The following is a 72,089-nucleotide window of genomic DNA, read 5'->3' on the forward strand; positions in this document are numbered from 1 at the left end:
ACACCAAATGTTTTTGTACATTAGGTTTAAAATTGTTTATAACCTAATAAAACCCATGGTGGTTTTATTTTATTTTCATTTGTTACCATTGTAAACATGTCAGTTTTTAATTGACTGACTAACCTTAAAACATGGCAAGTGAGAATGTTTGTTTCAACTGACAGTAAGAAAATTTATACTGGCTTACTGAATTTTAAGAATTTTAAGTATTTTAATGAAATGTTTAAAGCATGATGACACTTTTTTAAACAAATATATCTATTTTAAACAAACAATAGAAATCAACACACTATCTTTAAAACAAACATACTTTGGTTAAAACACACTGTATGCTCTGTGGTCAGGTTAGGGTTAACAATTAAACACTGCACACTAATTTGCAACTAATCAACCACACTATTTAAACATGGTGTTGTAACTTGTTTAATGTCTTGACTTGAGAAAGCCTGGAATATACCAGGCGAAAGCGCTTGTCTTATCATTTTCTACTGTGTTTGAGTTTTAAAATAAACTGCCTTAGATATAGTTGCAGACAAATTAAGTTCTGATGTTACCCATCTCTCCTCTCCAGCTTCTACTCAGGAAATATTGTTAATTATAACCCCTCCAACTATCACTAGGGAACAGATCCTCAATGCTCTACCTAAGGCCAAGAACACTGCATCAGTGTGCCCTGACAATATCCCATGACTACCTTCTAAGTAGTACAAAATATGACCTATCAGGCTGTCTGAAATCACTTTTGAACTGTAGCCCCAAATAGGTTCATGCCTCTCAAATGGAGAATGGCAATTGTCATTCCTCTGCACAAAGGTGGGCCATCTACAAACCCTGGAAACTATGGACCTATAAGTCTCACTAGCCTCATATGCCATTCCATGGGAAGATTTACTATGGAAATGATCAATAATGACATAGTACGCCTGCAGACACTGGACACAACCAAGTTTGAGTTCATCAAGGACAGGCCACGCCTACTCAGCTAGTTGGATTTCTTTGAGAAGCTCACCAAGGCAATGAATGAGGGCAAAACAGTTCACACTGCCTACCTTGACCTGGCCAAGGCATTTGACACAATACACCACTTAAACATTGTTGACAAACTCAGGAGGTTATGTATAAACTCTTATGTCACCAGGTAGATAGCCAGCTGTCTCACAGTCAAGAGCCAGGAACTGGGGAGTCCATCTCTACAAAGAAGCCAGTCACCAGCAGAGTCCTTTGGTGATCTGTCCTGATACAGCTCTTTTTTGGCATCTACTTCTCTAAGGTCAAATTCAGCAGTAAGAGCATTTGGCTGGCCAAATTTGCAGAAAAGTGCAAATTAGGAGGAGTTATACAGCCCCCAACCATCACTAATGTTCTCCAAGAAGGAAAAAACTGACACATATTTGGTGTCAGATCCATGAACTAAAGTAAATGCAAAGAAATGAATAATAGTGTCATTTGGGAAGTCAGCTACTCCCAGTAACTACCATATTGACAACACACCCCTAAGAGTTACCTCAGTAGTCAGGTAACTGGAGACATGCATAGACAGTGATCTAACCTTTGCCCATAGCATGTCTATGGTAGTGAAAAAACTTTTCTATGTTGTGCAACTTATAAACAAAGGTATGGTATCTTGGTCCAAGATGGTCATTATTCCAATGTATTCAGTACTCATCAGACCTATCATTGAGTCCATCACCCCCTTTGGTATTTACCTAACCAGGTATATCTAACAAATGGAACATCTACAAAGTCCTAGGCAGACCACCTCAAAGCCCCATTCCAGTACTCTGTCTCCTACAGGCTGTTGAGGGGAGATCTATGCCTGGCATAAAAGTCATCTTCAGACCCCACTCTGATGGACTTCCTGCATTTTCACAAAACAAACAGCACCAGAATTACCATTCTAAAGACTTAAACCTTGCCTGTGATATAAATAGCCCCTGCTGGAGAAGTAGGTATGTATCCCAGATACTACCCCTTCTCTGGAACAAGCTGCCCATCTATGCAAAGCAGAGCTCCTCCCTAACCCAGTTCAACTGCAACTTGAACAACTGCATGGGAAACCAGTAATTCACTCCTTACTTGGCACCTATGTCTCTAATAGACACAGGTAGCCAGGGTTTATCTCCCAGGCCCTTGGTTGTAAATGCTTAATGCCCTAAGCCCCTGCTTACACTACCAAGGGTAACAGAGCTTGTCAGAGATTTGGAATGCATGGCTAGGCTTAAAAAGGCCCCACTGGTCATCAGCCTAGTACATACCTATGAAACAATGAACCTATGTTGAACATCTCAGAATGTGCATTGAAGTCAGTAAATAATCTAGCAGTTTTATGAAAGTATAAAACTCCACAAGACTAAATTAGGGTGATAATTATGTACAATTTTACCAGCAGTCCCAAACACACAAAATTATTTTTTTTCTTAAACCCCAAACAAATTACATATACTAAACCAATAAGAAACAACTAGCATTGTCTAATTATCAGGCATTCTACAGTACTGTTTGCAGTTTCAACACTTAAAATATTGCTGATGTTCAGGTACTAACATGGTGTTTCCACCTGTCAGAGAAAATGCATTATCATATCTCCCACTGAGAAACATATGAGTAATAAACTAGAAGCAAACACAGACCTGCTAATAGTCATCACTGGTCCATTAGTTGTAATTCATAGATATGCACTGCTTTGGGAAACAATCACATGCTATTTAAGTCCATCTAAATGTTTTGAGAATTAAATGGCAGAAAGAAAGCATTTATTATAATAGTTATAAGTGGCATATTTCTGTCCTGCAATTACTAATTAGGCAATAATGGCTCTACAGTCTTATGATATGCAAATCCTAGCTTCCCTTTTCATTTCAGTTAAAAAATATGCAATACTCAATAAAATGCTCTGCCTTACTACTTAAAACCATCTTATTACAGGGTGCTCACAGATGCAGAGCGCTGCAATTGATTACCTGCAGTTGTTCTAAACCTTCAGTTTCCAAGTTTCCATTAAAGGCTTCCATGGTATAAAATGTAGAAAAAAGTGTTGCATTTAACAGCTCAAGAATGACTTCCTTAATAGTTGTGTGAGGTATGAGTCATCTGCTTGAGGATGCCACATCTTTGCCATGGCATTTTCACTGACTCGTTCTTTTCTGAAGGCAGCATTTGCAAGCAGTAGCTATCTGTATAATGGGATATTAGTCACATCAGCTTTTTTAGTCACTAATATTTAACATGCATTAGAATTAGAATATTTTTATACTAACAAAAGAAAGAGAAAACTGCATAAACATCTGTACTGGAAATAGATAGTACTTCTACAAGTAAACCTCCAGTATAGCTCACAAAATATTAACAGTCTGCAAAAATTAAAATTTTCACACATTTTTATCTTATAATGAAAAAAATAATGAACAGATTTGTACTGAGTCAGGAGAAATGGAGCAAATGCACTTTGCTAAGAAATGGGAACTTGTATTCCCTCTCACTTGCTATTGATATTAAAGTTTATGTCAGACAAAGTCATCTGCCTCCAGAATGCCTAACAGAGCTCATTACATGGGCAGATAGACAAGGATTTAATGTAGTAAAACAGATGTCAATCCGTTTCATGGAAATCCTAAGAGAAAACACATGCCTGGAGGTTATACTTGAAGAAATGATAGAGAAGAACAGATATGGGACTGTCACCCAATGCTAACGAAGGCTAAATCATGACTCACTGTGTGAGGGGTGCATTAGCCATAATGCCGGTGTACATATCTAGGGGTTTAGATGTGAGGAATACAGAAGTTATCTTGCCACTATAAGGTTCTGATGATGCAACACTTGGGATCAGTTCTGGGGACTGTATCTCAGGAGGAGCATTTAACTGGTAAATATCATCCAGGAGAGAATTAGAAACCTGCTGGGGTGGAGTGAATTATAGTACCAAGATATGATAACACATCTTTTTATAACACAGTGAGGCACAACATATGGACGGGAGGATGTTCTGTAGGCACACAGAGCTTATGGAGGTGATTGTGTAGATGAAGAATAAAGACTAGAAAGGAAGGAATGGCAGGAGAAGTTAGGCTGGGTAAGGACTGACACAGGTAAGTATTTAATCTCATAAAAAGGCTTATACAGCCCTTTAGGTCCTTAACAGATAGTATGGCAAGGTCTGAAAGTAAAAATAGTGTAAAACAGCATGGAATCATTAGAGGAGAGTAAGGTAAAATGGGAGGATGTTAGACATAAACAATGGCAAATCACAGGACTCAGATCAGCTTAACAAAGAAGCGTTGTTCAATGGAAGCATTTACATTTCCTGAAAAAAAATATAAGGTTGATTAGGATAATATATGAGGGATTTGAGACAAAAATTAAAGTGGGTGGAGTCCTCTCTGATAATTTCTGCTTGAGCAGAGGAACCAGGCAGAGGTGTCCTCTTTCCTCTTTATTATATGCATTATATTTAGAACCACTGGCAAAGAAAATAAAGGACTCTGTAATTCGAGGATATAATTGGTATGGTACTCAAGAAAAGCTGGCTTTATTTGCAGATCATATTATGTTATACCTGACAAAACCAGAAATAGACATTACAGTGTTGTGGAACACTTTGAGACAGTTTCACATCTTTTCTGGATACAAAATGAATGAAGCTATAACAAAGGCAGTAGTGGTAAATTATATACCTACACATGGATTGATTCAGGAATATCCATGTTTATGGGGACATGATAAAATGAAGCATTTAGGAGTATGGATTAAAAATGATTCTAGTGTAACGGTTAAGAATATGTGGGAAGAGACCAAACAAAAGATAATACAAAAACTGAAAAAATGAAAGTATTGCTATATGGATGTGGATAATAAGATACAAGCAGTTAAAATGTTTTTAGTCCCGTTAGTATTATACACATGTCTCACATATTTTTATCAACCAGAGGAGAAGTTGGGGATAGCAATTATTAAAGAGTTGAAGGAATTTATCTGAGAGGGGAAGATGGCAAGAGCCAAGTGAGATAAGTTGTCTCTTTCAGTAGAACAGGGTGGATTGTGTTTACCCAATTTGAAGGGGTATTTCAGAGCTACACAGTTAAGACTCCTGTACATAGCACAAACAGAAAACTATATTTCAAAGTGGAAAGGATTGATGATGAAACAGTGGTGTAGATCAAGAAACAAGGAGACACTGGGATTTTGGATGCAGGCCTTTAAGGAGAATAACAATAATCAGACTGAACATTATATCCATAAAGTAGAAGAAAGTATTCTAAGAACTAAGCCAACATGGGATTGGAGAAAGGAGATTCTGCCAATAAGGATGACTGCAATTAGGGATACAGATAATAGGTAAGAGCGGGATGACCTGAGACGTACCTCCCTCGACTACATGAAAAGAGACATAGAGGAGCTCTCCGATCATGTAGCCCAGGCCGGTATGACCTTGACCTTAAGCAGCATCTTACCCTCACCTAGAATGATGCCACAGTATAAAGACAAAATGATCAATTTTAACAATTTACTAAAATGTTGGTGTCATTCAAAGGGGATCCAGTGCCTGTCAGCCTGGGGTGACATGCTCGACAAGCCCCGTTGCTTCGCTAGGGATGGCTTGCACCTGTCACCCCTGGGCTTTCGGATACTGGCAAAGGCTCTTGCCACCCCCATAGTGCCTTTTTTAGGCAAGGCTCAAAAGACAAACCCACCTCCATAGAAAACACAAAGAACAAGAAACTAAGGGTAATGCTGCTAAACGCCAGAAGTCTAAACCTCAAAATGCATGCACTCGAAGCTCTCCTCAGTATGGAGAACATCGATATCTGTGCAGTGACAGAAACCTGGTTTAAGGCTCCAGAGAGCACCCCAGCACTACCAGGTTATACCTCATATCATGCTTTTCGGCCCCAAAACTCGGACCGAACCACAAAAGGAGGGGGAGTATCCATATTCATCAAGGATACCCACACCTCCAGGCTAGTGGCATTGCACGAAGCATCAGAAACTATCCATGTGCAACTAACAGTGGGCAAAACTGCCTTTCAGTTTATGGCATGCTACAGACCACCATCTCAAAATCAGGAATCCCACTCAGCCTTCCTGAAAACATTGGAGAACATGAAGATCTCTCCAAACACCATTATATTGGGTGACTTCAACTACCCAAACATAGACTGGGAGCATTACACAAGCCCCAACACCCTAGCCCAAAGGTTCCTGGAATTTATAAACTCAAATGCCATGGAACAACTAGTCACAACGCCCACAAGAGGGGAAAACATACTTGACCTGATCATCACCAACATGGGGACCCTATGCTCCACACCAGAAGTATACCCCTCATTGGTAAGATCAGACCATAAATTAATTTCACTGGATATCCAAAACCCGACCCCACCCCCAGCCCAGAAAACCACAGTGAAAAACTTCTCAAAAGTGAACTTTACACTTCTCAAAACCAAGGTGGAATCCTTCAAGGCCCCCGGGCCAGTGGAAACTATGGCCCAAACCACAGAATCCTATATAAACGCATTCTATGGACACCTCCAAGAATGCATGGATCATGCTATCCCAAACAAAACCAAGACCCAATCATCCAAAGGCAGGTGTCCAGTCTGGTGGACCCCAGCCATAAATAAGTTGTACAACAGAAGGAGGAAGCTACTACATGATAGAGCAAAATCCCTAAAAGGGAAGGCATCTCTGATCAGTACTAGCAAAAAATTATGATCCCTCATAAAATCCTCCAAGGTCAGCTTCGAGAGAAAAATTGCACAGGACACTAAAGACAATCACAAGGCTTTCTTTAGCTATGTTAGGAACCTGGGATGCAACTCCCAGATATGCTCAGAGTTAATTCTAAATGACAAAAAATACACTGAACCCACAGACATTGCCAACACCCTGGCAGACAGGTTCAGTGCAAACCCCCCCCTTCCCCCCCAAAAGAGCAAATATCTATCCCAGCAGAGTGCAGCCTCCCTAACATCTCAGATGCTCAGGTGAAAGCCGCCCTCTCCAAAGCAAAAAACACTGCTTCAATGGGACCAGACGGTGTCCTGGGTTGCGTCCTACATGAACTCCAAGAAGAACTAAACCCTCACATAAAACTGCTTTACAATCTCAGCCTCACTACAGGATATGTACACAAAGAATGGCGTACAGCAACAGTGGTCCCACTCCACAAAGGTGGTGCCTCAACGGACCCTGGTAACTATCACCCCATAAGCCTGACTAGCCTTATTTGCAAGGCCATGGAGAGGATCATCATGGAACTCATAAATAAAGACATTGGGGACCTACAGACACTAGATCCTACCCAATTCGGCTTTGTCAAGGGCAGATCCTGCCTATTGAACCTGGTCAACTTTTTCGAAACAGTCACCAAGGCCATAGATGAAGGGAAGGTAGTCCACACAGCCTATCTGGACCTTGCAAAGGCATTTGACACAATACCCCATTCAGGCATCATAGATAAGCTATCCAGCTTAAATATAAATCCCTATGTCACAAGATGGGTTGCTAACTGGCTCAAAGACAGAACCCACAGAGTCAGAGTTGCCGGAGCCATGTCAGACTCAAAACCGGTTACAAGTGGTGTTCAACAAGGCTCTTTCCTGGGATCTCTCTTGTTCGGCATATACTTCTCTGAGGTACAGGCCAACACGGGAGGACTATGGCCTATCCAAGTTCACAGATGACTGCAAACTGGGTGCCATAATTGACTCTCCAGCTGACACGACCATCCTCCAAAAAGGTCTCACAGAGACGGATAACTGGTGCCAGAGCCATGGCCTAAAGCTAAATGCCAAAAAGTGTATAGTCATACCCTTTGGCAAAAACAAAGTGCCCACAAATTACCACATAGGTGGTAACCCATTAAGTACGGAAGAAGTAATTAGAGACCTGGGGACCTAAGTTGATAGCAATCTCTCTTTTGACAACCACATTGCCAAAGTGGTTAGAAAGACCTTCTACATAGCCCACCTTATTACAAAAGGATTCACATCCAGATCAAGTGAGGTAATAGTGCCCCTTTATTCATCCCTCATCAGGCCCATCATAGAATACAATGCCCCTTTTGGGATGTACCTTACCCAACACCTGCAGCAACTAGAAAGACCCCAAAAGTACCTCACAAAGAGGATCAAGGGACTCAAACAGATCCCATATGCTGCCCGGTTAAAAAAACTCCAGCTCTACTCAGTTGCATACCGCCTACTTTGAGGCGATCTATGCCTGACATACAAAGCTATGTCCAACCCAGAATTAATGGACATGCTCCACCTCAGAAAATCTAAATCCCTTAGAACCACAAGCTCGAGGGACTTGAACCTCAGCACAGAAATAAATAGAACATGCTGGAGGGACAGATTCATAACCCAGAGGCTCCCCTCGCTCTGGAATAAAATCCCAGTCCATGTTAGGCAGAGCACCTCACTGGCTCTCTTCAAGAGGAATCTTGATGAGTGGATGGGAGATCATAGGTTTACCTTGGGGATTACTTCTGTGTCACTACTAGACAGAGGCACAGTAAACTAACCTTAAAAAGGGCACAGCAAACTCAAATTAAAGGGTGACAAAAGCCAAACACATCAGGCTAGGCTTATAAATGCCCCAGGGCAGATAGCCTAGTATGGACCTATGAACCTATGAACCTATGAACCTATGAACCTATAATTTATTGGAGAAAACTGGCAAAGGAACCAAGGTATTGGGAGCAAATAACTAGAGAGAGAAAGATGATAGAATGAGAAGACACCAAGAATTTATTTGGACTGCAGGTTAGAGATTGTCTTCCCTATCAGGGATTGATATCAGAGTATAGGCAAAGAGAAAGAAATGGGGGGGTCCTAAATGAAAGACCAGCACTGGTAGAGTTTTTAGTAGAATCTAGAATAGAAGCTGCCATTAAAAAAGGAAGAATTAAGAAACAATATAAAATATTACATGATAACTATGCGTCAATCAGAGGAGGTTAGAAAGCATTGGGAAGAGAGACTGGATAAGCAATTCACAAAGAAACAATGGAAGGATATATGTATTCACCCAAATATGCAACAAAATCTAGAAAATTTAGGATTTTTGCCTGGAAATATCTGCATAGATATTTCTATACCCAAAGTAGACTCAGAGAATTTTTCCTAAGGCAGACAGCAAATTTCGAGGTGTGACAGGGAAGAAAGAGGTAACTGGGAATATTTTCTGGGTGTGTGGTGCATTGGCAGACTTTAAGGATTCCCTGTGGGATGCACTGTAAGAGATACTGTGTGGGCAGATTGGTCTGATGAGGGAAATGGTTTTCCTGAATTATGATACAGAACCAGAACTGCCTAGGCAGGGTAAGGCTTTGATGTGTCTAATAATGGTGTCTGCCAAAAGAAGCAATCACTAGAAAATGGAAATCAAAATGTAAACCAACTATACTAGAAGTAGTGAATATAGTAACAGAGATAAAACAACTGGAATTGAGATCTTTAGAAAAGGGTAGGAGTAAACTGCATAGGAAAAAGTGGGAATTGTGAGAACAATACATACAAGGGAAGAATGAGGTTTAAAAGGTGGCAGGACTTAACTGAGCTATGTAATGTTTGACTGAAAAAGATTGGGTAGATTATAAGTGATGTATAATGTTTGCAAATGGAAGTATGTCAGTATGGTTTGTCATGTAAAATGCTTGCAACTAGGATTGTGTCAGTGCGGTTTGTTTTCATTTGTATAAATGTATGATTGCCTATGTAGTAAGTGATTGTTTAATAAAGATGTTTTTTGTTTTAAAAAAGGCAGGAATTTAATAATTTCTGTAATGTTGCTTAGGTTATATGATATATAGCACTATTTGTGAAGTAAAATGTTTATGTTAATTATAGTGTGATTACTTTTATATGTCACAAGTGATAATTCAATAAAGGTGTTTGAAAAAAAAAACAAGCATTGTCCTTCTGCTGTCAGATGACTATGCTTCTGTTTTGGAGCCAGATGTTCTTCTACTTGTTTGGAACTAAAGAATCTGCCTGAAGCACCAAATAACTAGTGTACAGTATGGATAAGGGGTCTTAAGAGTTTACAGAAAGCTGTAGTCGTGGACAAATTAAGCCTAAGGGAACCCAGAGCCCTGGATTAATACAGCATTTAGGAGCTCAGATACCTATATGAACAGAATGAATGAAGTATGCAACATATCCTAATATCTCTAAACGAAATGTTTGCAGTAAATCCTAAAACCACCATATTACTCCACCCCTGCTCTTGACCTTCATAGGCTGTTCACTAGATACCAAGACATAGCAGGCATTTTCACCTAAAAGAATAACACACATTGTGTCTATAGCTCATCTTCTGTTTTCAGCATATCTTTCTATGTCCAGACAATGCTTCAGAGCTCTTGGATTAATGACAGTTTAAGTACTGATGGCACCACATTATAGATATCATATGAGTTGCCTTCAGCAGACTATCAGAGTTTAAATATCATATAGGTTGTCTTCCGCAGACTCTCAGAGGTCCCAAGACACAGACCCCTGAATGTACTTGTCAAAATGTATGGATCATGCAAAACAAATATATGAATTGATTGGTTATCTGTGCCAGCCTTCTAAAAGGCAAACCTATCGTTCCTGTTGTTTCTCTGACTTTCAAAATTATAGTGAGAATAGAGCCTTCCTCACTTGAGATAAAAGACCACTGTCCAAGCCACATAACATGTGGACTCTGATCTAGATAAGGAGCAAAAATTCACATCAATGTGATGATGAGAGCAGTCTGCCTTTCTCTTCAAACTCAGCAGAACTGGACTCCACAAGGCAACATTTCCATTTATAAAAGCAATATGTCAGTAGTGTGGTACCTCAACTTGTAGGACTCACTACTACCCTCTCTGCAGAGATACCATCTAGCAATGAATTGTCAACAACATCAGATTCCTATCTGCATTTCACATTCCAAGGGCCTAGTGGATACTTGGTGGCAGAGGTGATATTCAGGATTTCTCAGACTGAAGTCCATTTGCTTACCACACAAACAGTACATTTTGGAAATATTCTTTAATTAGTCTACCAGTGCCAAGAGCAAGGGTACACTGATGCAAACTTGTCCGAAAGACCTCTTCTATGCACTTTCTTTGTTTCTGCTCATAACAAAGTTTATTCCAAAAGGCAAGGAAAGTGTTGAGAAGCTGACAGTGATCTCACAAAGTCTGTGGAAACATTTATTTTTTTAGTCCAAGGCAGGAAACAGTATTTAAAACTCAAATCAGTGTAAGTGTCCCTTTAAACATACATGAGATCATGGAGGGCGTTCACAGTAACATGTGCAAATGTGATAGGGGTATTCCTAATGCTTATGAATGAGTATAGCAAAGGCAAGATTCACAGATGCCATTTATGCTAATGTGAAAGGCCTTAAAAATAATGTGAAATGGTGAAAAGTAAAGTATGCTCATGACGTGGGATTGCAATTCATAGTCCAACATCCTACGGTATGCACATCCATTGTTTAAAGTGATGTTTCACCTTTGATATTGGAGTTGCAATTTGTGAGCTTGTTTGTCCAAGTATACACAAGCACTTCCCTGAGACACAAATTAATTATTTCCTTCAGCAACTACTTCATTAGATTTGTATTGTGTATGCACAAGCACTAAAATGACACAATACACTATCTTGCTCAGCGATCACTTCAGCCTGACCATGTAGGCACAAGCACTTCTCTTTCAGACAAATTAATTATTTCCCCAAGTGACCCATTCAGGAGTATGTCAAGGTAGGCACAAGCACCACAATGAAACATTTTCTCAAACGACCCCCTTCAGTAACATTTCCTAGCATAGTCAAACAAGAAAAAACTTGAAAATGGTATAGCCACGGAGTACCAATAAGTGCTCCAACACCACTGTTGTTACTGTCACAATTTCCTAATAAAGCCAAACAAATACTTGCAGTAAAATTATAATGTCCACTGTAATAGCTGCCAAAATTCCGTAGTTAATCCAAACTGCTTTTTGCCAAATAATGCTCCAATTACATTCTGAACAGCACGCCAAATCCAAGTTTAAATTAGCTTGTTTATTGACATAGATACTCGTATAGTTCTAAATAAACCTCTACAAATTCATGTCTGAGGTTGTGCAAACTAACGCTTGAAGCATAATACTATAAAACATTAAAACAGTAAACAGACATTCAGTATGTTACTGCGGACTTATTAAAATGGTTAAGCGCTTTCACCCATAACTTATGGGCTTCTTCAGAACACCTTTGTTTCAAACTGTCCGCCTTTTGAAGCTTCAACGGCGCCAAATTGAATTTTAACCATTTAAACTTTTTAAAGTAACAGTACATGATATGTCAACTGCAACACTAAACTAAATACAAAATTAATCACCAAAATCAATCTATTACACTACTTGTTAGTATTGCAATACAAACTAACATATATAATATTTTAAATATTAGTATCCAAATGCATCATTTAAAACTATACACAAATATTTGACTGTTCGCAACTATATTGTCATCAAATACAATAATTAAAATAGTCATCGAACTGCTAAATAACCACTTGTTGTTCCAACCCTACCCATCCTTATTATTTATTGTACAACAATGTTATATGTTGAATAACATGAAATTGTTAAAAATTATTAAAAATGTTAAAAATGTTAAATATTAGTGCAGTGGGTTATAGTCCATCAACCTAACTATAAAATAATAAGCAGTATAACTACAAGCTTTCATTTAAATATAATATTGCTGATACCTACACTTTTTTACTTAAAATTTATTATATGATACCAACACTTAAGTTTCTGAAGAGTGAAAAAAATGAAATATAGGTTGTTTATACAGCATTTTAATTTTGTTACATGTTCACCTCAAGAATAGCCTTCAATGAAATACTGTCATTAAGACCCGGAGGTGTGGTGGCATCTGTATATATATCTGCCACCATGCTTCTCGATAATTTAAAAGTTTTTTATTATCTCTACCTCTGGGATCATTTCTGACTATATCTAATAACGCAAATTTAAATTGGTGACTTGGACCTTTCTGTTCAATGTGCACTTTTTTGGTCCATTTTTCTTATATTATAAATGTGTTCGTATATGCGTTTTTTAGGCTCCTTTCAGTTTTTCCCACGTAGTAACTTGAACACTCTTGACAAATAGCAATATACACAACCATTTTGGTATTACAATTCCCCTTAATTAACCTAATTTTTGGTCTAAATATATTTTTAATACTATTTCTTTTTTATCAAAAATATAACAACATTGGCTACAAGATCCACATTTGGTAGTATGTTGATCAGTATTCTTGGCTTTTTCATCTCTTTGTGTACTTCCTTTCTCCAAATATTTTTTAATATTGGTTCCCATCTTGTACACTATACCTGGTTTGTCTGCTATTATTTTCCTTACAGTCTCATCACTAGATAGTATATACCAGTAATTCTTTATAATTTGTATAACGTCCTCTGTTTACGGACTATAAAGTAATATTAAAGCTCTTTGCTTAATTCCTTCCCTATTATTATTGGACGAAGTGAATACATATGTATTAAGTCTATGGAGTACAATATACAAACCCCTGTTAGGGTTAGGTAAAGAAGTGAATAAACACAATGGATTTAATGAGAAGATGTTGGTAAAAGAAAATAGGGAAGGAATTAAGCAAAGAGCTTTAATATTACTTTATAGTCCATAAACAGAGGACGTTATACAAATTATAAAGAATTACTGGTATATACTATCTAGTGATGAGACTGTAAGGAAAATAATAGCAGACAAACCAGGTATAGTGTACAAGATGGGAACCAATATTAAAAAATATTTGGAGAAAGGAAGTACACAAAGAGATGAAAAAGCCAAGAATACTGATCAACATACTACCAAATGTGAATCTTGTAGCCAATGTTGTTATATTTTTGATAAAAAAGAAATAGTATTAAAAAATATATTTAGACCAAAAATTAGGTTAATTAAGGGGAATTGTAATACCAAAATGGTTGTGTATATTGCTATTTGTCAAGAGTGTTCAAGTTACTACGTGGGAAAAACTGAAAGGAGCCTAAAAAAACGCATATACGAACACATTTATAATATAAGAAAAATGGACCAAAAAAGTGCCTTATTTAAGCACATTGAACAGAAAGGTCCAAGTCACCAATTTAAATTTGCGTTATTAGATATAGTTAGAAATGATCCCAGAGGTAGAGATAATAAAAAACTTTTAAATTATCGAGAAGCATGGTGGCAGATATATACAGATGCCACCACACCTCCGGGTCTTAATGACAGTATTTCATTGAAGGCTATTCTTGAGGTGAACATGTAACAAAATTAAAATGCTGTATAAACAACCTATATTTCATTTTTTTCACTCTTCAGAAGTTTAAGTATCATATAATAAATTTTAAGTAAAAAAGTGTAGGTATCAGCAGTATTATATTTAAATGAAAGCTCGTAGTTATACTGCTTATTATTTTATAGTTAGGTTGATGGACTGTAACCTGCTGCACTAATATTTAACATTTTTAATAATTTTTAACAATTTCATGTTATTCAGCATATAACATTGTTGTACAATAAATAATAAGGATGGGTAGGGTTGGAACAACAAGTAGTTATTTAGCAGTTCGATGACTATTTTAATTATTGTATTTGATGACTATATAGTTGCGAACAGTCAAATATTTGTGTATAGTTTTAAATGATGCATTTGGATACTAATATTTAAAATATTATATATGTTAGTTTGTATTGCAATACTAACAAGTAGTGCAATAGATTGATTTGGTGATTAATTTTGTATTTAGTTTAGTGTTGCAGTTGACATATCATGCACTGTTACTTTAAAAAGTTTAAATGGTTAAAATTCAATTTGGCGTTTTGAAACTTCAAAAGGTGGACAGTTTGAAACAAGGGTGTTCTGAAGAAGCCCAAAAGTTATGGGTGAAAGCGCTTAACCATTTTAATAAGTCTGCAGTAACTTATACTGAATGTCTGTTTACTGTTTTAATGTTTTATAGTATTACACTTCAAGCGTTAGTTTGCACAACCTCGGACATGAATTTGTAGAGGTTTATTTAGAACTATACGAGTATCTATGTCAATAAACAAGCTATTTTAAACTTGGAGTTGGCGTGCTGTTCAGAACACAATTGGAGCATTATTTGGCAAAAAGCAGCTTGGATTAACTACAGAATTTTGGCAGCTATTACAGTGGACATTATAATTTTACTGCAAGTATTTGTTTGGCTTTATTAGGAAATTGTGACAGTAACAACAGTGGTGTTGGAGCACTTATTGGTACTCCATGGCTATAACATTTCCTAGCATGCACAAGCACCACAATGAAACATTCACCCAAGTGACCCAGTAAAAAGTCCAGGTATACAGAAAGCACCAAAATTAAATGTTTCTTCAGGTGACCCCTTCAGTAACATTTCCTAGTATGCACAAGCACAAGTACCAAAATGAAACATTTACCCAAGTGACCACTTCGGTAAAAATGTCCAGGTATGCAGAAGCACCAACTAATTTCCTCTCGCATCTCCATATTCTCACTGAAAACAGTTGCTTATTGGTGTAAGTTCAGAGCTATTTCCATGCTTATTATGCAGATGAGCTAATTCTAGAGTCATATTTATAAATTTAACTCATGCACATAGGTGTAAAGCCCCTTCACTGCATAGTGGCTGCCCCCATCTCTTATGCATTATGCATGTTCCACTTTTGTGATGGGGGCATGTTTATAGCAACTCTTTTACATCTTTGTACACAAGCTAGCAGTCTGGGATTTCCATATCCACGTAAAGCCACTCTGCTGATCACTCCTATGAAGATGCGAAGCCCTGGATTATGAATACTGCCCCATGTTTGATTACTGCTGCTGGCTAATGTGCAAGTTGCTGCTCTTATGTGAGCAAAGAATAATGGGAAGGGCTTTCATGAAGGGAGCTAAGGAGAAATGCCCATTTTTACCCCCTTTCTTCTGAGTAATATGGACATTGGACAACAGCAAATGAGTTACATCATTAAAAGGATGTAGCCGTAGGAACAAAAACTGTAGAGGGATAAATATACTGAAAAGCTGAAGTCAAGACCCAAAATCATATCCTGCTGACATCATTACATCCCCGCATCTACAAAAGAAAAATCAGCCAACAAACCTGACGTTCAGCAAAAGGTTAACATGCATTTGCAGAGTCCAGAAGGGTGCCCCAAATATAGACAGCAATTCAACAGTGGCATGTTTTTTGTCGTCCCTCACTTCCTGTCCCCCCAAAGCACTGCTTTTGACCATTTAGTTAGGGATGCTTCAGGGAAATGATACACATTTAAATGAAAGGCACAATCTCTCCTAAATAAAACAAGCAAACTGCTTGCTATTTTATATGAGTAAAATTTCGGTGAACTTTTTTTATAATGAGTTTGGAGTTCTGGCTAAAAAAGCTCAAACCAGTCTGCATGTCCAGTTAACAGTTGTATAAATACATGAGTATACCAGTTAGTACTGTTTCTACTTAATACATTTCTGACTTAGAAAAAAATGCACCTAGGCACAAATGGAGAGATTCCTATTGTCTGACATCAAAGACTGCTCATTCTTGTGATAGAAAACAAGGGGAATCTGTGCAGATTACTTCCCCAAAAAAGCTGTTAGTCATAGAAAGCGAGAGCTGGGTATGTTTATTAAATGTTGAGCACAGTATTTTACTTAACTGTGATTTCTTCTCTTCTTCCACTTGAACTCATTTGCATATTGGTACATGGGGAATTCATGATACTGTCAAGAGATGTGTAAGTATTTTGCTTTTTTACTGATTTGTTCCTAGTTCAATGTTCCCCAGCACAATTTTTCATTCTGTCAGGCAGGGAGAAAAAAAATATTTATACCCAGATGAGTAATGTTTATAATATTAATAGCATTAGTTCTCTTGAACAGCAGGATTCAGGCCCAGTAGGCAGTCCAGCATTAATTATCTCCCTTGCCTCATTCATAAATGTTCTGCACAGCTAAGAAAAAGATAGATCTGGGGACAAAGCCCACAATGAATAAAGGTGGCCAGCTAGGACATAGATGAATAAATAACTGCTGCAGGTGTGGGGGTGGAGTTGATAATCAAAGCTGCAAAAAAAGGTTCTGCTCAATACCTCAGTATCAGCTATTAGTTACAAAAAAATGAAAGGATGTTATGTTAACAGCTTCTGTGACTTCGACTCATTTTTAAGCAACAGAAGTCTTATTTTGCACTTAAATTGATAGGATCTTCAGCTTTAGCATGAGTTGAAGAAACACACTCTTAGCACAAATACCAATGATCAACAAGAAAATATAAGCCTTGCATTTAACACCTGGAGGCTCAGCGTGACAACATAAGCCATGTGTTTAGTACATGTAGGCTTTGGTACTTTGAATATGTCTTTTCTTATGTGCAAATCCATCCTGTCATAATCATTTTTTACTTTAATTTCTACAATGAAAGAATATTTTGGTGTGTTCCTCAGTTGTCTCATACTATTGCATTTGTATACTTAGAGACTACATAATAACATTTGCAAACCAAAGAACCCACTTTATTGGATGAACCAATCTTGTCAATATGAGTGTGTGTGTGTGTGTGTGTGTGTGTGTGTGTGTGTGTGTGTGTGTGTGTGTGTGTGAGAGAGAGAGACAGAGAGAGACAATTTTTATATTAATTAAGCCTTTAGTAAGACCGTAGCCCTCAGTTATTTCATATAGCAAAATCTTTCTGGTTAGATTATCCAGATGTGTGTTTGAATCTTCTGATATCCTGGTTGCATCTGATGTTTCAGGTTTGCATTGGAATATGAATCATGAGTCTGACTTTCAAGTATTACACTGTGACTTACCGGATTCATTTTACCTACATGCAAAATTTCATTTTATAGGATTGTTAAGGATCGGTTCTTGAGATAAATATACTTATTTAAATGGTATTATTTATCAACAGTGGAAAGGGACAGCCATTGAAGCAGAACTTTCCCCTAGTTATGCCTTTTATTTATGTTCTGGTTAAACAAAAATGTTTTTCAAGCCAAAATGCATGTTTAATTTTGTTATAGTTATTTCACTGATGATTTTTGAGGGATAGTGAAACTGATTTCAACAAAAGCATAGATTATATGAATAACTGTTATCAAGATATTTATTTTAACTGTTGTATATTATTGAAAAATCAAGGTTTAGGATGTGGAAATTATTTTAGCTAGTAACAGTGTAATACGCAGATGTGCAAGAATTCACTTTTGAGTAACAATCAAAGGAAAAGTTGCCAAACTAATGAACAATGCATTCAGAGCAGTTGATGGTTACAAAGCACAATGTGAACCTTTGGTGAAAAAGTTTAAAAAAAGAGATAAAATAAAAGTTATCTGACAAGTGTTTTAGATGGTTAGAATCTGTGAAGAAATTTCTATTATTAAAGTTAAACACACTGCAAAGTATTCTGGGCTTATAGTACTAGGCATACTATGGATAGTTATGTCTTGCTCAATGTTATTAATGAAAAAAAGAGAGATTTTTGGAGGATCCATTTATGTCAAAAACAATGGATGGCAGGCTGTAGTTATATTTTACAAAATCAACCACAATCAAATATATGATTGTTTATCTAACTGGTCATTCTAGAATTGGGAAGCCTTATGTACCTGGCAGGTGGTGCATATGTTAGTGGCTACTTCATATAATGCCATTTTTTCACTAAACTGACAGCTATATGCTCTCATTTACTAAGAAAACAATGTTTTCTTTTATAATCATGGTCCACATTATATTGCACACAATCCTGTATGTAGTTATTACAGTTTTTTATGAGCAGATGAATATACATTACTTTGGAAAGCATATTGCTATACATACAGGAGAGATTAAGGTTAGAAGTTTACAAAGGCGTGTGACAAATGTGAGGGAGAGGGATATGAAACTATTTTACTGAAAATTGAACATGACAAATTAGATTGGTGTCTTCTCACAAATAAATGTGTTAACAAATTAAAGTTAAAAACTTTACATGTGAAGATAATGTTTCATTTGTCTTAGAGTTTGTTAATTTTAGCTGTAAATTAAACAGGGGAATGTGGACCCAAAAGATTCTACTTTTTTCTCTGTATTTATTTCAGCAAACAATGTTTTCATTGTTGCCATTTTTGTTATTTTTAATTGTCAAATTGTAGAACGTCTTGTGTGATATTTGATGAAAATGTGCATTCATACAATTCATAAACTTAAAAAAATATCTTCATTGTGGCAGTCTTAGAACTCACATCATTGTAACAGTATACATTCCTTTCACATCAGTGTTCACACTACCTTAAACATTCCTTTCATATCATTGTAATGGTACACATTCCTTTCATATCATTGTAATAATGCACATTCCTTTCATATCAGTGTAACAGGATACATTCCTTTCACATCACTGTAACGGTATATATTCCTTTCACATCATTGTAACATTATGCATTCCTTTCACTTTATTAGAATTTTATACATTCCTTTTATATTGTAACAGGATACATTCCTTTCACATCACTGTAACGGTATACATTCCTTTCAGGTCATTGTAACAATATACATTCCCTTCATTATTATCTGTTAATCTCACAGCACTGTCATTTCCTGAGCCTTAAGAACTATACCCCCTTATGGCAGCTAGTAATTATTATTCAAAAACTAGTGGGAAGCGTCACTCCTTCTCAGAAAAACACCAACTAATTTCTGTCTTACTGCCAGTGTTCACACTACCTTAACATGTGTTTTCCTCTGAAACATGGCTCTACGACTAGTCTCAACTCATACACTCTTCGGCTGTCCCTTATCTGTGGCACATCCAGAAATGCAAATGTGAAGGGATGCATATGGGTACAGCATAGTTCTGCAACAAGTGTTCAAGTCCCAAGCATTCGAAGACCACTGTCTCAAAGCCAGGGACTCAAGTTTCTTGTATCTCGCATGGTCTGCCTCTAATACTCAAACTCAAATATACATTCAGGTAAGCAGCTGTTATACCTTACCCTGTTGAAAACATTATTTGGGTTTGAGTAAGGTAAGTGTGTCAGCTGTGAAGAGGGAGTGGAAGGAAGTATAGACAGAGGCAGCAATCGAGAAGGGGATTTAGGTTTAGGGTATGGGAGGTGAGTTTTTTGGTTAGGGAGTGGAAGAGGAGTTTTAGGGCTAGGAAGTGGAGTTTAGGATTAGGAATAATCATAGAGTTTAGAGTTAGAGAGGATAACTGAAGTTTTAAGTTTAGGGACTGGCAATGAATTTAAGTTTGGGAGAAGGATTGGAGTTTTAGGTTTAGGGAGTGATCTAAGACTTTAGGGTTAGGGGTGAATAGAGTTTTAGGGTTCGGGAGTGAGGACTCACATTAGGAACAGGATAGGAGTTTTATTATTAGAGTTAGAGTTAGGGCTCTGGTAGGGCTATACATTTCCATGGGATCAGGTGTTGGGAGGGCTAAGTAGATGAGTAAGATTAGGCTAGTGAATGCTTGAAATTGTGAATGCTATATAATCGACCCAAACAGTCCAAAAATGTCGAATACATGGCACTTGCAGTAGGATCCATACATTATTTATAGATATAATGAAATTTGTAGACTGTTTGTCCTACTTTCTACTTTTAGGTGAATGAGCAAGGTATGAAACTGATGAAATAAGCATTCTCTATTTCTTAAACCATCCAATTAAACTTTTGTATGGAATTCAGATGGTCCAAAAACCTTCCTCTCAATTCCACTCATGTGTCCACCTACATCCCCCACCCATTTTTCTACAGATATTAAGGCTCTGCCTCTTGCATACTGCGTGTTCATATCAAATTTAAAGCATACCACTCCATATTAAATGCATTTATTGAGGATGCAGATGACATCATATTATAAATAAGCATTGTACAAGTAACCCTGTTTTTTTCTAGTCTTCCAATGATTTAAGCACTAACAGTAATTGCTGATATTTCCAAAATGACTAGTAAGATGTGGAGTTAAGAATCTACTGTGCAGGCATGAAATAAATGATCCCAAGCCAACTGTAGTAAGATTATGCTTTACTAAATCATTCTATTGCATCAGGCATTCAGAACTGTAAAGTGTTGATAGACATCCCAAATAACGATGAAGATCTGATCCATGCAGTCTATTTGATATGCCATAATAGTGTGTTCCAGTATATTGTACCCCATCAGACACTTTCCCATGGCCTGATCTTTTGGACATGAAAAGCTGTTAAACCAACATTTTTCCTTTTTGTTTCCATTCAAATGTACATAGATATTAACAGTCTAATTAATATCACTGATATCTATTCTTTCTACCTGTGAGTGCCACAGCAGTAACATCTGTCACCACATGCCATTATCGTTGGTAACCCATGAGGCCATAGATCTACAGGTGCCTTGCATCGCATCCACATATTCTCACAAAATTAAACCAATGTTGCTAAGCACACAGGTGAGTCACACCTGCAGTGGCCATTGCTCTGTAGACTTAAAGTACTTAAGCAGAGATGAGATGTGATTTTCAGGACTGTGGCTAAGACATTTATTTCACTAAATTAGTTAAACACAACTGGCACCCTTACAGATGAAAACAATAACATGGATAATTAATGACAAGAGTTTCACTGAACTGCATACAGCATTACAAAAATGACACTAACTTATCACTTCAGCTACCAGTGGAGTCATCACCAAAATCTTAGGTCAATAGCTGTACTATGGCATAAAATGATGAAGCCCTGACTATAGCCCAGGTGACCCAGGTTCAGTTAGCAGATGCTATATTGGGATTCCTTGATCTCTGCACTGGTCCTGACCATGGGTTGGAGCAAGTCCAATTGGAGAATGAATGAGCCTGGTAGACACAGTGGATATGGATGAGGAGAGGCACTGGTAGCAGCTGAAGGTCAACTACAGGGGTAAAAAAGAATGCAAAAAAGATGAGAAGCTTAGGCCAGAAATCATAACTAGGTAGTGTAACAAAGACCATATATTTGTATCAACAGTATCATTGTTACTCAGCTGGTAACTTTGTTGTGTCATTTAACAGGCAGTTTTCAATCACTGGTTCAGTAATATGCTCTAAATATGAGCTGCCTTGTATAATATGAAACCAGTATCTCTCACCTGGCCAATATCTCTTGACAGGGGGTATACCAGGATCTCTAATGTGTAGCAATCTCGAAGTTGTTGCATCTGAGTAGTTTGGTACATGAGATCCTTCATACAAGGTGAGTGTAAAGGTTTGTTCTTCATTAAGAAAACTGTTGTTTCATTTAGTCACTGCAGTCCCACTAGTCCACCCAAATTTAAGCCTCAGTCTCATTTATAAGCCTTATTACATTATACCCAACAGCACCACAAGTGCAGTGAAAAACAGCAATAATACAAACAAGTTGAAAGTCTCACACACAGTTCCAACATATAAGGGAACTCAGCAAAAAACAAAATAATAATGAGACTCACAAACCAGCACATCAGCAGAACAACAAAGCACCAATACAATAAAGGCAAAAAAGGGTTTATTCCAAATCAGTTGTCTAAAAACAACAATAATGCATGAAAGTTATGCAACAGCTAGGGAACTTCATATTGCAGGGAATTTAATTTTGAATGACAAACACTGACATAAGGCATAACAACATAACATGAAACATAAAAGATGGTGCTTCACAAAACACCATCAGACTTCTCAAGCAGCTTTCTGGTTGCTCAGGTGTCAGTGAAAACTCCAAATTTTGTCTTTGACTGGAAGAAGACAGCCTGACTGAGACATGCCTTCAACTGCTGACGACTAGCTGAAGTTGTGTTATAGTGTGCACACTAGCACCACCTTTCCATGAAAGGTCAATTTTATGCTAGAACATCAGTGGTAATCCTGTCCCCCAAGGTGGATTATGTACATCCTGAGCAAGTTTGTCTGAATCTGCCTCTCTGTTATCACCTAACTAGTGAAAGGATGCACAGCAATGTGCTGTATCATGCATTTCACTGAGAATTATACAACGAGGGGTCATTGTTATTCAAAAATTAGCATGATGATTTGATAGCCCAAACAGCATGCCCGCTGCAAATTGAGCATATAGAAATAATTTATTGCCGCTGAAGTCTCATTGAGTGGCCAGACATTACTACTGGAATATACTACTGAGGGACAGTGCAAAACAGAAGAAAAATCAGGTATGTTCTTAAAAATTAAAAAAAAAAAATAGAAATGTACCTGATTTTTCCACCTTTTTTTTTTGTGCTGTCCCTCCATGAATCTCATCAGACTCTCGTACCTCCCAACTGTCCAGGTCCTCATGGAATGTCCACATTTTTGTCTCATAGTTTTACTGTTTTCTACATAAAACAGCAACAGAGATGCTTTTCTCTGTTGTTATTTTTTTCTCCATTGTTTATCTTCAACAGCACTGATGTCGTGTGCAAGTGTGGTAATGTAATTCCCATATGCAAGTACAGTCCATCAAAAAATGCAGAAGAATAGGAAACAACATGGAGGAACACTATGGTGCCATTATTCAAGGACATTTATGCAACATGAGCAATTTCTTTCTTAAATAATGCCATTGTTTAATAACAATTACCATCTCATGGGTTTTAAAGTTAAGTACTTTGATCTCCCATAGAGACTTCTTCCATGGGAGATGAAAGCGATTAACTTTAAAATAAATATTTTTTTTATGAGCTTTGATCCTGTTTTATTATTTGGGTGAAAGAACATCAGGTTGTTATTGGTTCAGAGGTTTTATTTGGTTATTAGTCATTTACCACTGATTCTACATCCTTTTTTGTAAATACTGAACTCACTTCTGGACTCCTGCCTAGAATAAAGTCTTCAGTAATTATTGTGCTGTCATCTTACTGTATACCTTAGATGTGTCATCTCTGCCATAGTCACCTATGTCTTTTTTTAAGTTTTGCCAACACATCTGCTAATCTGTATCCTCCTCATTAAATGTTTTTGGTGAGACAGAAGTAGTTCCTTCCATTTAGTACTAAAGATGATAATGTCACCTAGAGATACCTCTTCATATTTCAGAAGCATGAAACATATAGTTGACCAATTGTTGAAGGAAAGCAGGGCAGAATTAATTACCTCTGGAAAAGCTGATAAAAACTGACAATATGAAGAGGACAGCTATGAGATAAGGTATGCAGGCACCACTCATAATGTTTTTGCAATGCATGCTATTCTAGATTTTTGTTAATTCATTGTATGTGTGTGTGTGTGTGTGTGTGTGTGTGTGTGTGTGTGTGTGTGTGTGTGTGTGTGTGTGTGTGTGTGTGTGTGTGTGTGTGTGCGCGCGCGTGTACGTGTGTATGTACATTCAATAATTGTGCACTTGGCATAAACAACCAGAAGAAAACCAAAATAAATTAAAATCTGGACCTTCTGGTGATTTAATTTCACCAAATGCTTATTTCTTTTTATGTACAATGATAGAAATGAACCCCATTCCTAAGTCAGGGTATAATTAAAGTTCATGAAATCGGTATTTCTTCAGTCTTTGATGTTAGCCAAGAATAACTTCTCTGCCCAGAATTGCCTCCTTCTGCAGTTCATATGGGGTTACATGTATTGGTGCCATATTTAAGTATGATTGTAAATTCTGTTTCATCAGTCCTGTTGCTCCTTCTACGTTTTGAACTGTCTGGGTATTTTTCTTCCAAACTGCTATTATTTCGGCTTCCAAATCCTGGATCTTCATGTTTGGAAACAACATGCTCCTTCAGTTACTAGGGTGAAGAGTATGAATGTGTTCCACTGTATTTTGGCAATACAATAAGAACAAAAACAGAAATGTAGACCGAAACACTGCAACCTCCAGTTAAAAAGCAAGCATTTCTCAAAGATGAATGTTGCTTTCTGCTGGGAATTGACTGCAAGAATATGATAAAAGGAGGGGGGAGACAGAGAGAAAGACAGAACAGAAAATTATTTGCAGCATACAGTATATGAGACATTCTATAATAATAAATTGATCAGTTTCACTTTGTTGTACACATTGGCTGTTTTAGTTTGACTGATTACAAATCATAATAAGTACTGAGGTGTTGTTCCTGTTCTAATTCATAAATATAAGAATCTATCCCAAAGGCAAAAATCAAAGAAAAAAAGAAAGACAATTGAAGGCAGGTATTTCATGTTTCAATCTAAATGAACAACATTAATTACTGAATATGAATCAAATTGAGCTGCAAACAAAAACTGTATGCTGAAACAGTGGTATAACCAATTTAGGTTTTGGCTTGTTTCTGTACTATAGCAATGAAAATAAATATCAGTCTGTCCCCTGACACTACATGCAAATCTAATCTCTTAGTGCAACTGCTACTATTTAAAATACAAGGCAATTTATGCTTGGATAAGCCAATGTGACATCCAAATAATTCATTATAAAACCTGAACTTACGCATTATATAAGAAATGTAACAACCTGAGGATTTCTTTCTCCAGTCTATGAACAGCAAACATTGTTGCTTTTTGCTTGATTGAATATATTTTTGAATGTTACTGTGTTCCAGCTGACCATTTTTTATATTGCCAATAAAATATTGTACTGCATATATCTGCAATAAAAAATACAATGAATCTCATATCTATGAACCATTTAACATTATAGACTCTGTACTTTCATTATATCAAATACTATCACTGCACACAGCTTGTTTTGGACTACGGTCTTTTTACATGACAACAAAAGTGTTTTTCAGTAGAATATTAAGAGGTATGATTTTATGCTACATCTTTAACATGCTCAACTTTTCAATAACGTTTTAGATGGCGCAGTGGTGCAGTGGTAGTGTTGTCATTTTACAACAAGTGGTTTTCCAGTTTGATTCTCAGCTGGGAATTCTTTTGTGTGGAATGTGCATGTCCTCCATGTGGGCTTTTGCCTAATACTCTGGTTTCCTCCTATGTTACAAAGACATGCATCTGAAGCACTTCTCCCCTGGCCTTTGCTGAAAATTGGCTTTATTTCAAGTCAGACTTTCCCGGTAAATCAATAAAATTTAGTTAATCATGTGATAGTTGGGTAAGGTGACTGTCTTGGAGAATTTTTTCAGCCATAACTCAGGAATCAAAGACAAAGACAAAGGATAAAATGCAGAGAGTAACTAGTGAAATAATTCATCCTTGAGCGGGGAGAAAAACACAATGCTCAGAAAAATCCCAGTCTGACAAAGGGAAAATACATAGTCAAGAGAGAAACTGTTGAACAGGACAAGGGCTATAAAAAACTAATGCTAATGACTGTAGCAACTCTTTAGAGAACGAAAACTGATTCAAGGTTGGTGACCGCAGACAGAAAGCAATGAATGTGAATTCTGAGGCAAAGAGGTGACTGTGGATACCAAGCAATAAATGTGAACTCAAGATGTGGAAGTGATCAAGGAATGAGCTTTAATACGGATTTAGAGATGGATAGGGTGGTTGTGGACAATGAACTCTGAAAATGAGATTTGAAGGTAAAATGGTGTCCATAGATGTCCATAGACAAGGCACAAGGAACATGAATTATTGAGGCAGGACAAGGAAATCCTTAATTTAAGAAATAGATGGAGGACAAAGCAGTTTAGCTGTTCATATAAGGTTTCATAGAGCTGCACTTTCAAAATTCAATGAAAAAGGTTTTAGGTGTAGTAAACATGAGGAAATGTTCATAAAATAGGTTGTAACGTTTTACATATCATTTTCAAACCAATAATGGATCAGTATCATGAAATGTGATTATGCAATTCCAAATTAAATATATATTTTTTATTTGTTACATGAAGTGAAACATTCTGGCAAAAAAATCACATTTTCAGTGAGAACTGCATAAGATTAATATAGCTGTTCATGAAATGAGAGGTTCTATAGATGTCATTTCAAAACTTTAGATTAAAAACTTTGAATACAGTAAAGATGTCAGGTACTGTTTACTAAATTTATGCAGATCACAGCATTGGCAGTTAGTAATATACAATAGCAAACTTTCATAATGCTCATTTTAAGGTGTCTGTGTTATACGCTCAGTTTATGGTGTCCACATTATAGTGTTTGTGAGGTCCCATATATGACATTTCCCCAATTTGAGTAAACTGTTGAAGTACAGTATTGTTATATGGGATGCTCACCAAAGCTAAACACAGTCATAACATAGGTGATTAATCATATTTTGAAACAAATCATTGAGACTGCTCATCAGTGTTTATCATGAAATCGGAAGTGCCATTGCACAGTTTTATCATATAAGATCACTTTATATGTTCAATGTGGGGTGGCATTTCCTGTCTAAATCAAATTTCAGGACAGAAATGTACAAGAAATATGTGACTGGTCATGAGATGAGACACCATAGTTTGCATGCTATAAATCTTTAATGTTGATAAAGTTATTAAATGTAGATATTAATGTCTTGGCCTTACATTTTCAGAATATTCTTAAAGGTTTGCACAATACAGTGTAAAACTTTACAAAGACAGGTGTAAAGCTGTTAAAGTTTTTCAGTTAGAAAGAAGTGTTTAACAAGTTAAGTACAGCTATAGCTTGGGTATTACCTTGGGGAAAATCTTTCGGGGTACTCACGTCTGTGCTGTCAAATCTGAACTGACATTGTATAGTTGGATTATGAAATGCATATTTGCAGTCACTATGCAAAATGAATTTTTCCTGTTCAAAATATACTTTGGAATAGAAAGGCAGAGGGTATATATACAGGTGTTCATGAGATTGTGTCCAATTTGACATTTAGGCATAAAAATATTGGACTTAGAAAAGTTACAAAGAAATATTTGAGAAATAAAACTTTTTAGAGGCACTGCTTGGGATCTAAGATGCTACAAAATCAACCACGACAGCCACTTAGTGCCTTCATTCCACTTTATTTATCTGGAACTTCATCAGAAAAACTTTGCACTTGAACTCACAATATATAAATACCTTAAATCTTAATAGACTATCCAATAGTATAAGAAATGCAATTAACAATTGTGACTACAATAATTATTAAAAACATCATTGATTCATCCTCCTTCTATTAAAATACTGATAATATTGTAGACAAATTAATGTTTTACATACACCAAAAACACATACACATAACCCAATAAGCACATTATAATAATTTCATAAAATTCTGTATTTTAGTAAACTTTTAATATTATGTTCATTTAATCCTGTTTTTCTGTCAGCCCTTAATAAAATTTGCCACTTTAATTCATGAGTTTCTAATAACTTATTACATCCATTAGTAAATGGAAACTCGTTAATATGTTCTAGGACTGAAAAATTATACTTTCTAAAACATTCACATACTAAACTGTGTTTACTCCAGGTACTGACTATATGCCTATTCTTAATAGATTTTATATGTTCCCTGACCCTCATTTAATAGGTCTCATACTTTTGGCAGTATAAAAATAATGGCAAGTACTACAAATACTTACATATACAATGTTTTTACTTAAACAGTTGTAATGGCCTTTGATCTCAGTAACCTGATTCAGATGGAGAAAATGGACCATATTACTATTACTCATATATCTACACTGTTTACAAGATCCACAGGCAAAAGTGCCTGCGCTTGTTAAACATAATCTAACATTGCTGTAAGGATGAAACTCTAATAATTTTAGGTCAGTTGTTTTTTTTATGGCAAATTGTGGTTTATCCCAAAAAACATTGGCCAACTCAGGATTGCCTGTAATAATCTTCCAATTAGATGTCATAATATTTTTAATTGCTAAACTATCCCTATAAATAGCTATAGGCAAAGCATACATCTTCTCACTAGTGTTATCTAAATTTTTCTTTGCTTTATTAAACTCAATACCATTTTTCACGATAGGGGAAACATCACTACAATTTCATCTAATCTCATCTACAATAAGAATCAGGCTGCTTAAATGATTACCTCTCTCTAGAAATAAATTAGTAATAAACTCTACTTCACGTTTATAGCAGTCACCATTGCTGATAATACTGCTAATCAATTGTCCTCTAAACACATTAAATTTCATGTGTTTAGGATGCTCATTATGAAAGTGTAAATAATTATTTCTAAAGGTATCTTTGCTAAATATACAACTGTGAAAGCATATATCAACTAAATCCATCTGAACTGAAAGATCCAAAAAGTTAACTGTATCTCCAACCCCTCCTTTAATAAATTTTAACCATAAAAATCTGGAATTAATAATTGCGTTGCATGAGTATTAACTGAACTGGAAGTTTTGACTCTGTTCTTCAGTTAGTTTTTGCTTGAATTTTATTATCTGTTAGTAATTGCAGGTGGGGGGGTAGCCACATTCTTTGATTTCCTGTCATTGCCTATCTAAGTGGTACAGTTTGAAATATTTTCTTCTTAAAAACCTCAGCTTTGGCCGGCTAAGATCTAGCTGTATTCAACTGGATGTATAAGAGAATTTAAGTACATTTATCTGCACTTTTTTCAAATAATACAGTATTTAAATTGATTTAATTGTGTTGCATGAATATTAACTGAACAGGAAGTTTTGACTCTGTTCTTCAGTTAGTGCTTGCTTGAATTTTATTATCTGTTAGTAATTGCAGGTGTGGGGGTAGCCACACTCTTTGATTTCCTGTCATTGCCTATTTAAGTGGTACAGTTTGAAATATTTTCTGCTTAAAACCTCAGCTTTGGCCGGCTAAGATCTAGCTGTATTCAACTGGACGTATAAGAGAATTTAAGTACCTTTATCTGCACTTTTTTTCAAATAATACAGTATTTAAATTGATTTAACTGTGCTGCATGAATATTAACTGAACTGGAAGTTTTGACTCTGTTCTTCAGTTAGTGCTTGCTTGAATTTTATTATCTGTTTGTAATTGCAAATGTGGGGGTAGCTATACTCTTTAATTTCCTGTCCTTGCTTATTTAAGTGGTACAGTTTGAAATATTTTCTTCTTAAAAACCTCAGCTTTGGCAGGCTAAGATCTAGCTGTATTCAACTGGATGTAAAAGAGAATTTAAGTACCTTTATCGGCACTTTTTTCAAATAATACAGTATTTATATTGATTTAACTGTTGCATCAATATTAACTGAACTGAACGTTTTGACTCTGTTCTTCAGTTAGTTTTCCCACCCACCCTCACTGTTTGTTTCTGTTTTGGAGTTAATCTTAGTGGCTTTGAAACTGCCCGCCCCTCTTGTAAATTTGTGTTTGGATACTCCTTCTGGGCCCATCTCATTTGCTCACTCAACTGAGTGCAGTGACATCATATTCTGATTTCAGGCACTCCTACTGTGTACAAAGAGAGCATCTGGGAAAGAGAACAAAAAAAATTAAGCTTGTTTCCTGCCTTTCCTGTTAAGTGGTCTAGGCTGTTTGTAGGCTTCTGAGTCCCCAAGCACTTCTGGGTTGGAGGGAAGCCTTCTAGCTTAGTTTTGTTTCTTATAACTAGCCAGATTTCTAGTTTCAGCACTCAAATCTGTTTCTTTGAACTCAGCACTTGTTCAGAACTCATTGTAAGCACTACATAAGCTGCAAATTACTACAGCACTCAACTTTCCTCACTTGTCTAGTGGAAAGCAGTTTTTAGTACTTAATAAATAAGCATTTATCCAGGCATGTCTAAGGGTCAGGTCCCAGTGATTTCTCCTGTCTACCTGATGAATCTGGGCATCTTGGGGCAATGCAGCAATTGCCTCATGTACACAGACAACCCTCTCCTCCTACCACCCAACACTACAACCTGTGAGAGATGCACTTATATAGCCAAACTGGAAGCAAAGCTCTCTTCACCCAAGACTGGACTAGACAGTCAAGAGGAGAAGGTAAACACTTGCACCACACCACACTCATCACATAGTCCCTCAAAACCTACACCACCAAAACACACACATAGAAACACAAAACACACACCTACATTCATGGAGGCTCTCAATAAAAACCTGCCCAAGCATCAGGGACATCCAAAGCATAAATGCAAGCAAACTCCACCCCCAACACAACCCAAATGACACATAGCCCACAAACTCAGTGTGCCACTCAACCACAGCCCATAAGGCATAACAACGTGCCCAACAGTCTAGTCATAGGTGACTCTATAGTCAGCCACACTGATGTTCCACTCACTAGACTAAACAAGGAGAAAGTTACTGTCAGCTGCCTGTCAGGTGCCAGGATCCACCACATAACGCATGCACTCATGTCACTCCACAATAAGTACAAATATGACATTGTCATTGTCCATGTTGGTGTGAATGACCTGAGACGTACCTCCCTGGACTACATGAAAAGAGACATGGAGGAGCTCTCTGATCTTGTATCCCAGGCAGGTATGACCCTAACCCTGAGTAGCATCCTGCCATCACCCAGAATGATACCACAGTACAAGGACAAAATGATTGACTTCAACAATTGGCTAAGCTTCTGGTGTCATTCTAAGGGGATCCAGTATTTGTCTGCCTGGGACGACATGATCGACAGAACATGATGCTTTGCCAGAGATGGCCTGCACCTGTCACCCTTAGGATTCTGGATACTGGCTAAGGTTCTTGCCACCCCTATAGTGCCTTTTTTAGGCTAGGTTCCAATGACAAATTCACCACCATAACAGGTACAAGCAAGCAAAATCTGAGGGTAATGCTACTCAATGCTAGAAGTCTAAACCTCAAAATGCACTCACTCGAGGCACTCCTTAAAATGGAGAACATTGACATCTGTGCAGTGACAGAGACCTGGTTCAAAGCTCCAGAGAGCACCCCTGCATTACCAGGCTGCAATTCATACCACACCTTTCGGCCACCTAACCCAGAACGAAGCACTAAAGGCGGAGGCGTGTCCATATTCATTAAGGATATCCACACCTCCAGGCTAGTTGCACAGCATAATGCATCCGAGATTATCCAAGTGCAACTAACTCTGGGCAAGACCGCAATCCAAATTGTAGCTTGCTACAGACCCCCCACCATGCCCCAGGATTCACACTCCTCATTTCTTTATACACTGGAAAGTATTAGGGTACAACTCAACACCCTAATAATGGGCGATTTCAACTATCCCACCATTAACTGGGAAAACTACTCATGTACCAACTCTTTTGCTCAACGTTTTCTAGAATTCATAAATTCCAATGCCTTGGATCAACTTATTCACACCCCCACCAGGGGCAGCAATATCCTAGACCTGGTCATTACCAACATGGGAAACTGATGTTCCACATCAGAGGTCAATTCCTTGTTGGTCAGATCCGACCACAAGCTAATCAGCCTAGACATCCACATCCCACTCCCACCCCCCAATTAGGGAAACCATCATAAAAAACTTCTCCAAAGCCAACTTCACACTTCTTAAGACAGAAGTGGCAAACTTCATGACACCCATGCAGACAGACAATAGAGGTATGACTGCCGAATCCTACACAAATGCACTTTATAAGCACTTACACGAGTGCATGGATCATGCTATCCCTAATAGAACCAAGATGTTATCCTCCAAAAAAGGAAGCCAATCTGGTGGTCCTCTGCCATAAACAAACTCTACAACAGAAGAAAGAAACTGTTGCAAAAAAGAGTAAAATCCCATGACTGAAGGAACTCCCTGGTCAACCTCAGTAAGAAGCTGAGATCCCTCATAAAATCCTCCAAAGCTAGTTACGAAAACAAAATTGCCACTGACTCTAAAGACAACCACAAAGCTTTCTATAGCTATGTCAAGAATCTAAATGAGAACACTCAGATCTGCTCTGAGGTACAGCACAATGGCACTAAATATACAGAACTAACTGATATTGCCAATATCCTAGCAGATAGGTTCATTGCTAACTTTACCCCCTCTCACCCCCTAGAGGGCCCATCTCTATACCGGAAGAATGCAAAGTTCCTATAATCACGGCTGCACAGGTAAAAAACACACTCTCCAAAGCCAAGAACACAGCATCCATGGGATCTGACAATATCCCACGCTGCATTCTACATGAACTACAGAATGAACTGGCACCCCACCTAAGTACCATGTTCAATTATAGCCTCACCTCAGGCTTTGTACCCAGTGAATGGCGCACCGCGACAGTTATCCCACTCCACAAAGGGGGAGCAACGACGGACCCCAGGAACTACTGCCCCATTAGCCTGACGAGCCTGGTCTGCAAGGCCATGGAACATATCATCGTGGAACTCATAAACAAAGACATTGGTAATCTCCAAACTCTGGACCCTACCCAGTATGGATTTGTAAAAGGCAGATCATGTCTCCTAAACCTGATTGACTTCTTTGAAGCAGTCACCAAAGCCATAGATGAGGGTAAAATGGTTCACACAGCTTATCTTGATCTCGCCAAGGCTTTTGACACCATCCCCCACTCTGGAATTATAGATAAGCTCACTAAACTAGGTATAAATCCCTATGTCACAAGATGGGTTGCCAACTGGCTCATGGACAGAATGCACACTGTGAAAGTAGTGGATTCCAAATCCGACATCAGACCACTGACAAGTGGAGTACCACAGGGTTCAGTCCTGGATCCTCTCCTGTTTGGTATCTACTTCTCTGAAGTGCAGGCCACCACAGAAGGTCTTTGGCTAACAAAGTCTGCAGATGACTGCAAACTAGGAGCCATAATCGAAACTCCTAACAATGTGGGCAAACTACAAAAGGGCCTCACTGAGACAGATACCTGGTGTCAAAGCCATGGCCTCAAGCTCAATGCCAAAAAGTGTATTGTCATCCCCTTTGGTAAAAACTCTGTACCCATGAACTACCACACAGCTGGTAGTCTACTTCATGCTGAAAATGTGATAAGAGACATTGGGACACAGGTGGACAGTAGTCTCTCCTTTGATAATCACATCGCCACAGTGGTCAGGAAATCATTCTACATGGCTCATCTCATCACAAAAGGATTCTCATCCAGAAAAAAAGAGGTAATTGTTCCCCTCTACTCATCACTCAATTAGACCCATTATAGAGTACAATGCCCCTTTTGGTATGTACCTCACAAGACATCTACAACAACTGGAAAGACCACAGAAATACCTCACAAAGAGGATTACTGGCCTCAAACAGATGACCTATGCAGACCGTCTCAAAAAACTACAGCTTTACTCCATCGCATATCGCCTACTAAGGGGCGATCTCTGCCTAACATACAAAGCTATGTCAAACCCAGAGCTGTTGGACATGCTCCACTTAAAGAAATCCCAATCCCTCCGAGCTACATGCTTTAGGGACCTAAACCTTGTCACCACAATAAACAGAACATGCTGGAGGGATAGATTCCTGTCCCAGAGACTTCCCATACTCTGGAACAAACTACCTATCTATGTCAAACAGAGCTCCTCATTAGCACTCTTTAAGAAAAATCTTGATGACTGGATGGGAAATGGGAAATTCACCCCGGGGATCACTTCTGTGGCTCTGCTCGACAGGGGCACAGGAAAATAATTTTCTTGGGTGGCGAAAGCCAGGGTTCATTTTTTGGCTAGGCTTGTATGGGCCCTAGGGCCAATAGCCTAGTACCTACTTATGAATCTATAAAACTATATCATTCAAAAACATGTCAAAATCACTCTGTTCTCCCCCAGAATGAAAAACAGGTCATTAATAAACTTTCTATACTCACAAACATGCTGGAATAAAGGATGAGTGACTAAATGAACATGTTCCCACCAACATACTACTATATTGGCAAAAGATGGTGCCACATGTGCACCCATGGCAAGTCCAACTTTCTGCCTATAAATATCAGTTCCAAACAAAAAATAATTGTTTTCTAGCACTAACTTCATAAGGTCTCACATCATTTGTTAGTAATGTTGTATATATTATTAACCTGCTTAAGGTAAGATGTCATAAATTCAATGCCATCTTCAATATCAATACTGGTGTATAATAAAACAATATCTATTGTGCATAATAACTTTTCATTTCCTTTAAACTCATATAATCTTAATTGATAAAGAAAAGACCACGAATCTCTAACAAAAAATCATTTTGTTGAACTTTAGGATTCAAACTTTTGTCCAAGTAGTAAAAAATGGTTGTGGTTTTGTGTCTAGGACTAGACACTATAGGCCTAAATGGTGGACAAGCCCTATTTTTATGTATTTTTGGAATAGCGAATATTTTCCCTATCTTGGGCTCGTCCACTGCTAAGAATTCAAACAAAGCATAATCAGTGTATTTTTGATTGAAAAGATAAAAAAAATCATAATCAATCATCTTAAAACTTTTTATAACTACTGCTTTATCAACTTTTTTCATAAATAAACATCATCAGTTAATAATTTTGACATTTTAGCCTGATACTTTAATTCCTCCATAACTACCATTTCACATCCTTTATCTGCTTTCATATATCTAAGATGTTTGTACGATTTTAACTTTTTTATTGCTTCGATCTCAAACTTATTTAAATTATACAACTTGACTGTAGCTTTATTTCTGCTTAAACTGTTGAATTCTGCTTCACATGACTATGAAAAAGCATTAAGAGTTAAGTTCAAACCAGGATTAAGCATACTTGGCTTTCTTAATAAACCTTCTCCACTACATTCTTTAACATGATGAAAAATGTATTTCAAATTTAATTTTCTTACATATAACTTAAAATCCATTATAAGATCAGTATATCTAACAAGATTAATTGGGACAAATGAAAAATCCTTAGATAACACATCCATTTCATGTTCAGAGAAAACATGAGTTGATAAATTAAAAATAGGACAAACATCATCTCTTAATGTCCCTTTCCTTTTGATCTCCCCTTTCTCTTGTTTCCACTGTTTGCTGACTTTTTTTGTCATAACATGTATTTTGTCTTGCACCTAATAAAAAAACAGTGTTTGTCCTGTTGTATCTTCACATGTTGACTCTGAAACAACTTGTTCATTAACACTACCAACATTGTTGCTATGTGTAGTACTATCTGATGATACTGAAAAGTTATTTAACTGAGACACATTATTGTCAATTTGCTCTGTATTCTCTCTCTGAACAACAGTCATTGAATTTGCTGTAGGTCTAACATTTATAATTAAGAAAGCCCAGTTGTTGGTGTATGCTTTAATAACGATTCAATTTCTTTATTTTCCTGGCAGTAACCGTAGTTGTATATTTCTTAACTCTACTGTCAATATTATCATACACTGTCTATAAGTTCCTTGAAAATGTTGTCCTGATATGCAATACCGTTAGGAAATCGATAACATGCAAACCCAGCGGCACAATAGTATATTCCAAACACCTATCAAAGTAAATGTTGTAGACATTTATAATAAAACTAAACTTGAAGTTATAAAATGATTGAAAGAACATAACATGACTGTTTTCAGTAAACTGAAAAGTGAAATTGAACAGATAGATATTTTTGTCACCACTCATTTTTGTTTCATGTTATGTAAAACAGAGTATGATAATATTGACAATCGAGTTAAGAAATATATAACTATGGTTACTGCCAGGAATGTCCAGCTAGAAAATTCAATTTGTAGTGTAGTTCTGGGGAGGCAACTCGAAGGAAAAAGCAACAACATGAAAACATTGCATCAAGTTACAGTAGATATTAAGAAGTTAAATTATACACAAGGCATAATTGAACTAATGTACATAGCATAGTCTACTCTCTCTCTAGAGAGTTAACTCTCTAAAGCAAATATTGATACAAACTAGTAGCATGTCAGTTGATAGTGCCAACAGCTGCACAGAAGGATGGCTGTATAGCATGACTTATATATATATATATATATATATATATATATATATATATATATATATATATATATATGTGTGTGTGTGTGTGTGTGTGTGTGTGTGTGTGTGTGTGTGTGTGTGTCTTAGTAAGGGAATGAGACCCCCAAGTGCACAAATAACTATTACCGGGTGAGAAGCCAGACTGGTTTTAAATGTCTAGTTATTTTTAGTAGTTCTTATCTCAGAAGGGAGGTTATTTAAAACTTTAGCAGTAGTGTTAGAAAGCACTGAATTTCTCAACTTGTTGAAGGACATAGGCATAGGATCATACTGCTACGTGCAAATGGATTACATAAGGTTCTATGGAGAGATAACAAATGGAATAAATACTGAGGCTAGAAGCAAAATGGATGATTCATTTATATGTTTTTCCCAATTTGTCTTGAAGAGGTAAGGGAAATACTTGAGATTGGGTGCACAATAAAATAAAGCTGTGAAGACTATATATTTTGCTGTTAGGAAACATTTAGCCCTGTACATTGTGCTTCAAGTGAGGTTAGGTTTTGCAGTTATGTTATATACATGGGAAAAGAAAGTCAGGTGATTCCTGAGGGTAAAGTCAACAATCTTAGTTGATTCTATTTCAGCATTTGGAATGAGATTGCAGCATGGAATGTATTAACCAGAAGAGAATGGATAGAGATGGGATGAGTTTGGAACCAGACAAGTTTGGGAGGAGGTGTAGGAGATAAAAGTATTAATTTTGTCTTTGATGGATTTACTGGCAGACCCATGCAACTTGAGATATGTCTCATTTGTATGACTGGATGATTGCAGAAGAAACAGGTAGAGAGTGTGTGTGGGGAAAAGCCAAAGACGGCAATTGTGGAGTTGCCACATACTGAATACGTTTGTCTTCACCTTTGTTGAGTATCATATCACTGACAAGGATGAAGTGGGCCAAGCACCACATCTTGTTGTAAAAGGCATTGTGCTGATGTTGATGAGAAAAATAATAAAATCGAGCCATCATGGCCAATAGAAGGATAAACAAAATCACTTTATTAAATAAGATAGTAAGCGCTTTTGCAATGTCCTCATAGCTTCTTCAGACTAAAAAATGAAACAATTCTAAGCTTCTTATATAACTTCAAACAAGTACAAATGAATGAGAAGTAATTAACAATTAAAAGCATAGGCAACCTTTTAGATACTATAAAATACATATTATATAAAATACTTATAAGTTGCTTTAATAAAACATTAAAAATATAGATGATCACCAATTTAAATTCTTAGTACTGGAAATACTTGATGTGAATTTAAGTGGTGGTGACATCAAAAACCAAACTGAATTAGCAGAGCATAAATGGATTTTAAGTCTGTAAGCTTATCATTCACCAGGTTTAAACAGTACAATGAGTTTAAAACCTTTTTTAAAAATACTTCCTTTAATACATTAGTGAATGTTTTATATATATATATATATATATATATATATATATATATATATATATATATTCATTTATATTTTTAAAGTCTTGTGAGCATTTCAGTATTGATGGGCAAGCTAATCTGACTTTCATAAAAAAATATATATATATAATATATAAAGCTACCCTTTATTTATTCATTTTTTTATGCCACATATTCCTCTGTCTTTTATTAGAAAATTACTCAGTTCACCAGCTTCACAGTGTTTGTCAGTAAATTATCTCTGTAGAACTTTATGCTGCTGCAAAAACATATGCCTAATATGTGCCATTTTTTGTACATACTAAAATTGCTACTTGGGCTACTTAGCTTTTTCTAAGCATTGTTATTTTGTCATTTTTCTCATCAAGAAAAGTAAAAGTGTTAAATACATTTATGGCTTTTTTTTAGCAAAATGCAAGAATAAAACATATGGAACTTTTTTTCAGATTTTTAAGCTAATCCACTTGGAGTTGTAAGTGCATCATCTTTTTGTATCTAAAGTTTTCAATTTTTTTAGCTAAGTTTTTTTGAATCATGGAATCATGAGTACTCCAGGTGGTTGTATGAGGCATATTTTGAGAAATGCATCATCATTTCTAAGTATAGATACAACTGACAACTGTATATATATATATATATATATATATATATATATATATATATATATATATATATATATATATATATATATATATATATATATATATATATATATATATATATATATATATATATATATATACACACACACACACACATATATATATATATATATATATATATATATATATATACACATTCTGCAGACATATTTTTGTTGCTGCAAATATTTCACAGTTCACTGACATCATGCCATGCCAACAGGATTAATAGCACACAGACATAAGAGATATGATCCAACATCTATAATAGTTATATTCCAACTAATTTCCATAGAACTTCTGTGTAGCATATGACATGCAAATCCCTTTAGTTAACTCAGTAACATTTAAAGTTAAATAACCAAATATAACAATGACTAATGCATGTTGCAATTATTAGATCTGTTTACCTTTTTTGATGTTTGAATAACATAGCATCCTATATTCTCTCACTAACACATAGTTAATGAGCTGTCAAACGGATTATATACATCTAAGCCTGTAGAGCTGAATACTGAACTAAACTTGCTGTTTAAGAATTTAGAACAGCTCGAACGTTGAATGATGTTACTTCATGAGCACCAACAGCTGACAAACAACATGTGATTTGTATGTATGTACAAGTCAACATAACAATGAAAAACACATTTATGGAAATGGTTCTCCACTTGGTATAGCATTCAGATTAATTTACTACTGAAGTATGCCATAGGGTGAAGTGTGTAACAAGGCAAATGTAATGTCCAGTACAGCAGTAGCCACATCTAACTATGGCAATGGAGGGTGCAGTGGGTGTGAAGGGCCTCAGGGTATTATTAACTACAGGACTACAAACACACAGACACTGTTATTCTCAGTAATGCACACATACACATTTGTCAATACTGGAGTCCATCAGTACAGGTGTTCATAGGTGTGTACCAGGCTATTGTCCTTGGAGAGATGGGAAGTGTCGGGGATGTGTGTACAGTGGTATCATGCCATCTGCTATGTGCCAGCAGGCCATCTATCAACAGATACCACAGGGGTGATCCTGAGGGTGAGAGTTATATGCAACATCCAATCATCTGGTTGCGTCTTGCAGAGCGCCAGTGAGGTGTTCCAGTTGACATGTATGCAACGGATATTACGTAACATGGTCAGTGTCTGTTTTGGAGACCTGTACCCAAGCATGTTCTGTTGACTGTGGTAGTGTATTTGAGGTATCCATGGCATGTGGTGCATACAGAGTGTGGATTCCTAGCTGTGGCATTCATAATACAGCTGGGCAGATATGTCAGTGTCAGTCAAGCATAGATTGCCTGTAAGTAGCCAAGATGGATACCTGACATCTGCACATCTGTACAGAAGACAGACAGACATCAGCTAGCCAACTGGCTATGCATTGGGATGAATGTGTTGACAGATAGACATCTGACACTGATAGGTACGCCTTTACTACATGACAGCAGACCTCAATAACATGTCCTATACACACAGTAGTCTACAGTGAATATCCACATGTCAGATCAATATCCAGTGGGAAATATTTAATGAGACAGAGTTCATACACCAATAACATGACAGTGAGGACTCAGAGTCCATCTTTGCATGCAGGAGTGTTTGGTTCCAGTACTACAATCTGCAAACTACTCTTACTTGGGAAAGCACTGTCAACAGTAGTAATGTAATGACACACTACATGCCAGTGTGACTGCATATATACAGGGATACTACCCATGTATGCAACACATTCAAATGGAAAAGAGTCTTGTACAAGCCATATATACTCAGGTGTCCCAGACAGTAGACTCACACCCCTTGCTACTGTAATGACAGCACATAGATGTATGTTATGTGCATGGAATTAAATACACTTATTAAAGATGTCATTACCCTGCTATTTTATCAGACCGGAATGTGAGCACTGGCTACCAGGGCTGAGCCATACTTATCAGGTTTCAGCATTGCTGCAATATATATGCTAAGCACATTTGCACAATGATAAGTGAAGCCTATACGGTGTAAGTGCCTGTATGTTTAACCATACGTTAGCAGTGGCTTACCATAGTGCAAACCCATGCAAACCCACTTAAAGCTGCTCAAAACTAGCTTAACCACTCTGTATCCAACAGCCCATGTTCTGCCCAGCAACAAAATAAAAAGCCCTTGCAGGGCTTGAATCCAGGACCCTGTACACTATACTTACAGCAGTTAATCACTAAGCCATCCCAGCTGTGAAGACAGTTGTTATTTTTTCCAATATATCTGTCAGTACAATACTGAATAGTATTGAACAACTGCCATAACTTCTACAATTGTGTAGTACTTGTTAGTGATATTACTGTTGAATCACATATGTTGTTATATCTAAATATACACATATCAGATAAATATGGTGTGATACATCCGGGAAGGTATATACAACAGTCAAATTTACATATAACAAGGATATGGATATATATATATATATATATATATATATATATATATATATATATATATATATATATATATATATGTGTGTGTGTGTGTGTGTGTGTGTGTGTGTGTGTGTATATATCATATATGTATATATATATATATATATATATATATATATATAGACACTCATGTCTATATATATATATATATATATATATATATATATATTTATATCTATATATATATATATGTGTGTGTGTATATATATATATATATATATATATATATATATATATAAATGTATGTGTGTGTGTATATATATATATATATATATATATATATATATATATATATATATATATATATATATATATGTGTGTGTGTGTGTGTGTGTGTATATATATATATAGATATATATATATATATATATATATATATATATATGTGTGTGTGTGTGTGTGTACATGTGTATATATCTATATATATATAACTATACATATATATATATATATATATATATATATATCTATATATATATATATATACACATATATATAAATATATCCACATATATATGTTTAACATATCTCCAAAACATGTAGTGGAGTCAAACCTCAGCACCAATAGTCGCAACCTGTTAGTGCAAGGGGATGTTATGTACGTATTGCAGGTATAAATGTAGACTGTTGCTACTGTAACAGGGATTGTCTTAACAGAAATGTTTTGTGTGGGAAGTCACATCTGATATTGACATGTACGCCATCAGTTACTGACAAACATCCTAAGATCATCCTAAGAAAACAGCAGAGTTAGTACAAATAAATGTAGACAGTCTGGCACACTCGGGTCAGTCCAGATGTATACACAGAACCCCTTAGTGCAAGATGTGTGGACCAAGGCTGACAAAGTGGATGTTCACAGCTATGTAAATGGGGATATCATGTAAATACTGGAATATATATGCTCACACAGTTGTCTGTTCTGACACATAATAACTGGAGGAGCAGGGGTCACAAGCCCACATACTACCCAGTTAGTGACATACATCTGTACAGCATCCCACTGCTTTGTCAGAAATACACAACAGTTAAAGTGGCCCGGCAGCAGTACATCTGACACATACCTGGACATAACATCACACTGGGTAAGTACACTGAGCTTCTAGGCATGTCACAAAGCACTGTGCAAACTACAGGCAGACTGCTACAACACTGGCCTACATTTCTTATGGGGGACTACACATGTACCTGCAAATATAGCAGACTCTACAGGCATGTAACAGCATGGAGTAATAGACATCTGTGTGAAAGCGCATACCCACAACCAATATAAACACAGCCACAGCCACATATGGTAAGTGTGCTTAATATTACAGTATGTGGACTGTCTGATCAACACCATCCTCATATGTGCCAATCACACACTAACTCTACATATACTGGGCCAATACACAGTGTATTCCGATGCCTGACTGTGGTATGGGACATGTGTGGGTTTGGCCCTACAAACATGTACGCCAATAGGGTATCATACACTGAAGCAGCATGCAACATCATATAGAACAGGACCAAGAACAATGAAATCTACCACAGTCTGTACACAGGCCAAGGTGCATAATCGCAATACACACTCTGTCGACAATCACCATAACTGCACAGAGCTCATTACTGTGCACACTACAACAGAATATCCAGGTTTTATCCTCAAATATAAGCCCTACTATACATAACATGTCTAGCACTCTGATATCTCACTGGCTTGTTATCAGGTATGATGTCATTAAATAATGGTGTACTGAACATATGCACCTCTTACTGCATGACATATGTACAAAGGTTGACAGAGTTGTGGCTGGAGGCACAAACACAGGGCCAATATTGACATGTTGCTGTGATAAACTCACATTTACTAGTGTAACAGGGTTTGTTGTCACAGATGTCTTCTGAGGGATATGAAGTCAGTAACTGTCATGGCTGTCACCATGTACTGACTGCAATCCTCAGATTATGCCACTGCATTTCTAAAGATAGGTCATCTGTGAGTAACACAACACATGTAAGACTCCAAATACTGGCCAGTCTGCAGATAGCCCTACAGGTGAGAGTTTCCTCAATCACATAACACTGTCATGACAGGTATTAAATCATGTAGACCAGCCATATCCACACAAACCCTGTTAAACCAACATTACTTCAAATGTAGAAGAGCAAGACTTACATTTTGTCCTCATGTCTGGAACATCCCCCTCCTGTTTGTTGGCCTGTCTCCACAGTGTATGTTGTAAGAGGTATATCTGGGTCTATATTAGATCATCTAAATGGCAGAATTTCGAATGATCTAATATCGAACCCAATATCGCGAACACTGAAAACATTGAAGCTGCACAAAACCGAACTCTTTCCTAGGGAAAGAATTTGGTTGGCTGTTGTTGTGGCTTCGCTGTTTTCAGTGATGCAGTGGAAAGTTACGGGTTGGGTTAAGGTAAGTGTGTGATTGTGCGGACGTTCGAGTTAGGACACAGGTTGGGTGAGTTAGGGTTAGGGCGCGGGTCAGGTAAGTGTGCGATTGTGACAGAATTTGTGGTTGGGGTGGGTTAAGTGAGTTAGGGTTAGGGCGTGGGTGAGGTGAGTGTGCGATAGTGAGAATTTGGGGTTAGGGGCGGGTTAAGTGAGTTAGGGTTAGGGTGTTGGTGAGGTGAGTGTGCAATAGTGAGAATTTGGGGTTAGGGTGGGTAAAGTGAGTTAGGGTTAGGGTGAGGTGAGTGTGCGATATTGACGGACCTTAGGGTTAGGGTCTGGGTTAAGGTAAGTGGATAGATAGTGTATGTGCAGTGTAGTGTAGTGTTAGATGTAACTTTTAAATGTATGTGTGTGGATTGCTGCTTTTTAGTGTGCTTGTGGTGTGTGTGTGTTTCTCGGAACAGCAAATTTTTTCCCTGGGAAAAAATTTGCTGTTTTGAGGTTTTGATATTGTTAGGGTTTGGGTTTTGCAGTTCAACATTACGGCATTTGATAATGAGCCATTTCGATTATCTGATATAGACCCGTATATCTCACTACCCTCTGTGATGCTGTTTGCCAAACACCGACATGAAGTCCTGCTCAGAGTGAATGAAAAGAGCCAACGCCCACATGATGTTCCTAGTTATGTTAGTGTGTTTCCATGCAATTGGCTATGGGAATGTTACACAGCTGTTCCACATGCAATCAACTAGTGGGGGACTGCAATTCGTGCACAGGCCATCAGCTGATCATGAGCATCACTTACAAAGCACAAGCTGCTGCCTAAGCAAAGCAGGTGTACTTTTCCACATCCACCACAGAGGGAGTGAGAGACACAGACAGAGACAAAGTAAGTAGGAGAGTAAGAGCTAAGCATGTTTGTGTCATACACTTACCAGTACGGGGTTTCAAACCCCTTCCTATGTATTGCTATTGCATTTTTTATGCAGTTATTGCATGCACCACAGAGCTTACATATGGAAGAGCTGTCCAAAGGTATATTTGAAGGTGAGTGACATCAGCAACAGTGATACAGGAGGAATAACGTAGGTGTAGTACATATGCCTGTCCACAAAAGCAGGTGTCAAGGAAGACACAACCACACTCTCTCAGGGACTGACATACATGATCACAGTTGGCAGGGTCAGGATTAGAATTCCTAACTAACTAGTTTGCTACACTACAGTATTACACAGTTATCACATGCACCACAGAGGTAATCAGGCTGACATATGGGCAAAGGGTATGTCAAGGTGACTGACATCAGAAAGCATGCTTCAGTAGGGCAATGGCAGGTTTAATGAGTGTGAATGGCTTCCAACTCATCAATCTCCACACACACACACACACACACACACACACACACACACACACACACACACACACACACAGATTTGCCAGTACTGACATGCATTGGTTCATTGCTTTACAAGGTGTGTAGTGATTGACTGTGCCAGAAGGCTGTACAAGGCTAGGCAAAGGGAAAACCTTGGGATCAGGTCACATGACAATGGTCTGCAGTGTGGCTCAAGGGTGCAGTCCCTGGATTGGCCCACACAGGTGGGTCTTTTATTCACCATCCACTCATCTGGGTTACTATTGTGGGTGGCCAGTGCTGTGCAATGCCTGTCACATATGTGTTCTATATTCCATAACATGGACAGTATCTGGGATGCGCACCTGTCCCACATGCATGTTCTGTGACATGTAGAAGTGTACCTGGTGCATCTGGGGCATGTTGTGTGGACAGATTGTCATCATCTGATGTGGCATTCCTGACCTCATGTGGTGAGAACTGGCTATGGAACTGAAGTTGATCCTGCACCTACAATGACAGTATGATACAGGTATTCACTGGTATTGGTGGCATCTGTCCACAGGGCATGTGTATAAGGTATGGCATTTCCTTTGTGGGTTACATTTGCTGACTCTACAGTTGTTACAGGCGTCCAGTGGGAAACATAGCAAAGGACCACTGTAAGCAATTATTTTTTATTGTAGGGCTGGAACAGGGTGCCATGTCTTCTGTAGTCCACTTCAATCACACCATGGCTACTATCTGTGGGCAATATGCAGGGAACTACCAACACAGTGGTTGTTGCCTAGCCAAGTGGGTTTGTATATGAGACATGGGTGCAGAGTGTTCTCTGGGTAATACAAGGGTTGCCTATATGGTTCCCCAATCCATAATGTCACATGTAGGGATATGGATTGTCTACACCAGCCTCTCTGATGTTTGCCGTCTGTTTTCCTTGTAAGGTGGACATTGTGACATATAATAGGTCTTCAATATAAGATAGTTGCAAACCCTCACACAATGAGTCCTGTTATTACACAATCACAGCTAACTCCACACAGAATACTGATGACAAACAAACATACACACACACACACACACACACACACACACACACACACACACACACACACACGCACACACACTTGACAGTGCTGAAATTCAAACCCCTACCTAGCTATGTATTGCTACTACAGTGTACTGCAGTTATTGCATGCGCCATGGAGCTTATAGTGCTAGTCTTTCCCCAAAGGTGTATTTCAAGGTGAATGATATCAGCAGGCTTGCCAAAGTAGGACAATGGAATGTGTAGTGACCGTGAATGGCCTCAAAAGAATTGATCCCTACACACACAAACAAACGTACATAGATTCACAGTTGCCATGTCTAGGATTCAAGCTCCTACCTAACTAGTACATCACACTACAGCATTACGCAGTTATAGCATGTGCCACAGAGCTTAGAGGGCTACTTTCTCCCCAAAGGTGTATTTCAAGGTGAATGACATCAGCAGGCTTGCAAAAGTAAGGCAATGGAAAGTGTAGTGACTGAGTGGCCTCAAAAGCATCGATCCCTTCAGAGACAAACACACACACAGAGTTTCACCATTGCCATGTCTGGGATTAGAACTCCTACCTAATTAGTATATCACACTACAGCTTTACACAGTTATAGCACACACCATGGAGCTTATAGGGCTACTCCTTCCCCAAAGATGTATTTCAAGGTGAATGACATCAGCAGGCTTGCCAAAGTAGGGCAACAGGAAGTGTAGTGACTGTGAATGGCCTCAAAAGCATTGATCCCTACACAGACAAACAAATACACAGAGTTTCACAGTTACCATGTCTAGGATTAGAACTCCTACCTAACTAGTACACTACACTACAGCATTACACAGTTATAGCACATGCCACGGAGCTTGCAGGGCTAGCCCCTTTGCAAATGTGTATTTCAAAGTGCATGTCATCAGCAGGCTTGCCAAAGTAGGGCAATGGGGAGTGCAGAGTGTGTGAATGGGCCATAAGCCATTCATCTGGAAGTACACAAAGCACTCAGTTACACACAGGTTTACATTTAACAGGAACGTGTATACAACTGCTAGATGAATAATGACTTGTATGTTACACAGTTATCACAAGCACCATATACACTATAGTGCTGAGGGATACCAGAAGCAAATGTCTACAGTGATTGACATTTGCACATCAAGTGGTATTGGTCAATTGGATGTGTGCTGGGTGGGACAGACCTCATGATGGGAAGCTCTTTGTCACTGTCTGTCACTCTCTTCCACACATCTATGTATGTATAAGTTTGGCCTATTATAGTGTGTTGTCCTTGGATATATGTGTGTATTCATATCTGATGTGTGTGCAAAGCATGACTGGTGTGCAATGTGGAGTGTGTGCAGAAATATCTGCGACTGACAGATATGTATAGTCCACTGTTGTTGCCAGACATGGGCTTCATTTCTGTTAAGTGTGGTAGCATGCCCAGTATGACCTTCTGTATTGAATGTGTGAATCCATTCCACGTAGATTGTACTCCAGTGCATGCTTTTGTGTTCTACACCTACAGTTAGCAACCTGTTTCTGCAGGATATATGTAGATCGGTTGACAATATGGGGTCACAATGGGCAAAGGATAGTGGGATACTGCAACTAATTGTGTCTATTCTGATTCTGCTACATGGTTTTGATGTTAGCAGAGATATTCAGAAATATGTACTGTTTTGCACTGTGATGTTTTATGTCATCAGCCACTGACAGGTATACATATTTGTTTGCAGTAATTTCCTGGGGAATACAAGATGAATGAAGCTGTGTCCAGTATTGTGGTCTGCAGCTTACATATTCTTACACAATCATGCCATTATGGAGGGGGAGCTGCAGACACTTGCTGATGGGTCTGTGTAAATGGTTTAGCACATTGGTACTGTGGTGGCTGAGGATCCCATGCGTGTATATCCATTGACGTGACAGTATGGCCGTATTCTGCTGTGGCCATACCTGTACAAATTCACACAGGTTACCCAGAGGCAGGGCTCATATTTCTGGTCATTATCCCTTCACATGGTGGTTTACAAGCAGGTTTGTAGCCACCCATTCCTTGTGTTTGCAGGCAGGGATAGTATGTGCACACATCTGAGTTTCAGACTTCACACACTCCATGGCATTCATGCTTCTACCCCCATCTGTTATTCTATCCTCTTCTGAACATTATGCAAATGTTATCTGATAACTATCCCTATACTTATCAATTCATCCCAGCAGTACTTAGAGGTTCGTCCACAGTTCATGCAGTAGGACATGGTGGACATGCTACTGGGATTTGCCAACATGGCCTTGCATTTGTGTTCTGTGGACTGTGTTATGTTGTTATTTTGGAGTTCATGAGATAACATACATTGGCAGTATGGGTGAGACACAGGCCATTGTTACAGGAATGTAGGGCATTTGGTAGTGATGCAGGCCATCTGTAGCAGGCCGGTGCATTCTGTCACTCCTACAGTCCCACGCTGCAAGACACTATATTCCCCTGGGGTGACAGGGTAGGTGTGCAAGGTGTTAATGTCAATAGTATCTGTCCTTATTGATCCATTGGTGTGGATGCTGGCAGGGTGCTGCTTACAGCTAGGGGCACACCTGCATGGGACACCTCTTCAGCATTCAGCATTCTGTGGCTATTCCCATACAGAGGTGGGGGTCATATTGTACTCATTCTCAACAGCAGGGATAAGACCTGCGAGGTACCTGTGGCTGATGGGCTGAGCTGAGTGCATGTGTGCTATGGAAGCTACTTGCAGCTGACTCACATATATGCATGGGGCATTCCACTTATGCTGGCTTGTGCAGGGACATCAGCAGTTTCTCAGTACTTCATACCTGTGCCTTTTTTGGTCTGCCAGTGTTTGGCCAGATGACATCAGTATTCCATACTACACAGTCAACTAATGTGCTGCTAACCTGTATGTACAATTCCAAAGGTGTGTCCATTTGACCGTAACATTTTATACACTCTCTGTCTACGGTACTTCCACTTGTGTACTGTTTGTATGTCTGGGCCCACATTAATGACATGTCCATCTTTCAGATGGTGACAGATATTACATTCGTACAATTAGTATGGATTACTGCTGGATTGTGTCTTGCTGGGCTGCATTGTGTTTGGCACTGCAGTTGTGTGAATTTGACCCTGTCATCAACAGTACTGGCCATTGGCCACCGGGACACAACCCTCCATGCCTACATGCTGACCACTTTCACACAATATACAACACACAACAACCTAACACACAGAGCCCTGCATATTGTACATATGCTACAACCTATCCTGCTACTTTGGGCAGCTCAGGTAATCTGTGCTCCACTGTTATTATACCTACACATACCCATTACTACATTTCTCCATAGGATTGTGGGGGGGGGGCACCTGACAACTGTAAACATTTGCGATGACTGTACTGGTATTTCAGGTACTCCATTTCATTCTGTATTCTGACCTATCATGCTGACTAGAGGCATATCAGTGTACTACAGTTCTTGGGTTTTATTGATCTAAATTCAGTTTCAGACTTCTTACCCTTCAGAACTAACATCCCACTGCCTGATATGTTGTAGTCTGTCTGTGTAGGTCTGGAGGGGGTCTGTTCTCCATAGCCATCAATCAGATGCCTTAGCACAGCCTTTCTTTGTGTTTGTCTACACCTGTCCTGTTGGCTGAGACTGTTGTTGGGTATGTGAGCCTCACTGACATGCATGGGTGTGTCCTATGGACATACATTTGGCCCACCACATGTCCTTCGATGAGTTTTGTCACCTTGTCTAGTACTGTCTACTATGTTGACACCAGTATTTGTGAAGGATTTCATGCTGCCGATATAGGTGTCTACTATCTGCTGGCATCCCATTCAGCTACTCATTTCCCTAACATGCTCACATGCATACCATAGATACAGGTAGCAGAACATACTACTACATTCAACAATTGATAGTGAGAGTGACTTACATGTGATTGTGCCAGTATTGAGGATGGTGCTGGAGGGCTATGTCGGATGCACAAAGTACACTCCCTATATGTGGTTAAGCACAGGTAGTGTCATGTTTGGCAACCCTTTTACTGTATGTGTGAGTCAGAGAGAGGTGTCATTCCCTGGGTTCCTACCGTGTCAGTGTATGTGCTATGCGTTGCCTCTTTGCCAAGGCCTGGGCATACAGGGCATGCCTCCTTCTGCCTACTGGGGCAGGCTCAAATTGTTCCTCCTCTGAATCACTCTGTGCCTGTGCTGGCCTTGGCATTTGTGGGGTGCTGTGTGGCTCAGCCCCATGCTGTTCCTGCTGCAGCTGTTTCCGCAGGATCATATTGCGTAGCATGGCACATACAATGGCAATTTGGGTACATGTAGCTGGTGAGTACTGCAAGGCTCCATTGGATATGTCCAGGCACCGGAACCATGACTTAAGCATCCCAAACACATGCTCTATTTTGATTCTGGTCTGTGCATGTGCCTCATTATGGAGTTCTTGTTTGGGTGCATGTGCATTTCTTATGGGTGTCATCAGCCATGGCTCCAGTGCGTAACCAGCATCCCCCACTTGGTGGCCATATGGGATGTCCACATTGACAAATCTCTGGTACAGCTGCGTCATATGCCAGCTGTGGCAGTCGTGATAGCTTCCAGGGCTGCCAGCACACACATTCATTATAATGCCCTGGGCATCGCACATGACCTGGCAGTTGATGGAGGGGAAGCCCTTGTGGGTTATGTAGACTCTACCCCGCTCACCAGGTGGTGCTATGATGTGTATGTGCGTGCAGTCTATAGCACCAACTACCTCAGGGTATTCTGCTATTTGTTGGAAGAGATGCATATTGCTGGTCAACACCTCATGGGTGTTGAGGAAATATATGTGCTCACTGGCATGTCCTGACATGGCATCCAGGAACTGATGGAGTACTCTGGATGCTAATGCCTGTGAGATCCCATGATATCCCCAGTTAGCCTTTGGAAGGTACCTGTGGCTAGTATTCTTAAGCCTACACATACCTTGGTATCCACTGGGATGGGTTTCCCTCTGTTGGTTCTGTGTGTAAGGTGTAGCCAGCACAGTTCAACGATTTGCTGTAGGAGGTCGCTGTCCACCCTATAGTGCTCCACTATCTCCAGCTCATGTAGTCCCTGGTAGGTTACCCTGGGTCTGTACACTCTTCTTCTTCTCCTCACTGTGGGTTGGTCGCCAGCATTCTCATCCTCACCACCCTCAGCCTCTTCCACATGTTGATTTATGATAGCAAAAGCAGCCCCTATCATTTTGTTGCTTTTGTTAGGTAAAATTTCCCTGTTTGTGTACACCGGTGGTGTAGAGTTTGTGGGAAAAACCAGAGGGAAAGGTGTTTGCATAGTTTATGGTAGTGTGCTGGGCTGGGCTGCTGCATGTGTAATTGGCTGATTCTGATACATTTCACCTGCCAGCTATGCTAGTTCTCCTTGATTACTTTCCAACTACTGTTTTCCCTTCCCATTGCCTTCCTGTTTAAGCCCCGAAGTGCACTGCACAAACCCAGTGCTCAGATGTGAATGGAACTGCTATTTACTGGTTTAATTTTTTTTTTGTTTAAAACCCGGTGTGCAGCACGCACACCTGTTTAGGCAATGTAAAGACTGCTAGGCAGCTCCAGACCCACCCCCTTCCTTAGCTCTGCTAAGCTAAGGGCAAACCCAAGCCACAGAGCTCCAATAAGCTTACAGTATGCCTGACACACCCCTCTATGATGTCAGCTAACTCTTAGGCTTACACAAAGGTTTTCCTGCACCTTCACAGTTGCGTGCAGGCCAGCCATGAGGGGAAATCTGTGATTCAGTATCATTCCCCTCATTTGCATAGAATTGACTGCTAATGCCTAGTTACAAGTCTGACACTGAGCCTTCCCCCTAAGCAACCACTATCCACTGGCCTTGTTGTCTTCTGCCTGCCATTGACTTCTTCTTCTTTTGACTTTTTCCCGGTTAGGCATCACCACAGCGGATCATCTGTTCGCTCATGATTGGCAGTGGAGTTTTACAGTGTCAAGTTGCCAGCACGGCACTGCCTGCCATTGACTATAATGGCAAAATTGAGATTTTGCAGAAAAAGCTTTTTTCAAGGTTTTAGTTTTATTTTCGGCCTAATCCCATTTGCTCACTGCTGCTCTACACTTAAACGGCCGAAATCAGCCAAACAAAAATAAAAGTTATTTTTTTCTAATTTTGAAACTATTTTCCATGCCAATGGCAATGCCTTCCACATTATATACACCCTTTATTTGGAGCTGTCATGGCTCCGTTTTGTAGTTTGCAGAAATGTACTCGGTTACTAACCAAGTATATTTCTGCAGGTTACACTAATCCTGCATGGATGGCTGCCAGCTTCCTGGATCACTAATTCACCTCATTTGCATGGTTTTCAACTGTAAATGGGGTATTTTGCATACAGGAGTTGTGTCCATGTGGGAATAGTGCAGGAGCGCTGGTGCATGTCCCAGGAGCTTGCTCCTGGATCTCTCGGCAGCCATATTGCCTCCAGCAGCTCTTGCACTATTCCTGCACTCCATGCAGAGCTTGCTGAATTCCAGGAAGAATCTTTAAGAAGTATTCTTTTTGCCATTCCATTCCATTTTTGTCTATTTCATATACTATTCCATCTGGTCCTGCAGCCAATTCTATATTCAATTGCCCTTTATCTAGCTCATGTAATGAAATTTCTTTTTCAAATTCTTTATTTTCTTGTTCTGAAAACTTTTTTACTTCCCATATTGTCTTCACTTTTTTTTCTTTAAACATGCCTTGTACATATTCTACTATTATATGCATATTTCTTCTGTGTTCTTTCTATTCCTCCGTTTTCATTTTTCATTTCTCTTATTACATTACTATCTTTTTTACTATTCTACTTAAATATGCTGATGCTTCTTCTATTTTCCATTGAAGAAAACTTTTTTATTTAATAATAACGCTTTAATTTTTCTCTTGATTTTTTTAATATAATACATTTTCTTTATCAAAATACTTTCAGTCATTATTTTCTAATTGTTCCAACCCTTCTTTATATGGTCTCTTCTATTTTTTTATCTACTTTTTTGACATCATACTGCCATTGAAAATAACATTTTTTTATATTTAATTAAAAAAAAAATCCACTCTTCAGACCAATTTTTATAGAGATGCAGATTCAATAAAGGCTACATGGTACACTAAGACCATGTGCACATCGTAGTGCAATGTGCACATGGTAGCATGCCATTTTTGTATTCAGTAAGTGGCACTACACACCATGTAGAGCCACGCAAACATGGGTAAACACTGTGGCATGCTAATGACAATATAAGCAGCTGAATTGTACACTAATCAATCTAAGATGGAGGAGCTATTCAATAAGCTATAAAGCAGTCATGTAGACTCAGCGTAGGTGTTCCCTGTGAATTCCAAAACCTATTTGAATACAGCCACAGAAACTGATCTACATGGAAATAATGTTAGGGGCTGCAGTTGCTCTTATACATGTGTATGTGCAACAGACACAAGTCTATGCTGCTGCTGCTTATAGACATAGGCCAAGAAGGAAAAGAGTATTTAGATCCCTTTTAACGTACCATGATCTGCATGCTGTGGAAATTATACAGTGCTACAAGGTGGATGGAGACACAATACAGGAACTCTGCAACCTCTGTCATCAATAACTGAGAGCAAGTGCAAACCGAGGGAAAGCACTACCTGTAGAGACTAAGGTATATGTAGCACTTAGAATATTAGCTACAGAAACCTTTCAGAGGCCAACAACGGATATCCTGGAGACAGCACAGGCATTGACATCCAGGATCCTACACCATTTCTTGAATGCTATGCTACAACATGCTAGGGATTACATACAGTTTCTCTATACACCTGAGGACAGAGCTGCAACTATGCAGGATTAACTCCCTAGCAAGGTTACCACAGCCACATTGCAGCCACATGCAAGTGAGGCGTCAAAGAGGGAACCACCACATGCTGTGGGTGTAGGTAGACATAGATATACATGGTATGCCCTCACCCTGGCCAAGAGGCAATGGATAGCACACATGCTCAGCACCTAAGGGGGTAAAACCTGCATCCTATGCACATACATACAATAACACTGATACAAGGCAACACTCACAACCATTACTTACCCATGTAATGGCTATGTACTGCTAGCATCAAACAGACTTAACCTCAAAATAAAACACTTATAACGTGAACTATGACAATAAATGTCTAAAAACAAAAAATGAATGGCAGATCCTTGCATACTATTACTTGCTAATGTACCTAAGTGTAAGGTATGCAATATAAGGTTGCTGTGTTTGTAACATATCATACCCACCATAAACAAATGTATAGTCCAAAATAAGGAATATCAAAGGAGTACTGCATTGCTTACCGCAGAAATACCAGGATGCCTACACAATTGCAAGAACAAACTCTTGAAACCCAACTTTTGCTGTGGAAACACATGAATAGTACCTGGCTCTCCCATCTCCAAAACAACAGGAAAATGATAGTCTGTACAATCCAAGGAATAACACATAATTCACTTGTTATAAATGCTTTCCTTTCCACAGAATTCTCACAAAATGTGTGCACATTTACAATACATAAGTCAATTGTATATGATTGCTAGGCACCTCTTACTGTGAAAAAGAAAGAAATAATCTCTCTACACCGTCAAGCCAAATAAAATTTATTAAAAACGACAAAGCTTTCGGATATCAAAAACATTCTTCCTCAGTGTCTTGTGTAAGACACTGAGGAAGGATGTTTTTGATATCCGAAAGCTTTGTCATTTTTAATACATTTATTTGGCTTGACGGTGTGGAGAGATTATTTTCTTTTTTGCTGTTGCTTTGTCTTTTTTTTCTCTCCACCTTATCACTTGTTCCACATTTCTATTGTTTGAGTTACCTCTTACTGTGAACCAGCACTCCACTCCCCTGGTGATGTCTATGGGCTATTTTAGAGGCATAACACCCCTATGTCATTGATAATACAGTACATTTCATTGCCATGGAATAAGATAGAAGACTTGTAATAACAGTTAATAAGGCTGTCTATCTGTGAACGTCAATGAATGGCAAAAATGCCTATGCCAAGGGTGAAATATAAGAAGTGCATACAGATAACAGTTTAATTCCCTAATGCATATATAACAATTTTCTCTGTAACGTGAACAAATCTAGCATGTACCTGAAAAATACAATCATACCTTGGCAAATTCAGAAGCCTTCTGTACAGATAAATCAAAAGGGATATCAGTACTCTGTGTTCTACAAATACACAAGTCCTCTCACGTCTAAGTTCCCTAGCTACATGGTTACCTTGTCATGGTGTAGATTCAGGCCTCTAAGCATGGTGAAGATGCAAATGAGATGTGTATCCATTGGAATTGCTGAATCCAAAACTTTTGGCTTGGTGTAGTAGATGTAAAGATAGTGTAGGCACTACTTCAGTGTTTGTTGTTAATGGATTGCAACTATGAATGATTAGTAGGAGGAAGAAGGAATCCACAACAATTCAGACTCCCTTCCTGCAGTGGGTGTGTCAGCCATGATACATTTACAAAGTGTAGAAGCAATTGTAGAAAGCTTTGAAATGGAAGTGAACAGCACACATTTTTCAGTTTCAGTGCATTAATACCCAAACTCTCCTTCCTTTAACGAAAACTGAATTTTACTGTCATGTAATATTGTCATATATTTTAAGGACAATGATACAAAATGCCCTATAGACTGCATATCTGAGAGTACAGCACACATAAGAGAAGAATGAACACAGTATAAAGGGAAGACAAATCTGCACTGATGCAAAAAATGTTCATAAATTGTTGTATGATCATTCATTGCACTAAATATGTCAGCAACACATGAAAAACAACTTAGAGTATACAAATATTCCAGGTTTTTATAATACTGTGGTGGAAATGGGACTTGCTTATCTTCACAATGATTTTCATTCCTGCTGCAAAGCTGTTTTTGTGGCAAAGAAAGATGACATGCTTACTACGTTTTGTAGGTTCAGTAGTCTGAAAGTTCAAATCCACAGTTGTGTACAAATCTGTAATGTGTGTTAAAATGTATTTTGTAATTTTTTTTCTTTTTATAATATTAGTATTTGCTTGGTATGAGGCTAAGTACAAACACAGTGAAACAGATAAATACATTACATGTAATGTTAAGTTACTTATATGATAAAGACTACATAAATGTCAGCTGTGACTCAAGGATGTGTGCAGCACACCTGGTAAACATGACAAACCACACAGTATATAGTATCTGTAGGTCATGTTCAAGTCCCACATTTATCTTTTAATGTTGAAACCTAATAAACACTTGTTACCAGAGTAATGCATGTTTAGCTTTGCTTGTCACTTTTGCACATCAGTTACCTTCATGCAAACAGTCTAATTAGGCCCAGACAACAAGCAGATATTGTCAAGTTCAAAAAGGATACGTTACCTCTTTTGCTTTCCATCTCACAAACTGATAAGCAGTGTTGAGTGATGGTCTGCAACAGCTGCAATCCAGAACACCTGCAGAAAATAGGCAGACATTTGTCAATTTCAAAAAAGGCTACATTGTTACATCTTTTGCTTACCATCGCATAATCCCACTAAGCAGTATTGTATGATAGTCAACAACACCTACAGGTCCAGAACACCTGCAGACACCAAGCAGGCACTTGTCAATTTCAAAATGGATACATTGCATCGTGTGTATTTTGTCACCGTACAAACACGCTAAGCAGCGTTGAGTGGCAGTCAGTACACATACATAGTAATGAATGTGAAAATATACAGCTGTTGCCTTGTTGTTCCTGTGGCAGCCAATGTAGGTTAAGGGCTATAAAACAGGTGACCTTGGGTTCTAATACAGCAAAGGCTACAGTTTTATTACTGCTGTTCCAGTTTACTTTATATAAAAATTAGCATTATAAAAATAACTACACATAAAAATAACTATGTTTGGCAGGTGCATTCAGCATGCACAGGATATCAGATTTATATTAAATGTGTAATTGTGTGTATAAGTAGCATTATGGTACTACAATGAAACATTTAAATTAAACATTTATTTTCTGAAGTTTCATCTCACACACATACATGGTTAAACATTCAACTCTTTAATGTATATGTTTAACTTACGAGCATGTCAGTTTAACAAGGTCTCATTTGCAATGAGCACTCTGCACATTAATGAAATAAAAAATACAGTTGTAGCCCAACCTTCCTTATAGCAAATAGTATAAGTTAATGCTCACAGTACAGGTGACCTAGGGTTCCAATTTAGCATACTCACAATTTTATTAATGCTTATCCACTCAGTTTTAACAAATAAAGAACAATGTAAACATAATTATAAGTAATAACTATATATAGCACTGGAGCTCATATGAATTATATGTGTGACTGAGGGTATACTGACAATTATGTTTCTGTAATTATAATTTTCTTTTCTGGCCTTGGATGGACTTCATACTACAATGACAGTCATACACACATGAATGTATAAACCAGGACCTTGTCAGGTCATACACATGCATGGTTAACCCCTCACTCTGTCATGTATATATATATATATATATATATATATATATATATATATATATATATATATATATATAATTAATCAGCATGTCTAACAAGTCCTTCTTCTGTGGCAAGGATGAAAAAACACCTATATAAAAAAATTGTTTTGTCTATTTTACATAGATTTGAATCCCACATTGTACAAATTACTTTTATCAGTGTTTAAAGGCACCAAAGAATGTGTCAGGTCATAAACTTGATATCCCTAATACATGTCTGCAAAATTAAATCAGCTAAGAGTTACAGCAGCATCCAAACCAAAATCTAATGCCATTTCATATAAAATATTTATTTAGATTGATAACTTTATAAATATGTAACTCCATATGTGTACTGTTGACATAAGTCACGTGAGTACTGTCTTTATACAGTACTTCATTGTAGTCATTCTGTCTCACATTTCCAATAATTATCACATGTAATTATTTAATTATATCATGAATACACATGTAAAAATATTAGATAGAACTGTATTTGACCCCTGTATCATTTGCACTCAGAATAAGAGCTTACTGCTCTTACACTTGCTGCCAGAGAGGCAGCTAAGCTGTATCTGTGTTTCTTTCACTCAGTACTGTCCAAAGTGCTGACAGCTACACCTTTCTAATTAGTCTGCTTGCATGGAGTAAAGAGAACTATTACAACTCTTATAATTTTCTGAATGAAACAGAGATCTGCATTTGCTCATCACTTAACTATGTGCAAATGTGCAAATGGGAACGTTTTTTAAGGTTATACAATTTATGACACAACACATCTAAAATGAACTAGTAATGAACACCATAGTATCTATTAGCTGTGTGTACCACAGTCAGCATTGATAAGTACTTTTCAAGTTCAACTAGAGACCTTAAATGTGTATCCCGCATGCGCAAACACTTAACCATCAATTGTATCAACCAGCTGCTCAGCAGTGCACTATGGAAAAAGCTTATTTGCATATATTACTTATATTTATTGTCTAGTTAGTCTCCATCCCATTTAAGTCCATGTAAAAACATAACCAAAGGGAAGTCACTTTTAATGACTGAACACATATTTACACACAGTCATGTGTTACCTGCACCCATGCTCCTGAAACTTGGTATCTCAGTACTTGTTCCCAAATATCAACTACACCACAGAAATAAATACACAAAATGCATTGTTACATAATATGTACACCTTTATAATGACAATATATATTCAGATTGTCTTACACTTGTCTTATTGTGGACAGCAATTTTTCACAAATATGAACACACAAATATGATCACAAAAATGTGTGTGTGTCTGTATGTGACAATTTAAGTGTGTAATGTACATAGCATCCTGGGAAACAGCTGCATATGTCTCATTTATGCTCATGCATCCATGACAGCTGTTTGCATCTAGTTTGATAAGCTGCCTCTTAAAGTATACTTGCACAATGGAAACACAACTGGAAATAGAACATCCACACTTTGCACATTACTCTCATAGCAGGATATGTTATCCAGATCATATAATGATGATGACATCATCTATAAAGACCATTATGACAAAGCAAATGCATACTTTAGAAGAGCATAACTGTGTATTGCACTGTCAGCAATTCAGTCTCATGCAGTGAAAATGTTTTGACAGTTATACATGGCTACCCATCTGTTTCATACAGGCATCCCAACATCTTGTCTTTAACATACATTGATAATGTCATCCACTACAAGTTGTCCAGCAGCATTGTAAAAGTCAGACTTGTGCAGTGGTACTTGCATTAAGTATTGAGTTCTCTAGCTGGTGTACTTAGTTATGTAGAGGTTCTAATTTCACTGCAATCATCTGGTGTGTGTGTGTGTGTGTGTGTGTGTGTGTGTGTGTGTGTGTGTGTGTGTGTGTGTGTGTGTGTGTGTGTGTGTGTGTGTGCGTGTGTGTTTGTTACTGTTCACTTGGTTGAAATTCAACAGCCTAGCATGTGAGACACTCCTACTACCATCTTCTTCCAACCAGATGCTGGTGATGTCATCAGCTATAAAGTATTGTCTAACACTGTAGAAGCCAGTGTTGTGCTGTGCTGCTTGCACTAAGTACTGTGTTCTATAAATACATAAAAGGCATTTTCTACCTTTTTTATGACAAATTTTCAGTCGACTGATATAAAAGACTATAATTCTATCCCTCTGGAAAAGGAAAAGGCACAGTAAATGTGCATATAACTTCATTGTAGTACAATTTTAGTATTCATATGCTATCCACATGCCTGAGCTCCAAATTAAAAGTATGTTCAGAGTCAGTAAGAGTGGTGCAACTTGTTTTTAACCATATAATTGAGTTGTCTTATATCCACTCCTTCCATTTGTCAAAAACACAATTAAATACTTATGTACTTTCTGAGTAACTAAAACAGCCACAACACAAAAAAACAGGTTCATCCATCTTTTCCTTTCTATGTATGCCAAAATATTTCAACAACTGTGGAATTTAAAATTAACCTTAAATGTCTCTTCTGCAGATCATGATATGAATGCACATAAACTTCTTGGCTGAAAGCTCAGTAGTGCTTTCTTTATAATTTCTTGTATGGGGAACTGTTATCAGATATCCAAAATACAAAACTTTCATATGCTTAAACAGCGCAGCATTCTTTCTTTTACATTTTCCCACAAGCAAACTTCTCCAGTGCCCAAAGTTACTTTTAACAATGTTGTATAGTACATCCTGACAACTTTTTAACCCCATAGCTCTTTCCATGTGCTATCTCCTTGTCTCTTCCCTACAGCACCCTAAGATGTGTGTGTTCTACAGGGGTTCAGGTTCCTAGGCAGTAAGACATTTCCCAGTGGTACGTTTAGCTGGGGACTCATGGCTGAAGTGACATTCAGCTGTATAGGTATATGGCTGCCACAAATTCACTACAGACATAGAGAAACACAGCACTATATCCACAGTTTTAGTATCCAACTGCATGGGGAGTGGGGGATAATGTGTATGGCCCCTAAGGCACCAAGTGACAGTAGGCAGTATGGCAAGCATCAGCAGTAGGGTGCCCAGTGGGCACATCAGTGGCATTGAAATGCAGTGCACAATGGGCACAATGGGCAGTTGCTTTATTATTGCTTCATGCGCACCATTACCTCCTACAAAGTTTCTAGGGAACATTATTTAAAAAGCTTACTGGAGCATAAGTGTGACTATGGTAGCATGCAGGATTTCCTATATGTTATAGCTCACTTCTACATGTTGTAATTACATATGCATATACACCAAGCACAACACACATTACTTCCTCTGCCCACATGTTGTTTTTATTGAACTGTGGGCATGGCACTGTATGTTTCTTTTTGCCCACAGGAAATTTGTCACAACTATCTGTCCCTGCAGCTGAATATCACTTCAGACATGTATCCCTAACCAAATGTATAACAGGGAAATGCCTTATCACCTAGGAGCCTGAACCTGTTCCAGAGGCCATGTATCACTTATAATATCAACATATCTGGAGATTCACATCTGTTTTACTGCATAATGTAATTTACAGTTGCTCTCTTCTTCTCTCTTTCCAGGGTCATTATCCTCTTGAGATTTTGAGTCCTCACAGATATTTTTTCCATGCAGACTCAGAGTAAAGAAAAGTAATATCAATGACTGCAATAGAGACCACATTAGGAAAATCCCTGCAGCTGATTTGACTTTTTTTTCTAAAATCTAAGCATTGTTTTGCAGCTAAAGAAGGATGATCCTATTACACTGTGTTTAAAACATGACAAAAAATAAAATACACCTGAGAATGTCACTTGAAAGAAACTTTCATACACCCATTCCTGAGCCTGAGAACTTATATATGGGAAATAGTTCTCTTCAGTTTTCACCTGCAGAAAATGGTCATCGTAGCTAATAATGCTATGAGGCTGTTTTTTTGAAAAAGTTCCCTTTGCCCAATCTATTCAACCACACAGGAAATAAATAAATTGGATATTCAGATTACATTTGGGTTCTCAGCCATGGTACTTGTAGTAGTAGTAAACATATTTCTACATAGTCTAGTTACAGGTAGTTCCAAAACACATGCTGCTGGCAAACTTTAAATCTTCAGTGGTACAACCAATACTGACAGTTATAAAGAAACATTTTATAAAACTGAACTGGAGCAAATAAAAATCTAAAGGCTAATTGCCAGTGAGGGGAAAAATGCTCGGTTTAGAAACTGGCCAATCACGACCACTGGTTGCTTTTGCAGATACAGCTCATAACACAATGTGGTCCAAAGCTAATTATCAATTGACAAAATGAAAAATCCCAGCTTTGGTTACCACTAATCAGTAAACCTGCTCACTCTAAGAGCAGGACCTGTGGTAAAAAAGGAGAACCTGCAGTTGTGGCTAAGATTCAGATGACAAAAATTGACAAGCGCAGAGAAGGCATACACCTCAGTGCATGCACATGAGCTAGGACATGAGAAGACAGGAAGACCAGCATGCTACTTTAAAGGGGGTCACTTCACTGACTAAATCTTTTCTTTTTCCATAATAAGGTTTGAAAATCTGTGTTTATGTCAATAAGAAAAAGGGGCAACCAATGAAGGGAGAGGAAGGAAGCTTGTTTTTTTTTTTTTTTTTTTTTTTGTGGAACAAGAAAGGATGCTGCACAAGAATGTAAGGGAAGGTGAACAAGTGAAGTTGTGAAGATAAAATAAGAAGCTGAAGATCAGTAGCAGAGGCAAATATGCAAATATGTAGCACAGACAAAGGCTTACAGGGAAGGAGCTGACAAACTGAGGGTAGATAGGATAGATGATTCAGAGATATACAAACAAAGATAGGACTCTGATGATTAAGAGGACTGGACAACAAACAGGAGAGGACAATGACACACAAGGGAGGGGATCAACAGTATGGGGGATATGCTGATTATCGTCTTCTATATTACACTGGCTGTGTGTTATCCAGGGGTAGGTCAAGTAGCACTTTGACCATCCTCCTCACTGGATCCTGCCTGTGGTGCTGCTGGCTGGGGTAGGCAGTGATACATTTTTACTAGTTGTAAAAGGAGCCATTCCAGGTGATCAATGGAAGCTTACAGCCACTGATCTAACATCTCCTCCACCACATCTACCATCTCTCCCTTGTCAGTGCCACCAAAAGGAACAATGGCACTCCCAGCCAGTGAAACGCTACCAGAGGTGACTAGCTGGCTGTCTCCAGCTGCAGCCATGAGGTAGGCATCCCAGTATACTGACTGAGAAGACGCAGGATGTGGCTAGGCTTGTTGGTGGACTGTAGACTTTGGCCTAACCATTAACACTGTCATGGCAATTGTACAAAATTACAAAGTTGATAGAGAAAAATAATAACAGACAGAAAATAATTTTAAAAGAAAAGATAACACCAAAGGAAAAGAGAGAAAAAATAGCCTAACATCAATACAATTTATCTATGGAACACATTTTTACTGAATGACATCACAGAAATATATGACTACTGCTGTATAAAACTGCAATCTAACAGGATGAATGTACAATGTAAAAGTTGATATACTATTGTGGACATGGGTAATTGTCCTGACATGTAGCTGTGACTACATGCTGTAGGTTTGATAACTAATCAGCATATATAACGTTCTGGGACATTACAGTGAATCTGTGGCCACCTACCTTTTTGTGCCTGTCATACTAACAATTGCAGGCACACAGGAATCAAACTTCAAAGGTCATGCATGCCTGAATAACTGCATTCTTCATAATCTGAATAGAATCCAAACTGTGCTATGAATATCTGTGCATCTAAACATGCCTACACTTACCAGTCCAGGCTGACACACATGCACTCTGCTTTTAGACTGCTAATGCAGTAATATGCATACATTCTTAACACAATTAAAATTACAGAAAGAAAGTAAGTAGCTGTTTTTGATAGGCCACCATCATGAAATATCTAAAGAAGAAAGAAATGGATAGATGGGCTCCAAGGATGAATCTTATTAAACTAACTGTATATCAGGTGGTGATTTAAATATTCTAAATATTGACTTGGAAAACATGACTGGAATAAATAAATTATATAATGCTGAAAGAATGAAATTGATGCAACTATTATTATCTCAACATGAAGCAAGCCCAGACAATGGAAGAAATAATGTGGATGCAGTACTAACACCCCCAAAAGTTAAGGTTCTGGTAGTTAGAACTACAGAACCATTAGTGAGTTAATAAGTGCTATGTAAGCATTTTATATCTAAAAAGCCTATTTGTGGAAGAAAAAAAATATGGAAAAACTGACAATGGTAAGCTTGATTATAGTACTCAACTGGGACTGGAAACAGAATTTTGATGGGCTAGATGATAAAGAAATGTGGAACCTCTCTATAAAAAATTAGAGACATTAATAAAAGATGCAGTTCCTATTAGAAGAAAACAAACAGTAGGAAGGATAAGTCTCAACAGATGAATGTAAGTACTAAAAAGAACATTAATGAAAGAAAGAGAATATGGAAATTCATGAAGGAAAAATCAACTTTAAGTAATATTCAGTCCTGAAATTTTTTTGCAAAGAAAGTAAGGAAATTTATAAGAAGTGCAAAGATGAGTTATGAGTATATATTAAGTGAACATGTTGAGAATAAGAATATTTTTAGATATGTGCAAAGGTTTCATGGGGTGATAGTAGAATCATTTGGCTTTCTGAAGGGGAAAATATTATTTATCTGGTAGAATGGTGAACTATTTTGCAGAATATTTTTCAGGAACAGGAGAAAATGTTAAGAGTATAAATTATGATTTCAGGAACTCTTATGCTTATTGTCCCATAATTACTGAAGATTTGAGAAAGTACAAAAACATTTTACAAGACATTTGAACAGTGGCAAGGATTTCAATTATGAAGTAATTTAAATGCCTATATATTATAGATTTATGAGAGGGGAATTCATCTAGATTTATAAATGTTTGAACTTTGAGGTATTAGAAAGCAAGCTGAGCATTTTTATTTTCAGTCATGGAAAAATGACTCAAATAATCAAATGATAGTAGATTTAGAAAAAAGAACTTAGAAATGCTTTCCTTTCTTTTCTGATATAGAAGGCAACTTTTCTGCGTGGTCCCCAGGGCTATAGAATAAAACATACCATTATGTAGCATGCCTACAAACCATTCTGTACAATGCAGAAGAGCACTTCACACAGAACTAATCGGAAGAAGGACACTGAGCAAAACTCTGATCTGTGATATATAACAGTAAGTATCCTGTTTTTTTGCTTATTTTACTAGTTATTTATAGCACCTTTATTCTCTGCTGCATATTTTTACTGTATTTTAAAGCTATAAGCTAATCTGCATGGTTGTATTAAAATGTCTGCCTCACAGGGCCTGATAAATAAGGTTTTTACTGTCATACTGTTTGTAAATTTTTTCTAGCTAGTTTCAGTGTGTGAAGTATTAACTGGAAATTTTCTCCATTTGTTAAACATCTGTTTGTGTTTGATTGTTCTGATTTCATGCCAAGGAGTACATCATATAACTGATTTGTTTGCAGTTAAAAACATTCTCTAGAGTCTCCTTGCTCCTTTGTCTGTTTAAAACTTTCATTTAAAGGCTCACTGCTGCTTTTCTGCTGTGATAAACATTCCTGCAGGGTTTTTTTTTCTATCTAAGCAGTGTAGGTAGTTGCTGTTGCATTGTCCATATTCAGGCTTGTGTTCTGGGCTTAGTTCTTTGTTTACAGAGGCTGTGTGTCTGAGTAGATGTTCCAGGCTATCTTAGTTTAGCAAAAGCCATTTTTTGCATTTCAGTGAGAGTGAAGTGTTTATGGTCATTGGCTGAATGGGGTTACCTGGACTACATCTTGGAGTAAGCACCTCATTGGTTCTTTTGAGCTTTTTTAAAGTTGTTTCAGGTTTTAACTGTCTGTTACTTAAGAAGTTACCTTGTGAGTGTTTCTGCTATTTCACACAGAGCTATTCAGAGGAAGGGCACTGAGCAAAACTCTGATCTGTGATATACAACATTATGTATCCTGTTTTTTGCTTATTTTTACTAGTTATTTATAGCACTTTCATTGTCTGCTGCATATGTTTTACTGTATTTTATAGCTTTAAACTTATCTGCATGGTTGTATTAAAACTGCCTACCTCACAGGGCCTGATAAATAAGTTTTTTACTGTCACACTGTTTGTAAATCTTTTCTAGCTAGTTTTGCTGTGTGTGAGGTATTAACTGGAAACTTTCTCTGTCTGTTAAGCATCTGTTTGTGTTTGTTTGTTGTGATTTCCTGCCAAGGAGTGTATCATATAATTGATTTAGTTTCCCACCCTCCCTACTGGTATCCTAAATTTGATCTGGGACACTCCTCCCAGTCTAGTGTCATTAGCTAATTCTACCTAATACAGAGAGAACATTTGAGAAGGCCAACCTACTTAGTTTCTGAAACTTGAATTATCTTCTGCTCTTTATTTCTCCCTTTCCACTTTACTACAAGAAAAGTCTAAGCGTGTTTCCTGCCTTTCCTGTAACTAGTCTAGTCCAGATACAGATTTGTTGTATCCAGGACTGTTTGTAAGCTTCTGAGCAGTGCCAAAGTCTGCTCTTCAATTTTTCCCTTAGATCTACTAGTTCTCTCCTCTCCTGCACTTTTACTAGCTTATTAGTCTAGCATTTTACCAGACTTCTTGTAGCAATTATTGTAGCACACAAAAGTGCTACCAGCACTAAACATTCTACAAGGAAACATCTCCAGTACTTATTATTAATGCCCACCCCTCGAGGCATGTCTAAAGGTCAGTTCCCTGTGCATTCTCCTATTAATCTGGTGAACTTGGGCATCCTGAAGCAATGTAGCAACTGCCTCATGTACACTGGCAACCCTCTCCTCTTACCTTCCAACACTCAGATTTGTGAGAGATGCACTTATATATCCAAACTGGAAGACATGCACTCTCCATCCAAGACCAGAACAGCTGGTCAAGAGGAGAAGGTCAACACTTGCACCACACCACATGGAACACATAGCCCTCCAGAACATACACCAGCACTGCCTTCACATAAAAACACAAACCGCACACCCACCTTCATGGAGGCTCTTAATAAAAATCTACCCAAATAGCAGAGACCTCCAAGGCAGAAACGCACTCAACCTCCACAACACAACACTAATCAACACTAATCACGAGACACACAACTCTCCTAAACAGCATACCACTCAACCAAAGCCCCTAAGGCAAAACATCATGCCCAACACACTAGTCATAGGTAACTTGATAGTGAGGCTCACTGATCTCCCACTCACTAGGTTGAATAAGGAGAAAATAACAGTCAGCTGCCTGTCAGGTGCTAGCATCTGCCACATAATGCACGCACTCAGGTCCCTCAACAACAGGTACAAATATGACTCTGTCATTGTACATGTGGGTGTGAATGACCTGAGATGTACCTCCCTGGACTACATGAAAAGAGAAATGGAGGAGCTCTCAGATTATGTAGCCCAGGCGGGTGTGACCCTAGACCTGAGCAGCATCCTACCATCACCCAGAATGATACCACAGTACAAGCAGAAAATGATTGATTTCAACAATTGGCTAAGTTCCTGGTGTCAGTCTAAGGGGATCCAGTACCTGTCTGCCTGGGATGACATAATTGACAAACCTCAATGCTTTGCCAGAGATGGCCTGCAACTGTCATCCCTGGGTTTCCAGATACTGGCCAAGGCTCTTGCCACCCCTATAGTGCCTTTTTTAGGTGGTGTTCCAAAGACCAAATTACCACCCTAGCAGCTACAAACAAATGCAAACTGTGGCTCATGCTGCTCAATGCTAGAAGTCTAAATCTCAAAATGCACTCGCTCAAAGCACCTGGTTCAAGGCAGCAGAAAGCACCCCTGCACTACCAGGCTATAACTCATTCCACACCTTTTGGTCCCAGAACTTGGACCAAAGCTCCAAAGGCAGTGGTGATTTCATCTTCATAAACGATGTGCGCACCTCGAGACTGGTAGTCCAACATAACACATCTGAGATACTTCATGTGCAGTTAACATTGGATAAGACAGCGATTCAGGTTGTAACCTGCTATAAGTCCCCAACCATGTCCCAAGACTCACACTCCACGTTCCTAAGCACCCTAGAGAATATTAGGGTCCAACCAAACACTCTCATCCTGGGTGGCTTCAACTACCACTCCATTAACTGGGAAAACTACTCATGTACCAATACACTTGCCCAACGTTTCCTGGAATTCATTAATTCCAGTGCTCTGGACCAGCTCATTCTTACCCCCACTAGAGGTAGCAACATCCTTGACCTGGTTATTACTAACATGGGTGACCATTGTTCTATACCAATAGTCAACTACTCCCTGGTTAGATCCGACCACAAACTAATCACCTTGGAAATCCACATCCTACCCACCCCACCCCCCCACAAAGGCAGCCACCATGAAAAACTTTTCCAAAGCTAACTTTGGGCTCCTAAAACACAGGTGGCTAACTTCATGGCACCCATGAAAATGGAGATCAGTTGTATGACCTCCAAATCATACACCAATGCACTGTACAAACACATACAGAAATGCATGGATCTTGGCATACCCAACAGAACCAAGATGCTCTCCAAAAAATGGAAGCCAATCTGTCAGTCCCCTGCCACAAACAAACTCTACAACAGTAGGAGGAAACTGATGCGGAATAAGGTGAAGTCCCAAGACTGGAAAAACTCCCTTATCAGTGTCAACAAAAAGTTGACATCCCTCAGCAAATCCTCTAAAGTTAGCTATGAAAACAGAATTGCAGCAGACAGTGAAAAAAACCACAAGGTCTTCTATAGTTATGTAAAGAATCTCCACTGCAGTACCCAGATTTGCTCTGAGCTACTGCACAACGGTACATCCTATACTGAGCCAACAGATATTGCCAATATACTGGCAGACAGATTCAGTGCCAATTTTACCCCTCTCCCCTGCCAAGGAAGGGACCAGTCACAATACCAGTAGATTACCAGGCACCCAGTATTACTGCTGCATAGGTTAAAACAACACTGTCCAAGGCCAAGAATACAGCTTCTATGGGACCTGACAATATCCCTGGCTGTGTTCTACATGAACTATAGAGTGAACTGGAACCTCACCTGTGTGCCCTCTTCAATCACAACCTCACCTCAGGCTTTATCCCTACTGAATGGCGCACTGCTACAGTCATCCCTCTCCACAAAGGAGGAGCGACTACAGACCCAGGGAACTATCATCCCATTAGCCTGACAAGTCTGATATGCAAAGCTATGGAACATATCATCATGGATCTAATAAACAAGGATATAGGGAATCTCCAAACTTTAGATCTCACACAGTTTGGTTTTGTGATGGGTAGATCATGCCTGCTCAACTTGGTCAACTTCTTTGAGTCAGTCACCAGAGCTGTGGATAAAGGTAAGGTGGTTCATACAGCCTACCTTGATCTGGCCAAAGCCTTTGATACCATTCCCCACTCAGGAGTCATAGAAAAACTCACTAAGCTAGGCACCAACCGTTATGTCACTAGGTGGGTTGCAAACTGGCTCACAGGTAGAACCCACAGTGTGAAAGTAGCTGACTCCAAGTCATACTGCCAACCAGTCATGAGTAGAGTCCCACAGGGTTCAGTCCTGGGTCCTCTCCTCTTTGGTATCTACTTCTCTGAAGTCCAGGCCAACACAAAGGGACTCTGGCTGACAAAGTTCGCAGATGATTGTAAGTTGGGAGCTATTATTAACTCCCCAAGTGATGTTGACATCCTACAGAAAGGCCTCACTGAGACCAGTGACTGGTGTCAGAATCATGGCCTTAAGCTCAATGCCAAAAAATGTGCCGTCATCCCCTTTGGGAAAAATCCGGTAACTATGAATTACCACATCAATGATAGACCACTGAACACAGAAGGCGTTATAAGAGATTTGGAAACACAGGTTGACAGCAACCTCTCTTTTGACCACCACATTTCCACTGTGGTCAGAAAGTGCTTCTATATGGCACATCTCATTACTAAGGGTTTTGCATGCAGGAAGAAAAGAGGTCATTGTCTCCCTCTACTCTTCTCTCATTAGGCCAATCATTGAGTACAATGCCCCATTTGGCATGTACCTCACTAAACACCTGCAACAACTGGAGAGGCTGCAAAAGTACCTCACAAAGAGGATCCTAGGCCTTAAACATTTGTCCTATATGGGCTAAAAAACTCCAACTATTCTCTGTCTCATATCACCTACTTAGAGGTAATCTCTGCTTGACTTACAAAGCCATGTCTTACCCAGCTCTGTTAGAAATGCTACATCTAAAGAAATCCCAATCCCTCTGCACCACACACTCCAGAGACATCAACCTCATTACCACAATCAACAGAACATGCTGGAGGGACAGGTTCATAACCCAGATAACCCAGAGACTGCCCATGCTATGGAACAGACTTCCCATACATGTCAAGCAGAGCACCTCACTGGCCCTCCTCAAGAGAAATCTTGATGAGTGGATGGGAAATAGAACATTCACCCCAAAGATCTCTCCAGTGGCTTTACTCGACAGAGGCTCTGGGAACTAAGGTCAGGTGGCACAATGCCAGAGTAATCCTATGGGCTAGGCTTATAAAGGCCCCAGGGCCATTAGCCTAGTGCACATCTATGAACCTATGAACCTATATATGTCTCTGTTGTCAGGACAGATATTTACAATGTATCTCAAGTGCTCTTACTCTGACATATTATTTCCACAGGCTAAGATGATCAGAGTGGCTCTTTTAAAGGTCATCATAGTGGTGTCTTCACTGCTCACCAGAGCATAACTTGCCACTGGCATCAGACTCCACAATAGCAAGACTGTGCCAAGCATCCACCTTATGCTGGGAATCCTGATAATAGTACCCAGATAGGCAATCCTGGGAGTACTTATACAGCAAATATAGAAAGATCTTGGACTCCATGTTGCACCACTGGTGCATCCTGTCAAACATGGTGCCATTAGAAGCCATGGCCTTCAGCAGATTTCATTCCATAGGACTATGGCTGCCCCTCCCAGTTACAGCCACTGATTTTTTCGGTATGTGTTATGTAGTATACAGCATCTTAGTAGCACGACTTTTGGCACATAATGTACAGTGGAAAATGTTGGCATGTCTGGGCGGCATAAAGGGTAAAAATGGAATTACATGTTTTTACTACTTGCATCGTACCTAAGTATGAATGCAGATTTGCTCTTTAATGCCTCTGTCAGCTGCACAAGTTGCATATGTTGCAAGACATGCATGTTGGGGTACTTAACCTGCCCATACATAATCAATGCGCTCATCAGATGCTTATACTAGTACATAAGACTGAGGAAGCCCCTTGATGTGACTAAGCCTACATGCATGACACATAAAAAGAGCAATTCAGTAACAGTCATAAATAACTGCCTCATTAATATAACAGCCATACCCTGAGGCTTGAATTTACATGATGTAAACTCTGCCTACTGCCAAGAACATCATCATACCACAGAAGATTGCACACATGGACTGTCACATAATTTGCAGTCCCAGCTGCACATGCTGTGTTTATCAGGACATTATTCGCTTTCTGAGGTAAGCCTGAACATTCTAACTTTGCACTTAGATGTTCTTCCCCCAGCAGGTGCTGATTTGCAAAATTGCTTAGGCAATTTGCTGTATGAAAGTGTGTGAAAAGATATGTAACCTGCCACTATATTCAAGTGTAGACATGTCATGTGTTTCAATTATAAGAGGGTAACTTTGGTCAAATGTCTGTAAGTGAATGAGCAACTCAGCATTAAAATTCATCAACTTAGATTTTGTGAGTAAGTTGCACATACAACATGAAACTCAGAACAAATAAAAACTTCACAGTGTGCTTGGTGTTACTGTACGAGTTCATATGCACAGGTCATTTCAAAGGCCACAGTACAACTTGATCCTAATTAGTTTAATTACAGCCTTGCAGTTATTCTAATATGTATGCTCTACTGGAAGTGTATGAAGTTTTCCTATGGGAAGACGCTTGTATATAGTAGCATTATGTGGCACAGATGTACATAAACTGTCATGGAGATGATGTTAAACCTGGATATGTAGTCTAACTGCCTATTGCTAGCTGCATTGCAGCTACTTATATAATCCTCATACAAACTTCAGTATGTCAATTCTTTCATAAGCTTTATTCTATAGGACATAAAACACAGGCTATGTTTGTGTGGCTGCTTGCCATATATAACACAGAATTAGATACCTGTATTGTGCCTGCAAGGAATGCAGACTTATGTGAGTTATGTTCCTTTCATTATCCATTATCTCTGTCCCTATTGATACTTAGAGCATCTGCCTATGCATACATCTATATGCACTCAAAGGTATTCCCTATGCACAGTCAGCCACAGATATTGTTACACACAGATGATACTTGATATTGATGTTTTGTTGGAGTCCCTCACCTTTTCACCTTTGAGGACAGAAAGCAACAAAGCGGTATTGACTTTGGCTATGGTTATGCAGTTGTGTGTATTTTATGAACACCTATCAGCAGCACA

Source organism: Protopterus annectens, chromosome 1.part0 (genome assembly GCF_019279795.1).
Source record: "Protopterus annectens isolate FY-2018-M chromosome 1.part0, PAN1.0, whole genome shotgun sequence".
NCBI classification, from domain to species: Eukaryota; Metazoa; Chordata; order Ceratodontiformes; family Protopteridae; genus Protopterus; species Protopterus annectens.